The 63,048-nt window shown below is 42.1% G+C and overlaps 1 protein-coding gene and 1 pseudogene across 1 annotated transcript; one reads left to right on the plus strand and one right to left on the minus strand.

The window, feature by feature from the left end:
• Positions 1-969: 969 nt before the first annotated feature.
• On the minus strand, positions 970-57,168 carry CAPN10 (calpain 10). The gene is made up of 12 exons (XM_073626549.1): positions 56,827-57,168; positions 56,618-56,749; positions 54,055-54,251; positions 51,924-52,111; positions 31,124-31,265; positions 29,623-29,789; positions 28,049-28,308; positions 19,535-19,737; positions 17,300-17,549; positions 12,840-13,027; positions 11,205-11,250; positions 970-2,464 (listed from the first exon to the last, which is right to left on the minus strand). Exons 1-12 carry the CDS (start codon positions 56,938-56,940, stop codon positions 2,438-2,440), a joined length of 1,914 nt encoding a protein of 637 aa, XP_073482650.1. The 5' UTR covers positions 56,941-57,168; the 3' UTR covers positions 970-2,437.
• Positions 34,599-34,679, plus strand: LOC141142003 (U2 spliceosomal RNA; annotated as a pseudogene).
• Positions 57,169-63,048: the final 5,880 nt, after the last annotated feature.

The raw sequence follows: 63,048 nt of genomic DNA on the forward strand, positions 1-63,048 counted from the left end.
TCACCAGTGCAGTATAGTGCCGTCATAAAACTGGTGTGGCAGTGATCAGGGACACCGACTGGTGACAGTACAAAAAAAAAAAAAAGTTACTTTTTTTTTTTTTTTTTAAGTACATCTTTAGTCTTTTCTTTCTTTTTTAAACACACTGACCAGAGCAATATAATATTACCATAGTAACATTGTTCTGCTCTGGGGAAGCGATCAGGATTTTTGATTTTTTGTTTTACACATTTTACAGATGGGCTGTAATTGGCCCTGTCTCTACCATGTGATCAAATTGACCAATCACAGCTAGCAACACAATTGTACACATTGGATGACATGAAAGGGAGCCATCCATTGTGTACAACTGTCATGTGACCTGCTGTGATTCATCACGTACTCTGATCAGATCATATGTCAGATTTGGCTTTTGTTTCTACACTTTTTTGTGTTCTAGCAATACAAACAAAAGAAATAAACATGAGAATGCCTAAACATTTGTAATTGCAACAATTTTTACAATGACAGTACAAGATTCCCGCATCTCTAGGTAGAGGGCACACATTCTGCTGCTGGCGGCTCGCTTCCGCTGTCATTATACACAGCGGAAGCTAAAGGGTGGGTGTCGGGTACTCAATGACCACCGACACCAGCCAACGTGGAATAAATTCCATCTCTTGCCCTAATAAAAGCACCTAACACAGTACACAAACACTGGTTGCGCACACAGTTAACCCTTTGATCGCCCTAGATGTTTAACCCCTTCCCAGCCAGTGTCATTAGTACAGTGACAGTGCATATTTTTAGCACTGATCACTGTATTAGTGTCACTGGTTCCCAAAAAGTGTAAGTTAGTGTCAGAATGTCCACTGCAATTTCGCAGTCGTGCTATAGGTCGCTGATAACTAGTAAAAAATAACAAATACGTTGCAGAATACTTATTGACCTAAATTTATGAAGAAAATGAAACTTTTTTTTTTTATTGGATTTTTTTTTTTTTTTTTTTTTTAAAGGTGTTTATTTATATAAAAATTTTACATAAACACAACTCAGAAAGAACAACAAAAAACAAAAAAAACTCCGGCGCACAATATACATGACAATGTATGTGGATAAAGTTCAATACTCATAGATATGGGATATTTGAGTAAAACGCAAACACTAAGGATTAAAGGCCCTCCAGGCTCCCGTACAGACAAAGGAATAAGGATTTGTAGGAGGTGAGATTATTGGAAAGTAAAAAATATTTTTTTATTCTAAATTGTCGGTCTTTTTTTGTTTATAGCGAAAAAACCCCCCAAAAAACAAACAAAAAAAAAACGCAGATATGATCAAATACCACCAAAAGAAAGCTCTATTTGTGGGAAAAAGGACATTATTTTACTTGGGTATAGTGTCGCACGAGCGCGCAAATGTCAGTTAAAGTACCGTATCCCAAAAACGGTCTGGTTACGAATGGGGTAAATCTTCTGGAGGTCAAGTGGTTATGACCACCTGAAAAACAATTATCAAACCTATCCCACCAGGTAATAAACATTCTAAGCCTGATGTCTGCTGATATTAATTCAGTCCCATGGACACACCACCACATGAGGGGATTTAAAAAAAAAAAAAATTTAGCCTGGGTTCACACATATGCGATGCAGGAACCAGCGAGATTTCAGTGCCGGTTCCCGCATCGCATCTCCCTCGCAAGCAGTTCACACTGCCCTCTGCGAACCGCTGCAGGTGTCAATACAAAGTTAATGACACCCCCAGACCGGTTCACAGATCACAGTGCGAACTGTGAATTAGGACAGGAATCAGATCACAGTGCGGGAAAAAAAAGGTTCCTGCACCTTTTTTGTGAGAATCCAATGCGAGTTCAGCCATACAACTGTATGGCTGAACTCGCATTGCACAGACATCGCAAGTAATCGGCACAGCAATGCGGGTGCGAATCACATGTCTGTGTTCGCATATGTGTGAACCCGGGCTGATACAAGATTTCCTTGCAATATTGGAACAAGAAACGGTTCTCTCTGGGACAGATCCAGATACGGTCTTCTTGAGTTTTCGTAAATTCTCCACAGTGTAATTTGTCAAAGTTTATAAGGAATATTTTAAGCTTGGAAAATATTAACTATAGCATTAAAATACATTTTGGACAAAGAACGAGTCACATTTTCTCCAGCTTTAATGTTCCTCCACAGTAAACATTTCAAAATAAACACAGTTATGGCGCAAAGGTAGGCAGTGTACAGTTTTATAAGGATTAGTAATACCAGTGCACATTTAAACAGAATTCATAGAAAACTCTCAAGAGGGTCTAAAAAGCTGCTAGCTTTACAGGTCCTTTTCAAGACCACTATGAAAGAATCTGGAAAACAGAGTTTTGAAATTTATAATAGATTGTTCCATTCCTAACAAGAATTATATTGATAATGGTTGGCTGGATCAAATTATCAAAATCTTCTTATTTCATCACTGTGACAACTGAAACCTAAAAAAAAATAAAAATAAAAAAAATGTTCAGCGTTTGCACACCAATGTGCATGTATATTGGGAAAATATGGCCGTCCTATGTAAATATAAAAAACAAAGAAAAAAGTATTTGAAACCTAAACACGCATTAATGAGAAGAAGTACTCCAAACCATCTTTTTTATTTTGAGCAAACTATAAATGCACCTGTATGTGTAATTTGTGAAGTGTGCTTCTCTAAAAAGCATAATGTCATGTGCAAAAGATTAAAATATTCACATAATGATCAGATTGTATGGACTATAGAGACCATGGAGCTCTGAGTTTTCTGTTGGCTGTTACAATAGGGAATTAGATTTAAATGTATACAAGTTAATTTCGTTTTCATCTGGCTTTGCTGGTCTGAAGTTACCAGTTAGGCCTCATTCACACAGGGCATACTTAAGAGATGTAAAAGTTTTTTCCCCCCAAAAAATAGAAATTTTGGAAAAAGTTGAAAAAAATAATTCAGCGTGGAGTAGTTTTACAAATTGAAAGGCATTTTGTGAAATGCGGTGTATATAAAAGAATTATGCTTGAAATAAAAAGCACAGCTTATTCAGTAAATAAACTAAACTTGCTTTTTAAAACTTTATTTTTGTACTACAAATGGAATAATGAGGACTGTATATGTTATATGTTTAAAAAAAAAAAAAAAAAAAAAAAAAGGAAAGAGAAAAAACATCCCCCCTCGATTTTTCAAGGCCTTACCATCTCTAGGCATACTACACCCATATGAGGGCCATGTTTACCCACACAGGGATGCACAGGTGTTCCGTGCATCGCCATACAGGCAGTCCGACTGATGTCAACTGGTACGTAGCGGCCGCATGGACACACTACTCCTAATTTGACATCCACAATTGCAAACAGTGTGTGTTCTGGGGCCATGCACCTGCACCCACATGGATGTCAAATTGGGAGCAGCAGCTGTGTTCATGCAGCTTCTGAGTCTCAGTTAATCTCTATAGGACTGCCTGCACAGGGATTCACAGAACTGTGCATCCCTTTACGGGTAAACATGGCCTTAACTAGAGCAAACGCTGTAGTATACCCCATGTGCATAAGGCCTAGCAATCATTATCCTGCAATGCCACCCAGGTTTTAAAAATAACAGTATTCATAGTGATTTCATGGAGATGCTCAAATATTTTGCTTTGTGTGCACTTGTTACTGTTACACTGCAAAAGAAATTCCATTTGTCAATTTAAATACTTCTTAAATACAAATACTTCTAATGTTTACTAAACACTTGAAGCAAACACGATTACTCATCGAGCGCTTAGGTAATGTATATTCAATGTAAAAGAACAGGCTGCTGCTATAACAACAAATAAATCATAAAACATAAGCCTCCAAAGTTCATCGCCAGTGCTCCATAAAGCTGAAGCAGCGCTCTTGAGTGTGTTACACCCACAAATTATGATGATATACTCTGACAAGTGAGTCCAGCTGAAAGACATGCTCTGCTGAATGTTCGTTGGGGGCTTATTGGATGTGTAGTAATAAAACCTTCACCACACCGTGTGATTCCACTCCCCTCAGGGTTTACACTCACTAGATCAAATATAGGGTAAACGCTTGTTAGGTATGCCTTTCCCATTTAGCAGTCAAAATCCAGAGAGGCAACACCATCGATATATAGCCATGCATAGGTATGATTCAAATGATAAGCATCTCGATAAGTGTTTGTTCAAACAAACCGAGGATTACAGCATGCCTTTTAGGCTACAACTTCCAGAAAGCTAATGAATTTCACTTCAATAGGATGCCCAGGCTAATATAGCAATTGTGTATATGGGGAACATATCCTTGTTTAACCTAATCGTACCTTAATGTTAAAGATGTTTTGTTGCTATAATCTACTGTATGGCCATGCCTATTGATAAAGACGTAATGACAAAACGCGTTTAGGCGTGACCATACGGCTTGTGAATGTCAGCTGGCCCGATCTGCACCTGGGTATTACCGCGGATAAGAATCCTAGGATCGGTGAGCGAGTATCGTGTCATGCTGTACAGTTATTTTGGTTATACCAGTGGATGCAAATTTAAATTTTTGTTCTCGTAAGTGCAATATGAAAAGGGGGGCAATTTTATGGGAATAAATAAATACTCAAACAGGTTCACGCTATGAGGAATGTTTTGAGCCATTTAAGATTGGCGGCGGTAAAAGAGTGTGAATGAACAGCTTAATTGAAGGATATAAATCAACTGTTCAGGTGTAAAGAAAAAAAAGGAAAAAAGGGAAGAACTTAGCTTCTTCTCAGAAAAATCCGGTGTTCTCAGGTGAATAATTATCGGCCATATAATAGCCTCACCCGCTAGAGACTCACCCGGTTCCACCATCAATTTGGAGTGTCCTAATACATATATTAGTTTTGGAGACCCCTAAATGTGGTTGTCCTCTGAATTAGACACATTACCATAAGAAAATTGTGAAAGATCACACAGCAATTCTTCAGAGAGGACAAACCGGTGGAAAAAACTGTTATTCATTTATTAATTATCCATATAGAGAAAATTTTTACAAAAAATGTTTTTACAAAATAGAAAAAGTATAAGGTACTACTATCCCCAACACATATTAAAAAGACCTAGTGTCTAAATAGGACATCGGTGGCCACCATTTCCTCAGTTGCACCATACATAACCCTCACATCCACACATACACATTCAGACCAGAGTCGATCCACAGATCGGTTGGAATTGCTGGTTTAAATGTCCATGGGCGCTGGAAAATGACAGTAATTATGCCTGAGCTCTCTTCCTTAGTAATATGTGACAGTTCATGGCTGTCCCTCCTCGGAACAGAAGGAAATTATAAGAAGCTGGAAGGTGCTAGTGCTGTGTGAGAGTTCCTCGGTATACCCGCTACCAGCTATTATGTTGCAAAGAAACTTCCTTGTTTTGACAAATGCACATTAATGATCTGAGATCACTGGCTAATGACACTTAGTATCAGAACTGAGTGTTACACAGGTACTTTGCTTATACAGTTTGTAATGATTCCTAATAACAATAGTTAGGAGATAATACAGCTCACCACATCTTCAGGTAGAAAGCTATCCGCAGCCTCCGGCATCTAGACGAGATTTCGGTGATCAATCTGTTACCGTCACAGCCGCTGCAGGGAGATACAGGTAAAGAGTGGCAGAGCGGTCTCCTCTGTTTATTTATGGATACAAAGATCCATGTTACGGAGTAGAAGAGGGATAAGTCATCCAGTTGTTTAAGGAATCATTCCCAGAGATATACTGCAGTGGTGTCACTCGTAGTGGTTGTGTCAATAGCCGGTCTCTGGTGCTAGTTGTCGGTCCGAGGAAAATTAGAGGGGGGAAAGACCGGGTAAATGGATAGCGGTCTCGATGTCCTCATCACGGATACCATGTTATAATCATGCTTACATGTTTCGCTTTGTTCAAAGCTTCTTCAGAGCATGCGCACTGGTGTATCCTCTTTGTTTAAATCATTAATTAATCAGGCATTGATCAGTTTCATATGGAGACCATCTAGTTGCGCTGTGATTCAATCAGTCATCACCCGTGCACTAACAAACTCACATTCAGGGGCGATCAAACTCTAAAGATACAGATTATAGACAGACCACACATGCTAATTTAGATAATTAACTCAAGACTTTCATAGCAGAACAGTGAAGTCAATTAAGTGGACTTTTTGTATAAGAAAAAGTTTAAGAAACATAATTCTTCCAAGGATAACTGCGATTGAACCACTTAGTCAATTCTATAGAGGGTTAATCCATCACAGATAAAGAAAACAGGGGAAACTTAAGCAATCAGGTTCTGAGGCAGCTCCATTTCTTGGGCTAGTGAATAGATGAATATGTAGAGGCCCTCCTTCGCCATAATATAATAGAATGTCTCTATTGTGACCTCTCTTGTATTTTAAATCATCCAGCTAAACTCTATTCTAGTTGGGGCTTATGATATTATATATATAGGGGACTTTTCATTTTCACCATTATTTCCCCTTTTTCCTCAGCTGGGGACATCTATCATGGTCCATATGTGAACAGAAGGGATAGTTCTCTATACATATAGAGGGATGCCTAGAACATCCCATCCATTCCCACAGGGGACATTCCTATTCGAGGAAGGTGTGTTGGACTCGGGGAGGGGGCTCTTTTTATTGTTCAAGAAAAACAGATAAATTGCATTCGTTGTTTAAGCCTCGCGGCTGCATGCAGTTTAATGTAAAAATCCACATTTTTTCTTTTTGATAAAGAACCCTATCAAAGTCTCCCCTACGTGGGGGTAGGTTTAATTTATAAATATCTTTACATTTGAGGCCGCTCGGGTCTCCTCCATGCTTTTCCAGAAAATGTAACGGTAGTGGTCTATCATCATCCTTGTTTATTATACTTTGGACATGTTCACCAATCCTGATTTTAAGCTGCCTCTTAGTTTTCCCCACATATATTAACCCTCAAGGGCATGTGAGCATATATATATATATAACACGTGTTATTCGGCAGTTTATGAAATGGTAGATTTTAAACTGTTTTGTACCTTCAGAGTTGGTGAACATGTCCGTCTTGTCAACATATTTGCATATGTGGCATCTACCACATTGGTACATTCCTTTGAGTGGGGGAAGGCTACTGAGCCAATCCCGTCTTGCGGGTCTACAGTATTCAGAATGAACTAGATTATCTCTAAGGTTGGTGGCTCTTCTGGCAGTAAGTAGAGGCCTATCACCAACTATGTTCCCAAGAATGGGGGAATCCGCTAGGATATGCCAGTGACGGCTGAGTATTTTTCTAACTTTTCTAACATTGTGCTCCAAATTTAGTGATAATCCTAATTGGGGCACCTGTAGTTCTATCCGGTTGTTGTACTTTTGTACTGTTTGAAAGTAGGGACGATCTGTCGGCTGTATAGGCTCTTTTTTTGACGCAGCCATGAGTATCCCCGTTCACGGAATCTCCCGTACACTTCACTGGCTTCAATTTGAAAATCCAATTCCCCCGAGCAATTCCTCCTACTACGTAGGAACTGTCCTACCGGGATTCCGTGAATGAGTGATTTGGGATGGTGGCTCGAAGCCAACAGCAAGGTATTTGCTGCTGTCTCTTTTCTGAATGTTTTAGTAGTTATTAAACCATCTCTAACACAAATAGTGAGGTCGAGGAAGGGTAGAGTGGCAGGATCGGAGGAAAAAGTAAGTTTTATGTTCCTATTGTTATTATTGAGTTCTTCAATGAAGGAAGTTAGTTCAAGGGGTGTGCCCCCCAGATCATTATCACGTCATCAATGTACCTCAGCCACAGTAGGCAGTGGCTGAGGTGCAGAGACGAGGGATACACACATTCCAGTTCCCACAACCCAAGGTGCAGACATGCACAGGCTGGGGCCCATGGGGCTCCCATGGATGTACCCCTAATTTGTCTGTAATATTGGCCAAGGAACTGGAAGCAGTTGTTATCCAACATGAATTGTAATAGGTCCACAATGAACTCATTTTGTGCAGCTAACTGGAAAAACTTAGAGTCCAGGAAGTACTGTACTGCTTTGATACCCCATTTGTGTGGAATTGACGTATATAGTGATTCTACGTCAATTCCCACCAAGATGGCATCCGGTGGTACCCTGATTCCATCTATTTTCCTAAGTACATCTCGTGTTTCCTGTATAAAGGAAGGGAGTTCATTTACCAATTCTTTTATCATTGCGTCAACAAATTTTCCAACCCTCTCCAGGGGTCCTTTTATTGCGGACACAATAGGTCTCCCCGGGGGATTTGTGACAGATTTGTGGAGCTTCGGTTGGGGTATTAAATTAGTTGACGCAGAGATATTTGCTTTCTTTGTTGGAGAGTAGACGTTCTTCAGAGGCCATTTGTAGTTTAAAGTTGAGAGTGGCTACAATCTTTGGAAAGGGGTTAGAAGAGAGTTTCTCATATGTAGTTTCATCATTGAGGAGACGCATGGTTTCTCCCTCATAGATGTTCTGCGACAAGAGTACCGCATTACCACCTTTATCGCTACTTTTTATTATGATCTCCTTGGCTTCCTTGAGTTCTTTGAGTGCTTTTCTCTCTGCTGGAGTGAGGTTATCAATTCCCCTGTATTTCCAATCAAGTAGAGATAGGTCCCGTCTCACCTGTTCTAAAAATTAATGAATCTGTTTGTGTTTTGAGAGGGGAGGCATTTTGAGGGACCTAATGGTCAAGTTTGAGGGACGAAGAGACTCCGATGGGGAACTATTAGTCTCACCATCAGGGTCAGGGTCCTGATTTTCTTCCAAAAAGGACACCAATACCTCAAGGGCCTCCTGTTCTTCCTTCGTTTGTTCATCAGTAGTGTTTATTTCTTTTCGTTCTGAGTGCCAGTATCTAAAGATAACCTTACGTAGGAATAAATTTATATCTTTAAATACTTCAAATTCATTCATTGAAGCTGTAGGTGAAAAGGACAATCCTTTCTGCAGGAGGGATACGTGATGTTGATTCAAAGGGAAATCTGATAGATTAACTACCTTTTTGTCAGTATCTAGATTTTCCAGATTAGATACATCTTTCGTATTGGCTCTATCAGTCAGGTTCTCCGTGACCCCGATATGAGTTCCCTTTGATTTCCCTTTGTGTCTCTTTCTCTTCCTTGGCCTCCGATATTGTTCTGAGGGGGAAGCCTGCCGGTAGGAGTCATTTTTGTTTGGTCCTTTCTGGAATTTAAGTTGTTTGGTATGTCCCCCTCTACTTCTAAAAAAGCCACTGTCCTTTCCGAGAGTCCTGCTTCACTATCTGTGGATGAGTGTCTAGGTTGAGTTATTTTAGATCTATTTCTTCTATTTCTCCTACGTGATCTACTTCTGCCCCTGGGGATAGTCGGATCAAAGATATCCCCATTTTCCCAGTCCTGTAAATTTTGCTTAAATTTCTCCTGTTTTGTAGATTTTAAAAGTTTCTGTGTTTTCTCAACTTCATTTTTTAATAGTTCATTCGTTTTTATAAAGATCGGATCTAATTTGTATGGTTCAAGTAGTTGGACACTGCTGTCTATTGCTTTCTTGATTTCTTCCAGCTGTATCTGTTCTTCCTCAACTATCATATTTAATATAGCCAATCCCCGTTCCAAGCAGCTTTGTTTCCAGAGCTCGAGGAATCGTGGGGTAAGTGTCCTGCTGGTATAACTCTTTCCCTTAGGCCCCTCGGGATAATCTTGTTCTCGATATGCGACTTTAGTGATGAGATGTCCCACTTCCTGTTCAGAAATTTTATAGTAAGTTTTCTATGGTTCTTTAATAGTCCTTTCAGGGTATCATCTCCACCACCACATGTCGCAGTCGAATCGCAAGAGAATGCCGACTCTATCTCAAGGTCAATCTCTTCATTCAATAGATATGCCATATTAGTTCTATTTTATACATATATCAGCACTCCACCTAGAACCAAATAGTAAATACCAGAAGGGGATAGAACATGTATTGGCCAGAAAAACATTTAGTCGCCCCTTCATGTGCAATTAAAAATGGGTTGGAGATAAAAAAGTACTTGGATAAGCAGAAGCCACCCTCCTGAAGGGAAGTATAATCCCACTTTAAGTATAAATGTAAAGAATACAAAAAAAGGAAAAAAGGGAAGAACTTAGCTTCTTCTCAGAAAAATCCGGTGTTCTCAGGTGAATAATTATCGGCCATATAATAGCCTCACCCGCTAGAGATTCACCCGGTTCCACCGTCAAATTGGAGTGTCCTAATACATATATTAGTTTTGGAGACCCCTAAATGTGGTTGTCCTCTGAATTAGACACATTACCATAAGAAAATTGTGAAAGATCACACAGCAATTCTTCAGAGAGGACAAACCGGTGGAAAAAACTGTTATTCATTTATTAATTATCCATATAGAGAAAATTTTTACAAAAAATGTTTTTACAAAATAGAAAAAGTATAAGGTACTACTATCCCCAACACATATTAAAAAGACCTAGTGTCTAAATAGGACATCGGTGGCCACCATTTCCTCAGTTGCACCATACATAACCCTCACATCCACACATACACATTCAGACCAGAGTCGATCCACAGATCGGTTGGAATTGCTGGTTTAAATGTCCATGGGCGCTGGAAAATGACAGTAATTATGTCTGAGCTCTCTTCCTTAGTAATATGTGACAGTTCATGGCTGTCCCTCCTCGGAACAGAAGGAAATTATAAGAAGCTGGAAGGTGCTAGTGCTGTGTGAGAGTTCCTCGGTAAACCCGCTACAGCTATTATGTTGCAAAGAAACTTCCTTGTTTTGACAAATGCACATTAATGATCTGAGATCACTGGCTAATGACACTTAGTATCAGAACTGAGTGTTACACAGGTACTTTGCTTATACAGACTGTTCAGGTGACCTGACTGATATCGATGATGTTGCCTCTCTGGATTTTGACTGCTAAATGGGAAAGACATACCTAATAAGTGTTTACCCTATATTGATCTGGTGAGTGTAAACTCTTAGGGGAGTGGAATCAGACGGCGTGGTGAAGGTTTTATTACTACACATCCAATAAGCCCCCAAAGAACATTCAGCAGAGCATGTTTTTCAGCTGAACTCACTTGTCACAGAGTGTTTCATCATAATTTGTGGGTGTAACACACTCAAGAGCGCTGCTTTAGCTTTATGGATCACTGGAGATGAACTTTTAAGGCTTACGTTTTATGATACTTCTGTTTGTTCATTTATGCGCATTAGAAATGCATTCTCTTACCTCATGCAGGATTTTCCCAAGAGCCTCCTGGCTCTGGATGGATTTCCTATAGCCAGAAAACAAACTAATGTTAAAGGACAAATCAATTATTACTTGTGCTCATTGGTCTATTTAATGCTTATTTAATACCTGGATATTGACTGCAGTCAGAGGTCTTATTTTACCTTTCCACATATTTGAAATATATATTGTGACTGAAGTGGACTCAGCTTTCTGTAACTTACTATTTGATTTTATCATAGAAAACAAACATTTTGAAAAAAAAACCAAACTTTTTTGTTCCAAATAAAAATGACTTGGTTTAGTAACAAAAAAAGAGGCAACAAGTAAAAAAAAAAAAAAAAACTCAATGCTAATGTCTGTGACCATATTAAAATAGAAAAGTAGGGAGAACAAATAGAAGATTGGATTTTAGATGAATTTACCATAGTCCACTGCAGACAACGTTTTTAGAGGACCACTATGCAAGTGTTCCTTTGTGGCCACCCTGCTTCCAGGAGACTACATGGGACAGAACAAAGTTATTTCTGAATAGAGAGTAGTCTCCACTCAGCCAGAAACCTATTGTGGAGATGTGCACTGCAAAGGCAGCAGGGTAGTGTGGACACACAAGGAGTAGCCCTACAGGCCAGTGCTCTGACCAGACTGACATTTGATACTAAGGATTGTTTAACACCATCTTGAGAACAAGAGAGACTTTGCCTGAAGAGGCAGGGTGCCAAGCTGAGCATCTAAAATGATCAGGAAGCTGAATATTTTCGTTGCTGAAAACACCCCTTGTGGGTAACTCCTAAGTGGCTTCCATGTGAATAAAAGTAGACAGTAAGCCTTAAAATGCAAGTTTGAAAGTAGGCTGAATTTGTCACAACTATCCACGCAAAGCCAAAATCCAATATATAGATTTATACTTTTATTTTGTTGAATAAAGGAGCATTTTTTCATGACATAATTAGGCCTCATTCACACGGGCACACTACAGTGTACACCTGTGTAAAGGCCATGTTTACCTGCACAAGGATGCACAGTTGTTTCATGTATACAGTAGCTGCACACACAGCCACTGCTCTCAATATGTTTGGAGCTGTGAACCCCCACAGAAGTCATACTGGGAGCAGTGGCTGTGTCCGTGCAGCTTCTACATAGACAAAAACGGGAGTGCCTGCACGAAACACTAGTGCATCTCCATGCAGGTAAACATGGCCCTTGGAGTGTATGCTGTAGTATGCCCATGTGTATGAGGCCTTCTTACTCTATTTTTATGACATTAAATGCTATAGAGAATTAGGTCTGGCCCTGGTGTACATAAAGAAACAAAACCACCCCATTATAGATGGACAGAGTTGGGATACTGGGAACTAGGATGCACTGACTTGTACATTCCCAAGCTCAGACAGAAGGAACTCCAGGAGAGCTGGTTATTAGCTGGTACATGGATTTAGAAAGCAGGCATGCCTGGTGCACACTGCACAGTATCAAAACTGGGATGAAAAGCACTATGCTGGTACACAGTGCACTGTGTTTCAACAGTAAACATTTTTAACTTCGCATTTAATATATTTGAAACTGAAAGTAGCTCTGTGTGGCACATAGATTCATACAAGTTAACAACTGAAGCAATATAAACACTGCACTTACCTCTCCATCTTGGTGGATATGAATACAGAGAAGTCACATTCCTCATTAGGCAAGTAAGTGGAAGGCACAATGATGTACTGCCCAGGAGAAAGGTCACACATCATGGACACTTCATGTGAGTAACTGTGTGGTACACAACTGGCACGCGGCTCTTGTACAAAAGGTGAAAGGCTGCTATCAGAGGGAACCTACAGATGGGTACACACAAAGCATTTCAAAATAACCAACAGTGATTTCAAACACAAATCAGAGGACAACCATTAGAATTATAACAAGACCATATTTTCCCATTCATCAACCATTCGTGTAATTTTATGGTAGATGTATTTACTAAAGAATATTTAAATAGTGAATTCATCATTTCTGCAAAAGGGCAACAGATTAAAATTTTGCAAAACATTGGGGTTGATTTCCTAAAACTGGAGTGTGCAAAATCTGGTGCAGCTGTGCATGGTATAGAAATAAATGTAGCGCTAATAATAATGATGATGAACTGGTCAGTGGTAATAGCCACTGAAACAAAAACGTAAGTATAACCAATATAGCACAATAAACAAATGAGGTTCAATAGTGCCCAGCTAAGTAGCGATAGAATGGTAGTCCCATAATAAAAAATTTGTGGAATGAGTCCAACATAAATGGAGAATCTTCATGTCTGTATATCATCAGTTATACGATCTTGAACAGGAAACAGATGAAATACGCTTACCAGAGAAGGTGGATTCGGATGCCAGTGACACCAAATCAAACAGGCTCAGAGATCCCAGATGGAAGTAGCAGGTCCAAGAAACCCCAGATCTCAAGGGGAATCCTCCCTCTGTTGTCCCAATCGCGACTGTCAATCCGGAAGAACGAAGGGGAGTCCCAGACACATGGAAGTCTCGGATATATAGGTGGTTCCCAAAAAAATATATGAAAGCGCCAATGGTGCAGATCAAATGATGTATTTATTGGATGACACCAATAATCAACAGACAGTTTAAAATAGCGTGATCACGTAAAAAGATAAAATCAAGTGTAGGGAAGAGTGTAGCTCGCCCAATGCGTTTCGTCCAATTGGACTTCAACTGGGGCATCAAACTCATCCCCTACACTGTATAAATATATATAAAAACTATACAAATAGTATGACCAATCAGACATCAATTGCAAGGTTTGTTTATTGTGCTATATTGGTTATACTTACGTTTTGTTTCAGTGGCTATTACCACTGATCAGTTCATCATCATTATTATTAGCGCTACATTTATTTCTATTACATGTTTAGAATATTGGTCATATTTGTATGTAGCAGCTTTTTTCTACACATTGGGTTAGCGCAGTGTTATATATTTTTCCTTCAGCTGTGCATGGTAGCCAATCAGCCTCTAACTTCAGTTTGTTCAATTAAACTTTGGCAAAAAAAAAATTGGTTTCTATGCAGAGCTGCACCAGATTTTGCACTTTCCAGCTTTAGTAAATCAACACAACATTATACTAAATAGGATTGCCAATTAAAAAACAAACAAAAAAAAAAGTTATAGAAAAAACTATGCCTATTATTCCATTAAATAGAGCAAAAAAAAAAGTTGCCAGAGAAGAATTCAACAACAAAATTAACCGCTTCAGCCCTGGAAGGCTTCTGAATGACCAGAGCATTTTTTGCGATTCGGCACTGCGTTGCTTTAACTGACAATTGCGCAGTCATGCGGCACTGCATCCAAACAAAATTGACGTCCTTTTTTTCCCACAAATAGAGCTTTCTTTTGGTAGTATTTGATCACCTCTGTTTTTATTTTTTGCGCTATAAACAAAAAAAGAGCGACAATTTTGAAAAAAAAAAAAACACAATATTTTGTACTATTTGCTATAATAAATATTCCCATTTTTGTTTAAAAAAAGCAATTTTTTTCAGTTTAGGCCGATATGTATTTTTCTACATATTTTTGGTAATAAAAATTGCAATAAGCGTATATTGATTGGTTTGCGCAAAAGTTATAGCGTCTACTTATTATTATTATTTTTTTTATTAGTAATGGCGGCGATCTGTGATTTTTATCGTGACTGCGACATTATGACGGACACATCAGACACATTTTTGGGACCATTGGCATTTATATAACGATCAGTGCTATAAAAATGCATTGATTACTGTAAAAATGACACTGGCAGGGAAGCAGTTAACACTAGGGGGCGATCATGAGGTTAACTGTGTTCCCTAGTGTGTGTTCTAACTGAAGGGGGGATGGGACTTGCTAGGGGAAGAGATAGATTGGTGTTCATACTTTGTATGAACACACGATCAGTCTCTTCTCCCGTCAGAGAACCGGGATCTCTGTGTTTACACACAGAGATCCCGTTTCTGGCCTTTTTACGAGCAATCGCGGGAGCCTGGTACTCACATCGGCTCCGGAGGCAAGCAGCATGCCCCCCTAGTGGCCACAGGGCAAAGCGCCATAATGTAACGCTGTTTCGCCCAGCCGTGCCATTCTGCCACAGTACAACTGCGGCGGCTGGTCGGCAAGTGGTTAATATGTAATGAAGAACGAATCACAGCATATAAAAACAAGCACTAAAGCTCAGATCACCTTTAACATGTTAATATAATTTAAAAAGTAATTTTTTAATTTGTGATTCTGCAAAGAAAGTCCTTGTTCTGGCACTTTGTTATAGGGTGATAATGCCCTGTCCCTGTGTTCAAACCGTGCTCCAGCATTGTCAAGCGGGCTTCGGATGTAGACTAAAAAAGGCCAATGTCAACATACATGAATGCATGGTCCACTTTTGTCACCATTAGAAAATTCACCCAAAGAAATGCCATGCAGCCAACACTGAAGTTCATGCATGTAAACATAATGGGGTCAATTCACTAACCTTTACCTCATGCGATAAGGGAATCATGTTACCTGTTTGCATAAATTAATGCATGCAGTTACATTCACAAAAAAAAAAAAAGAAGGAGGAAGAAGATTATGCGGTATGTACCAAAAAAAAAAAAGTGCCAGTAAATACCCGTCAATTGCGGGCTACCTGTTGGCCACAGACAGGTGAAAGGTAGACTGTGAATAAGTCTCCACCGCCAACCCCCGCAGGTACCGGACTGGTTCTCTCCCAGCCACCAGCTGCACCTTCGTTCTTCTCTCTCTCTCCACGACCCACCTCCGCCCCCACTGCTATCATCAGTAAACAGCAGGGAGCGAGAGCCAGCACAGTCCAGGACAGAGGGCAGGAGGAGAAGCTGGCCAAGTTAACTTTTTAAGTTAACCCACAGGTGATTGGTTGCTAGGTCCTAAGCAACCAATCACCAGCTTGTTAATATGGTCACTGCTAAAGGGGGAAGAAGAGGACACTACTGTGTGAGGGGTGGTGGTGATGTGAAGGGGGTAGTGGACACTGTTATGGGCAGGGCCACCCCTGTAGCAGTGTCTTCTACCACCCTTCACCCCCCCCCCCCCACTCTGAGCGCAACACACTTCTGATCCCAGCATTCTGTGTTCAACACACTCCTGATCTCTGCATTCTGTGCGTAACGCATTTACGATCTACGTTTGGGGTTAACAATGAATCATCACCCACAGTAGATCACAAGGTAGTGCGTTTTGAACACGGTGCAGAAAACACACATGGAACATGCCTTTCTGGCACTGCGTTCTGGTGTGAACTGGCCCTAAGAACAGGACACTGTGCCCGGTGATCTTTGACTTCATCAGTGTTGTTCAAGTAGATCTCCATCTTTCTAAGGTTGCCTACCCCTGCCCTAATGCAATAGGCTGTGCACACCTTTGGCTACATGAATCATCTGCCCTTACTCAAGATGGCCATTGCTAGAAATGCTAGGGGGTGTTTTCCAAAGTGATTTCTCAGCAAAATAAATCATGGAGACATGGATAGGAAGAGGAAATTTGCTTTGAATTTTAAAAATTAGTTAAATAATGTTTTTGGTTTGTTGCGCTTAGGAGTATATATTTTTTTCTTCTTTTTTGACAGTGCAAGGCCCGTGTGAGTTTACGAAATGACAGTGTGAAGTTACAGATTATTGTTTCTGTGCAGAAAAGACTGGGGTTATAGTTTACTCTGGATTTTGAAGTCCCGGATCGGGGCCTTGATCTTGAAGACTTTGAAGAGATTTGGGTGGGGAAAAAGTGCTCAATCCGGTGTTCAGTTCTTACTGGAGGCCTGCAGGCTGTGCGAGTATACAGGTGTGTGGGGTCATTAGAGGCCAAGCCTAAGCATATCTCAGGACTTCCATTACCTTAATTATTTTTCTTATATTGGTGCATTTTATCATTTTAAACATTTGATATGTTTTCTATTTTCTATTGTGAATTAAATATAGGTTTATGAGATTTGCAAATCATAGAGGGTAAGACATTACAATTATGTTTCCCAAAACAATGCAATTGCAACATGTATAACTGACTAGGGGAAGAGGGGATTTTTTTTTCTCAACAAAAGTGCAGTAACACTTAAATAATTCTTACCATGTACACATGGAACCCTATTGCATGGCAGTGTTTTCCCTGACAATGTTGCCTTAGTGTCACCCTCACCAGTCGGGCTTTACTGGGCACTATAAAAGGGATGGTTGGATTAAGGCAGTAAGATGGAAAATTCCTGCTGCCTCCGGCATTAACATCCTTTTTCCACTGGCCTTTTACTTCTCGGGTCTCCCAAGTTCCTTTTACATCATCTTCACTTGTGTTTACCAGTGGCTGATGGGAGGTTATTTCACTGTAGGATACACACACAAAATCAGGAAAATCTCAGTTAAATCTCCAGTACATTCATAACCAAAATCTGTATTACACAAATGTGCTTTCCATTTTGTCTGTTTTGAGAAAAGAAAAAAAAACAAAGCCCTACTCATTCTAAAGGCATAGGAACAAAAATAAAGGTCAGGGAGATAGAAAAAAACCATGACTGACATGTAAAAGGACTTTCCTATCCCAAAGTGTTCTCTGCAGCGTTATGAAGAATACACATGGAAGGATACCACAACCTCCACAATGCATTCTACATTTTACAAATGAAAAATAAAATGCAGGAGCAGTGTGGAGTATTTACTCCTATGAAGATCAGCCACTGATTTCTATTATAAATAATGCCCAGGAGACAATTATGATACATATGACAAGTGACAATGATCAGTCTCCACACATCATGAAAACAGGACTATGTCACTCCCCAACTTTAGATGCTGCCCATATTCCTGACAGGGAGAGTGAAAAAATGCAGAAACCATAGATCTAGAGCACGCAATCAATTTACCATAATTGTCAACCCCATCTAGTGGCCATAATAAAGTATCTTCCTAAAATACCTAAATCACTAGATGGCACTGGCAATCATAAAAAATAAAAATATATAGTCATATTACAGGCACTATTTGCGTAGGCTGTGCGAATGCTGAGGATTTTTTTTTTTTATAAATAGACCCCAATGTATTTACAAAGTACTTTGAGTTCATTTTAAATGGAACAAATGAAAGAATAAAATGTATACGTTGTATTTGTTGTGTTGTATCTTGATTGTGTAAAAAAAAAAAAAAAAAAAAAAAAAAATTGTTTATGCAAAGTAATATCACCAAAATGCCTTGTTTGTCCCCAAATAGGAAAAACATATACATTGCTTTGCTGTCTTAAAGCAGAGTTCCAGCCAGTTCGGTGTTTATTAAAAGTCAGCAGCTACAAAAAGTGTAGCTGCTGACTTTTAATGAACACCCACTCGCCTGTCCCACGGTCCAGCCATGCGGCTGCCCAAAGCCTCGGTTCTCTCCCCCTCCTCCCCATCCACGGCGCCGGCATCACTACCGTGGATACCCGGCTGTGACAGCTTGTGGCTTCACAGCGGGGTGCGCACTGTGCATCTTGAATGGTCCGGCAATCTTCTGGGACCTGTGACTTGACCCAGAAAATTGCAGGGAGGGAGGGGCCGCCTAGGCGACCCGAGCGGAAGTGGGAGCTGGGTACCTGTCAAAACTAGGTACCCGCCCCCCCCAAAAAACTACATGCCAAATGTGGCATGTCAGGGGGTCAGGATTCCTTATTCCACTTTTGGGTGGAACTCCACTTTAAGTAATGACAAATTTATTGCTCAATCAATAGGCCCATGACAAACGTAAAAAACTGCTCTTGTCCATAGGTAGTGTACAGGTGTGACAGCTGAATTGGTTAAAGGATAAGTTCACCTTTTCTAACATGTTACATCCGTATTCAGACCGTAACATGTTAGTTCTGCAGCTGCCCCCATGATCCCCACTGTAAGAGCAGACCAGTGTCTGCTGTCACAATTCAAAAAAGATGTGGTCGTGTGGGGCTGTGAATGGAAAACTACAATTATCAGCTGTGGCGGCTGTCGGGTTGTAGTTCTCAATGAACTACCATGGCACTTGAGCGCTGCGTAGCACCCACAAACTGCTGATCATGGGTGCAATGCTTTGCAGACTTCCAATAAAAGAAAGAATAAATGCACATTTTTTCACCTGCAAAAAAAAAAAAAAAAAAAAGAGATGCATTTATTTATTTGAAAAGGTGACCTTTTAATTTTTAGCAATTTTTATATTCTTGTATAATTTGGATTTTGATTGGATTGTGATCTATGTTTGGTGCACTAAAAGATGTAGGGATATTTAAGTTTCTAACTGCATGTAAACTAGACCTTGGCACCAATACTGCTTTGACAGTAGTAAATTCAATATATAGTTTAAAAGATGCAACCTGAGGGTGATTGGTCCACTAGATAGGACTCGCAACAAGAAGTCCCCCTCTGTGTCCCTGAGGAAAGTGCTGGGTATAACCAGGTAATAACCAGGAGAAAGCTCACACTGCAGGTGAAGCTGTCTGTCATAGGAATGTGAGGAGGTGCCAGCAACAACAGGTGACAGTACAGTCTTCTGCAAGTTAAAACGACGTTTTTCCACCTGCAGAAAAAAGGAGATAAAATTTACATAAAAACTTATTTCCATAAATTTACGAACTGTTAACTAAATTTAAAGTGTTTGTTAACCCCCTCCCCCCCAAAAAATATGCAGATCCTGGTCCCTTAAAGCAGCTTACACAGCACAGCGCTTGGGCTGTGTAATCTGCCCCACTCAAACTGTAGAGAAAACCCCTGAACTTGCCACTTCTTGTATGCCCTCTCTAAATAGACCACGATAACCAGGGTAGCTCTGCCCTGATCACTGTGGTTAAAGTGCGTAACTCCGTCATACGCTGTCCCCTTTTCTCTCCTCTCTTCCCCTCCTTCCTGCCTGTCATCCCCCTCTGTGTCTGTCTCCAGCCGCACCCCCTCCCCCCGCCGCTATACTTGTAGAGTAAAACTTAACAATTTTCACTTCCAGGCTCTCTATTAGAGGCTGGCATAGCACACTGTGTCTGTAGTTTTAATAAAACGAGTGTTGTAAATACCTAATTTCAGCTGTGTTCAGGCCGGTCACGTGACTCGCGGCAGCTTTACAGCTATGAGACACGGCTTCTGCAGAGGAGACGAGCGGCCACATGATCTCCCCATCGGACGTCAGAGGGAGATCATGGCCCCTCCCTCAGAAGCAATAGATCAGAGCTGTAAAGTGAGCGAGTGATGTGACCGGCCTGAAGACAGCTGAAATTAGGTATTTACAACACTCGTTTTTTAAAACTACAGACACAGTGTGCTATGCCAGCCTGGCATAGTTTTATATTGATGGGTTAACAAACCCGTTAGGAAGATACAGTGCTCAGCATAAATGGGTACACCCCTTTTGAAAAGTAAGATTTTAATCAATATCTCAATGAACAATGAAAAATTTCCAAAATTCTGACAAAACTGAGTTTTATAGAACATTCGTTTAGCTCATTACATGAAAGCAAGATTAATAATGTAACTTAGATTGCAAAATCTTCAGTTTTACTCAAATTAGTTGATGCAAAAATGAATACACCCCACAACAAAAATTACTACAGCTAGTATTTTGTATGACCTCTATGATTTGTAAGGACAGCACCAAGTCTTCTAGGCATGGAATGAATAAGTTGGTGACATATTGCAATATCTATTTTTTCCATTCTTCAAGAACTACCTCTTTTAGAGCCTGGATGCTGTATGGAGAGTGATGCTCAACTTGTCTCTCCTTAGAATTCCTCATAGGTGTTCAATTGGGTTCAGATCAGGAGACATACTTGGCCACTGAATCGCTTTCACTATGTTTTTCTTCAGAAATGCAACAGTGGCCTTAAATGTGTGTTTTGTCATGTTAGAAAAGTGCATGACGACCAAAGGCACGGAGAGATGGAAGTATCTTCTCTATCAATATAGAGCAGTACATCTGTGAATTCATGATACCATCAATGAAATGCAGCTCCCGACACCAGCAGCACTCATGCAGTCTCACAGAAGGACACTGCCACCACCTTGTTTCACTGTAGGCGCCATGCATTTTTCTTTGTACTCCTCACCTTTACCACGCCATACCATTTGAAGCCATCAGTACCAAAACATTTATCTTGGTCTCATCACTCCAGAATACAGAGTCCCAGTAGTCTTTTTTCAGCATGGGCACTGGCAAATTCAAGGTAGGCTTTTTTGTGCATGGGCTTTAGGAGAGGCTTCCTTCGTGGACAACACCCTTTCATGTCATTCCTCTGCAGTGTACGCTGTATTGTGTCACTGGAAATAATCACCCCAGTTTGGCTTTCTACTTCTTTAGCCAACTGCAGTGAACTTGCATGTCAAATTTCTTCAACTCTTCCCATCAGAAACTTCTGTGGACGGCCTGGACAGCTCTGTGAAATGGTTGCAGTTACATCTTTGTTAAATTTTTGTATTAATTTTGCTACAGTATTCTGACCGATAAGTAAAGCTTTGCTGATTATTTTGTAACCTTCACCTTTCTTGTGTAAACAAATTATTTTTTTTTTTCTCAGGCCTTGTGACATTAGACATGTAGTGTCATTGTAGATAACATGAAATAGGAAGGGGTTTTCTTTAACCACTTCCCACCCGCCATATAGCAAAATGACAGGCGGAAAGTGGTTCTGTTATCCTGACTGGGCGTCATATGACGTCCAGCAGAATAAGCTGGTATTGCGTGCAGCGCAGCGATCGTTGGTGTAGTGTGACAGTCTGACACATCGCATCTCCGATCAAGGTAAAAAGCCTATCATTATGTGTTCAGGTTTAAAGGGATGAGGTGGCAACCCTACCAGGGATGCCCAACCATGACCACCAGGTAAGCTCACTAGAGCCCACCAGGGATGGGCACAGAGTGCCCATTAGGGATGGCACTCTGTGCCCATCAGTGATGCCTGCCAGTGTCTCCTGATCAGTGCTGCCCATCAGTGCCACCTATGAGTGCCCATCAGTGCCACCTATCAGTGCTATATATCAGTACCACCTATCAGTGCCATCTCATCAGTACCCGTCAGTGCAGCCTCATCAGTGTCTGTCAGTGAAGGAGAAAACGTACTTATTTACAAAGTTTTGTAACAGAAACAAAAGAAAAACTTTTTTTTTTTTTCAACATTTTCTGTGTTTTTTTATTTGTAGCACAAAAAATAAAAACCCCAGTGGTGATCAAATACCACCAAAAGAAAGCTCTATTTGTGGGAAAAAAAATATTAAAATTTATTTTGGGTACAGCGTCACATTTGTCATTTAAAATGTGATCGTGCTGAAAGCTGAAAATTGGTCTGGGCAGGAAGGTGTATAAGTGCCCTGTATTAAAGTGGTTAAACAACTGTTTGCTGGACACCTGTTTAATGAATAATTAGACTCACCTGTAGTTGAATTCTTGTTAATTAGGATTTTGTTGTCCAAAATTTAGCTTTGCTCCTAAGACTTTAATTGGGGTGTATTCATTTTTGTAACATGGTCTTGAATGAATTGGTCAGGAAAAATAAATTTTTGTGTGTGCAAATTAACAAATCTTGGTTGCAATCAACGGGCTTCCCTAACTCCAGCGGTGGGTTTGAAAGCCCTGCACTAGGAAAAGTCTGGCCTTGGAGGTCAGATAAATGGGGCAGCCCAAGGAGATCTGGAATGTTGAGTTGCAATGGTCTGGAGTGAAACTGGGCATATAGCACTGCCTTGAAGAAGCAAACCATTAGACTCCCTCAAACCCCTCTTGCAGATCTGAATTGCAAGCTTCCCCTGGGCCCAGAGGTCCCAAACATGAGACTGAAGGGAGAGAAGTTTGTCCTGAGGCAGAAAAATCCTGCATAGGGCCAGTGTCTAGAGTCACGCCTAGGTGCTTCAATCTGCGAGATGCATCCAGCAATGAATTCCCCAGATCAAGCGTCCAACCTATGCGCTACAGAGTCTGCACCCTGTTGGATGTTGGCCAACAGGTACAGGGAGGACTTTAACAGGAGATCATCTAGGTACCGCACAACAAAGATCCCTTGAGTACAGGACAAATCCGGGTCATAATACCTTGGTGAATGCTTGGGGGGGGGCTGGAGGGGAGCCCATGCACAAGCCAAAGGCAAGGGCAACAAATTAGTAATGATGATCGCCCACAGTGAATGGCAGATAGCGTGTTAAGATGGAGGGATAGGAATGTGCAAGTAAGCATCCTGGAAATCTATAGAGGCAAGAACATCCCTTAGATGTAGGAAGGCTATGACCAACCTGGCAGTTATTAATATTATTATAATACAGGATTCATATAGCGCAAACAGTTTACCCAGCGCTTTACAACAGAAGGCCAGACAGTACAATTACAATACAATTTAATACAGTAGGAATCAGAGGGCCCTGCTTGTTAAAGCTTGCAATCTAAGAGGGAGGGTCAAGACATACAAAAGGTAATAACTATGGGGGATGAGCTGATGGAGAAAATAAAAGTACAGTTGTTAAGTGGGGGCAGGATAGGTTTCTCTGAAGTGAAGATTTTTCAGGGATCGTCTAAAAGCGGACAGAGTAGGAGATAGTCGGAAGGATTGGAATAGGTATTTTAGAGATGTTGCGGGGGTTGAGGTGGCAGGCTTTGGATGCTGATTGGATGTGGAGCAGAAAGGAGAGTTCAGAGTCCAGGATTACACCTAGCACCTTGGCATGCGGGGACGGGTTGATATTTGAGCAGGTGATCTTGACAGAGAAGGGAAGGGGCATCTGGGGGAGGAAATATTATGAGTTCGGTTTTGGATAGATTGAGTTTGAGGAAGTGGTGTGACATCAAGTCTGATGTGTCAGTTAGTAAATTAGTGATGCATATGGAGACTGATGGCATGAGCTGCGGGGTAGAGAGAAAGATTTAGGTGTAATCAGCGTAAAACATTTTATTGGAAGCCATGGGAGGCTATTAGCAAACCCAGGGAGGAAGTGAAATCGGGAATAGGAGAGGTCCAAGAACAGAACCCTGGGGGACCCAGACAGAGAAAATAGAAGAGGAAGTAGAGTGTAAATGACACTGAAGGTGTGGTGGGATAGGTAGGATGAGAACCAGTGAAGAGTACAGACACGTAACCAAAGGCGTAGAGTTTTTTGAGAAGGCGTTTCCATACAAAACATTTAAACCTGTGTAGGAACCAGTTTAGTCTTCAGATCCAGAAAGGGCCTGATTCCCTTGTTTTGTAACTGTAAAAATGTTGCAAAAAAAAACACAACAAAAAAACAACAACCTGAAAGCATTTTTTTGGTGGTACAGGGACAAGAGCTGCTGGAAAGCAGCAAGCAGATCCACCCACCATAGAGAAGGAGACAAGTTTGACAGTATGAAGTAGAGAGGATGCAGAGTGAAAACTCCAGTTTGTAGCCCCTGGAAATGGCACTCTGGACCTATGTATCTAAAATTTTCTGGGACCTGGTTGGTTTGAAGGGTCATGTCTTGTTATGAAAGTACATTCCCAACTTAGACTTGGAACTGAAGGACTTGAAGGGATGAAACCTCAGGGTAGAAGTCATACTAACAGAGGTGTATGTCCTCTTTTTCTGGGGATGGAAACTACTCTTGCCCCAATGATCTTCTTGATGCATTTATCCAAGGAGGGACCAAACAGGTTTTCCCCTTCAAAGAGTCATGTGGATGGAGAGAAGACTCACCTTGGGCATTTGACAAAGTGTATATGCCAAGACAGGGCAGCCAAGGAAAAAGAGAGCTTTGATAAGAGCCTCTAACCTCTTGTTTACCAGATCTTCGAACACAGGATTAGCCTCCACAGGGCCATGAAGGTCTTGTTAAGATGAGCAGTGGCAGGACCTACCACAGGAAGCACCCACTTACACAGGAAACTTTCCTTAAGAGGATACTATTGGACAAAGCATTTCGGAGGAGTACAAATAGGCTGCAGATTGACAACATTTTCCAATAGGTCTCTTCAATGAGATTGGACCAAATAATCGATTTCTGTAGAACATGGCTAGTCAGGCACTCCTCAAAATTCAACTGGCCCCTACTGAATCAGCCGAATTTCAATCAGTGTATTGCCAGCTTAAGGCTGATCCAACACTATACAAGGTCAATGTCAATAAGGGCAGCTATGATATCCATCATCTTGGATAAAATCTCTGTTACAGGTGCATCATCCTCATTCAATTTCTCAAAAAGAAATGGATAAATCTCAGCTGCCATCTCCTGCTCAGGTAACGTGTTCGGCTTAAAGCTCAAGGTTAGAGAGGCATAGCTGTGATCATTGCTACAACAAGGCCAGAAATTCTGCCCATGAAATCTGACACTGTGGCAAAAGGTATGTAGACACAGTAGCACCACATCAGATGCACTAGTGGATCATACAGTGCTTGTATTTCCACAGTTTGTCATGTTACAACCAAAAGTATAAATGTATTTTATTGGGGATTTTATGTGATAGACCAACACAAACTGGCACATAATTATGAAGTAGAAGAAATATTATAAATGGTTTTCAACATTTTTTACAAATGAAAATCTGAAAAGCGTGGCGTGCATTTGTATTCAGCCCCTTAAGTCAATACTTTGTAGAATCACCTTTCGCTGCAATTACAGCTGCAAGTCTTTTTGGGTATGTATCTACCAGCTTTGCACATCTAGAGAGTGTAAGTTTTGCCCATTCTTCTTTGTAAAATAGCTCAAGCTCTGTCAGATTGGATGGAGAACGTCTGTTAATAGCAGTTTTCAAGTCTTGCCTCAGATTATCAATTGGATTTAGGTCTGGACTTTGACTGGGCCATTCTAACACATGAATATGCTTTGATCTAAACCATTCCATTGTAGCTCTGGCTGTATGATTAAGGTCGTTGTCCTGCTAAAAGGTGAACCTCTACCCACAGTCTCAAGTCTTTTGCAGACAGGTTTTCTTCTATGATTGCCCTGTATTTGGCTCCATTCATCTTCCTATCAACTCTGACCAGCTTCCCTGTCCCTACTGAGGAAAAGCCTCCCAGAACATGATGCTGCTGGGGATGGTGTGTTCAAGGTGATGTGCAGTGTTAGTTTCTGCCACACATATCATTTTGATTTTAGGCCAAAAAGTAAAATGTTGGTCTCATCTGACTAGAGCACCTTCTTCCACGTTTGCTGTGTCCCCCACATGGCTTCTTGCAAACAAGATTTTTTATTGCTTTCTTTAAACAATGGCTTTCTTTTTGCCACTCTTCCATAAAGGCCAGATTTGTGGAGTGCACAACTAATCGTTGTCCTGTGGGCAGGTTCTCCCACCTGAGCTGTGGATCTCTGCAGCTCCTCCAAAGTTACCATGGGCCTCTTGGCTGCTTCTCTGATTAATGCTCTTTTTACTGGCCTGTCAGTTTAGGTGGACAGCCATGTCTTTTTAGGTTTGCAGTTGTGCCATACTCTTTCCATTTTCGAATGATAGATTTAAAGCGGAGTTCCGCCAAAAAAAAACCAAATAAATTAAAAGTCAGCAGCTACAAATACTGCAGCTGCTGACTTTTAAAAGAAGGACACTTACCTGTCCAGGGAGCCCACGATGTCCTCACCCGAAGCTGACCCGTCCCTCGGTTCCCGGGTGGAGACGCCGCAATCTTCAGTAAGGGATTCAGGAAGTGAAGCCTTGCAGCTTCACAGCCTGGTTCCCTACTGCACATGCATGAGTCGCGATGCGTGTCCTGACTGGTCCCTGCTGTCTTCTGGGACCTGTGTGTCTCCCAGAAGACAGCGGGGGGGGTGGACACGGAGGAGGGGCCGGACATTGCGTAGATCGCACAGTTCATTCACAGAAACGGTCCAGGCTCTGAAAATATCCTGACTATATGGTTGGGATATGCCCAGATGCCTGGACCGACAGCTGGCTCAACCTCTCAGCAAGCCTCTGAGCCAGCCTCTCCCACCCTCTCCACAGCCCAGCACTCAAGTGAGTGCTAAAGGAGCAGAGCAGAAAGCTGGTGACTGACAGTCACCAGCTCTCTGCATCCTGAAGACCAAGAGCTGAGTGATCAATGGTGTTTGATCGCCCCGTTCTCAGTCTTAGAGCCTAGGCGAGTATAAATATTTTTTATCTAAACCCATACTTCTCTTTTAACCCCACCACTCCTGGCTCCCTGCTGCAACCTCGAAAAGTTTGGGAGCAGATCCCACACACCATGAAGTGAATCTAAGGAATGAGGGGCACCCTGTGCTACATGTTTAAAGGGAAGCTAGAGTAACAAGGAATATACCCCAACCTGGCTTCACCCTCCATGATTGTCATAGCCCCGGAAGAATTTTCAGGGACAGAAATCTGCTGCAGGCATACAACGGACCCTGATATGTAAAGCACCATATAGCTAGCCATGCACGTTGCAATATATGCCAAGGGGAGAACCCACAGCAGGATCCAGTGCATGGAAGCAACTCTACTGGCCGGTCCCACATCTTTCATTTGGTGCAGTCTGGGTGAATTCCAACAAGGCAATGATGAGGAGTCAACTAATCTTTAAGCTGTATGAGGAGCCGCAGTGGCTATGGCGCAGCAGGAATCTTGACAAAAGAAGAATAGATATAGATAAATTGATAGAGAGTGCGAGATAAACAAAAACGTCCATAAAAGATGGTAAGCTTCTCTCAATAAAAAGAAAAAGTCAGTCACTTAAAGACACTAGCAAAAAAAAAAAAAAAACCCCTTGGGCAAGCTGGGAGTGGGAGGGGTTATACTGGGTTGTCCCTGCAGCTTTCTTTTTTTTTTGGCAAGCATCTAATCACCTGAAAGTAGCTGCATATAACCAAGTCATAATGATTAAAATGCCTGTATCCTATAACGTACTGTACAATAGCAATGCCAAAATGCAATTATTATTCTTTATTTATAAAGAACCCCACAGTGATTTCTCATGCTTACCTTCCAGACATGAAGTCCAATAGCATACAGGGGAGTACTTTTTGAAATCATGCTTCTTGACTGGTTTCTGCGTGTATCATCGGCAGATGATATTTCACTTTGTGGCCTTTGCATAAGTACCAGATACACCTCACTTTGCTCCCTAACAAACAACCAGAATTTAGGGTTGTCAGTAAAACTGACATTATTACGGGATCCACCTGCAGTCTGACCTTTGACCCAGGAACCATACAACTGTTGAGCGTGGAGCAATGGACAATCTGCAACACAAGAAATGAACATGTAGGTACCATAAAACAAATACAGCGATTGCTGTATATATGATACATCCAATATATTAAAAACATCATTACCAATGTCAGTCATTGTTTTTAAAACATGTAATTTCCTAGTTCACTCTTCTTGGAATACAAGGGAAAGGCCGCTAAAGAAAAAGCATACTAATGTGGAAATGTGGGGTGGGTGAATAAGGCAAATTCAAACTAGAATACTCATCTAATACCTTCTGTAAAAAAAAAAAAAAAAAAAAAAAAAGAAGGATACTCATCTAGTGCCCGTTTTTGTGACACGCAAAATTAAACAATTCCAGACAACATGTGAAATCAATTAGTGAGACCCTAATACTATTTGGTAAAAACTGCAATAAGATTTCACAGAGCTCTTCATATGCAGGCTTGGTACGTGCACTTTGTGTGCTGTGCAACATGTCCCTTTTCTGCTTGATGTATTAGCAGTCGGTTTCACACTTGCAAGGTTGACTTGACTCACTGGTGGCTGCATGAAATATCTTACTGACACATTATGAAAAAGCAAGGAGTCTTAAGAAGATGAATTTAGGACTACCGATCCTGTATTACAACCAATTCTGCAAAAGGTGTTCACAGATCACAAGCAAAAGTAAATGGGGCGGATTCATCTGCTATGCCTGTAAAAAAGCAGTAGGTAGTCTGTTTCTTGTACGCCAAGGTTTATTTTTAACTGGAATGTACTTTAAAGTGATTCTAAAGCTTAATTGTTTTTTTTAATAAGCAGCGAATTATACTCAGCTGCTCTATACAATGGTTATTTACACTGCAGCTCTGAATCTCTTCTTCTGGGGTTCCCTGACGGCATTCCTAGCTCCTCCTCTTCAGCAACTGCTGGTGACATCACCCGGTGACCCCCCCCCTTGGTTTACTTTGGCGGCGGGGCCAAATTACAGCTCTTTCTCCAGCTTTATAAAGTAAAAAAAAAAAAAAAAAAAAAAAAAAAAAAAGGAGCCGGCAAGTACATTTAAATCCGGCAATGACAGTCACCACCGGCAAGTGAGGGAGCCTGTCTGTACACACTGAGCCCTCACCATATACACTGCTCCTCTCTTGCCTCTCTCCTTGCACACACAGTCCCCTTCCTTGTCTGCAGTACACGCACGGACAAACTGAACACTTGTGTGAAAGGAGCCTAATGTTGGGTTCCCCAGTAAGAGAAAGAAGGTTACACCACAATATGTGGCTATCACTCTGAGAACAATACAGCCTGCAAACTGCTTTCCAGCATATTTGCACAATGGACATTCGATAATCACATTAGCTCACCTGTCCAGATGCTTTGTATGTGCTCCATCTCATCCACAGGAAAAGCCATAATAACTTCATTAAACTCTTGCAGAAATTCTTCTTTCTCTACCCAGAACTCCCCATCTTGAAGACCACAAAGAAACGTATCACTTTCTGACTTGTCCATTAAGGCCCATTTATCACTTCTGAAGAAAAAAAACAGCGTAACGCTTACTTTAGAAACTCACACAGTCACCACAGTTTACCTAGCAAAGTTGCTGGTGTCATAAACCAAATTTTATGATACAAACAGTAAAGTGTAAGTTTAATACACAAGTCCTTGCAGCTAAATAGCCATGGGATGCATCTACACAAAGCCTACAGCACTGTGGTCACAGCAGAGGTATGGTGGCTTTATTTTGTGTCAAAATCTGTCTGTGCTTCATATTTTAACACATTATCGAACTATGCGAACAAAATGACTGACTTTATAGGTTACAATCTGTCACAAATTGAGCATCCCTTCCCACTAGGAGCAGAAGCAGGAGAGAAGACTTAGCTGTAGCAGCTGAGAAGACTGTGGAGTAAGCCCAGAGAGCGCAGTGTGCCCACTCATTTAGCGATGATGATACAAGTCCTGGGAAGAACTAAGGCACAGAGTCTACAGTACCGCCTGGTCTCTACCAGAGCTTCTAGGGGTGGAGATGTTATGGTGCAGGTGACACCGAGATTACAGTCCTCTAACTCAAGCAGGCTGCAACTGACAGCAGATAAAAAGTCCTTGTAGCGCTGGTGCACTGGATTGACTTGACAGTAGATAACACACAAGTGTTATTACCTACAGAAGTGTTAGGGCCTGTTCACACCACCACACAGGTACATTCTGTCATCTTTAGAAGAGCATGGGTGCCATTGTTAATGGCACTCATGCATCCAGCAAGCACAGGTGCATTCATGGCCACCAAATCACGTGGAACCACAGTACTAAGCGGTCTGGTGTGGCACGATTTTAAAAAACTGTTCCTGCCATACTTTTTGCTCTTTTCCACACTGGAATAAATGTGCACAGGGTCATCAAAGCAGTATACTGGGGAACACTGGGATCACATGGCTGGATGAAGGCTGGGACACACTAGGAGCACAGGGCTGGAATCACCAACGACACAGACAAGCTGGGGATCATTGAAAGCGCACAGGAGCTGGGTACAGACTGTGCAAGCACTTGAAACACTAGAAGTCATGGAAATAACACTGGGAGGCAGAGGATACCACTTGAAGTCGCAAGGGACCACAGGGTGTCCAGCTGATAGCATGAGAAATGCAGAGCAATGTGCACCAGCCCCTTTAAGCCTGGCCATGGATTTGCTGAGCTGTTGGCAGACAATGATTGGCTGCATGCCAGTGGCTTACACAAGTGAGAAACCCAATGCTGGACCATAAACAGGTGAGTACAATACAGCCTCTGCTTACTTTATGAAAAAACAAAAAAAAGTGTTCAAAAAACATATTTCCTTAATAAAAATGTGCAATTTCTACTTACTTCCTCCCCCACGCCCCACTCCAGCGGCTTCGCCCCCAAGGATTATGTACACATATTAAAATCAACTCATGCCCATACTTTGTGACTCCAGCCTTGATGTCTGTGATTGTAAAGGCATGAAATTCACCCAGATCTCCAGCACCTAAAATACATATAGATTGAGATATTGGCATATTAAAATTTACAAACAAAAGAATGGGATTTTTGTTCACTGTAAAATTCTTTTCTTGAACTCCAATGAAGGACACAAAAAATGTGTGCAAACCTGGTGACCAACTACAAGAAACATCTGACCTCTGTGATTGCCAACAAGGGTTTTGCCACCAAGTACTAAGTCATGTTTTGCGAAGTGGTCAAATACTTATTTCACTCATTAAAATGCAAATCAACTTATAACTTTTTTGAAATGCGTTTTTCTGGATATTTTTGTTGTTATTCTGTCTCTCACTGTTAAAATAAACCTACTATTAAAATTATAGACTGATCATTTCTTTGTCAGTGGGCAAACGTACAAAATCAGCAGGGGATCAAATACTTTTTTCCATCACTAATGATTGGTAAGTTGCAATAGATAACATTTTTGATTTAGGGTTTAATACTGCTTTAATCAAAACATAACAAGGAAGGACCCAGACTTGATAGCGCTGAGAACCGAACTGTAGTCCAACCCTTCTGCAAGAAAGAAATGCTACTGCTAGGGCAAGGGCCCATAATAAACATTCCTGGAAAGCCCACCTAGTGTCACAGAATTAGATATGCTCTTGACTCCCAAAATTCAATGATCTTTTGGAGCCTACGGAGCAACTATCAGGAACCTTACCAAGTCGGCAAAGAACATTTCTCTGAGTCAATTCAGGGCAAGAAATTGCCAAAAGGCCCTCCAGCTAGACTCTGCAAGGCAGAAGTGTAAAAAGAGGAAAAGTCTAGAGCCCACGCTAATCACCAGAGCATCCAATGATACTGGTATAAGACTCCAGCAACTGGAGATAAACCTGTTCTGCATGCAGATGAACCAGGATTTTAGGAGGTCGATATCCTGCATTGGTGTATGATCACGTCACCACTTCCAGATAAAAGCAGTTGGGGAACCCGATCCACCCCTGAAAAGAGCATAGCAAACAGGATTAGAACTGGAGCAAGATCTTCTGTTCTTCGAAGCATAAACAACCACACTCTGTGAAACTCCAAGATGTAGACCAGTAGACAAGAGTTTGATAACAATCAGGGCTCCAGCCATGGCAGGGTGTCGCTCTTTTACCGGAGCAAGAGCTTTTGTTCTCCCCTGGTCGATGATGCACACTGCGTCAACGACATTGTCCACCTAGACTCAGATCATGTAACCTGTCAAGGGAATAATCCAATGATGCAGAAACAACCACATTTCTTTAAACTACAAGATGCAGTCCTGTAGTCTGGAGTTCTCCAACAGTCAGGGCTCTTGCCATTGCAGAGTGCCCCTGCCTCCTCCCTAGCCTGAGAGGCTGATGTCCACAGATAGGATCTTTCATAAGCTGTATAGGAAAGACATCCCTGATTCCAGGGCTGGGGGACTGATCCATAAAATTACCTGAATCTCCAGGGCTAAAATTCTGTCTGTTCAAAAGCTGGGCACACTTGTACTACAAAGCCAGAGTATAGCCCAGAGACAGAAAGGAGTGAGACTGGAGAAAAGGGAAGGTCTTCAAGAGCATACCACAGATCCATGACAGCTAGAAAACTAGGCTAACTCTGGGACTTAAGGCAAAGGATAAGAGATCAGATACCCTAAAGAAATTTCTGGGGAAAAACATTTTGTTCCGAGTTGCCTGCAGACGAAGAGGCTGTTTCAGCATTGATTTCTGACGATTCAGTGATTAGCCAAACCGCTAGGACATTCAGACAATCAAAGGAGATGGTGTTCAAAAGAGCCTGTGCCAACTGCATCCTCCACTAGAAATAATGACAAACAAACTAGGGCAAACAATGGGGTTAGGTCCTTGGTGAACACCCAGGATGCAGGGACAGGATTAGCAAGTTAGTGAGCTGAAAAGATGGGGATCTGTAAGGTACACCTGCCCAACTTCATACTTCATACAGAAGTCAGAATATCCAACTGGGGACAGGAAGGAATAGTAGATTTTGTGGATATCATGCACAATGTTTGCACCTGCAGGGCCCAAAAGGAGGCAGCTATTCCATTTATTGGGGGGGGGGGGGGGGGGGGGGGGACGACACAACCAGGTTAAAAAACAAAAAAACAAAAACACACACCACACACACCTCAGCCCAGATGACCCCAATGAGGCAGAGATGACTGCTAATCGGTGTTGCAATACAGGGGGTAGAAGGGAAGGAGCTGAAGAGGAAGCAGAAGGTGAAAGTTAAAGTAGAAGTCCATGCAAAAACTAAAATCCCTGCATCTATATAGACACTACGGATCTAACACTAACCTCTCTATCCCTGTGAAGAAAAAATGGAGTATACATACCTTTTTGGAAGCCAATCTGACCCGCTCCAACCGGATCCCACGCTAAGCTGTCAGACGCGGCTTCACTTGGGGTGCAGAGGAGACGGTGGGTGCAGAGGAGACAGATGACAACGGAAGCCTCATAGTAACTCTATGGGTGACGTCACTTCCCATTCATTTCACAGCTGCTGTCGTCCGTGTCCTCTGCAGAGGTTCTACCGCTGGAGATCGGCTTCCAAAAAGGTATGTCTACTAATTTTTTTCTTTACAGGGATAGAGAGGTTAGTGTTAGATCCATGGTGTTTATAGATGCAGGGATTTTAGTTTTTGCATGGAATTCCACTTTAAGTTTTAATAACAAAAATGTTGCTTTCTGCCCCTAAGTGCCTGCAGGGAAGCTGCTCAGGAGCCCTGAAGAACTCACAAATGTGCCCCCCCCCCACCCCCAAACCACTTTGGAAGGTGGAAGCACACCTCCATGCCCCCCCCCCACAACCATTTGCAGGTGACCAAAGAACAATGTATGGGAGGCCTAGACCTGCATACTAGATGTAAGAAAATAAAACGTGCAGAGACTGTAAATCTTTCCTTAGGCTTCAAACACTGTGGCAGGTGGGTGCCATTGCTTCCAGTGGCATTATTGATAACATTAAGAGCTGGATCAAAGAGAAATTGTCCCTCAAAGACCAGGCAGGTCAAGCCCTCCTTGGATGCAGAGTCCACAGACCAGCACTTTAACCAGAGTGCTCTATGCAAGCATACTGACAAAGAACCAAGGCTGGGAAAAGACAGATGCTTTCAGCAGGTCAAAAACGGCTTTAAAAGCTCCAAGTATCTGCTCCAACAAAGAAGGATCCACTGCCACAGTTTAGAGATATATTAAGATATTTTGACCATTCTGTCAGTTTGAAAAATTAAAATCAAAGCAATAGGAACGAAGGCCAGAGTCCACCAGTTGTAAAGAGGGTTTCCAACCTCTCATCAGTAGGGTCCACAAATACAGGGGTGTCCTCTACTACCCAACTGTCTCCATGTTCTCGGCCTTTTGGCTAAGATCAAGTGTAGTATCTGTTTTTTCAGTTGCCATGTGGTGGCGCTGTTCTAACTGTCCCTGATCCACGGTGGTGTGTTAGGGGTGGCGGTGGCTATTCAAATCCACTTAGCGTAATGGTAACCTGGACGGTTAGTATCAGGGAGAGCCGAAAGCGGAATGCTCAACGTAATTGAGGGCCGTTAATAGGTCTCCTTTAAAGAAAGCCGGAAGGGAAGCCTTCTGATAGGGATGGAGAACCACTGGGTCTGGCCGAAGGGTCGAGTCCCTGGCCTTCTGGCCTAGATTGGTGCGGTCCTTGCTCCTGTCAGTTTTTCGGAAAAGAACACCGGCCCCCCTTTCCCACCGGGGGGGTGGTTAGTATTTCCCGAATGTAATTAGGTAGTAGCGATGGGAGTGGTGGTGAAGCCCTTGCGTCCAGGGCTCTACCTAAGCTCTCAGAGCTCCAGGCCTTCCTGGTATGGGCGGGGGCTGCACCGGCTTGGCTGTGGGCTGGGGTTGGAGAAAAGCCCATGGTGTATGTGGCCCTGGAGTGGCAGTCCAGGGGTGCCATAATTCTCACCGTGTTGAGGGGCACTATGAGTTTTATAGGCACCTTGGTCACTACACCATACAATGGGGACGGAAAGTATTCAGACCCCCTTAAATTTTTCACTCTTTGTTATATTGCAGCCATTTGCTAAAATCATTTAGGTTCATTTTTTTCCTCATTAACCATTTCCACGCCGATGTACATCCAAACTTTGAGGGGGGATATCGTTGTTATGGCAGCAGCTAGCTGCTAGCTGCCATAACCCCGGTATCCTCGTTTTCGTGCGGCGGTCCGCTTTCTGATAAAAGTGGTCCCTGTGGCTGATTCGCGGCCAGATCACTTTTATCGGAGGCGGGAGAGGGGCCTTTTTGACCCCAGATCTCATATTTAAAAGGTCCTGTCATGCTTTTTTTCTATTACAAGGGATATTTACATTCCTTGTAAATAGGAATAAAAGTGACACAATTTTTTTTTTTTAAACAGTGTAAAAATAAATAAAATAATGTAAAATAAATAATATATATATTTTTTTTTTTAAAAACCCCCGTCCCGACGAGCTCGCGCGCAGAAGCGAACGCATAGGCGAGTAGCGCCCGTATATGAAAACGGTGGTCAAACTACACATGTGAGGTATCGCCGCGACCGGTAGAGCGAGAGCAATCAATTCTAGCCCTAGACCTCCTGTGTAATGCAAAACATGCAACCTGTAGAATTTTTTAAACGTCGCCTATGGAGATTTTTGAGGGTAAACGTTTGACACCATTCCACGAGCGGGCGCAATTTTGAAGCATGACATGTTGGGTATCAATTTACTTGACGTAACATTATATTTCACAATATAAAAAAAAAATTGGGCTAACTTTACTGTTGCCTTATTTTTTATTGAAAAAAAGTGAATTTTTTCCCAAAAAAAGTGCGCTTATAAGACCGCTGCGCAAATACGGTGCAAAAAAAACCTATTGCAACGACCGCCATTTTATTCTCTAGGGTGTTAGAAAAAAAACACATATATAATGTTTGGGGGTTCTAAGTATTTTTCTAGCAAAAAAAACTGTTTTAAACATGTAAACACCTAAAATCCAAAGCGAGGCTGGTCCTTAAGTGGTTTATGTACACAAAGCACCCCATATTGACAGAAAAACACAATTGTTGACATTTTTGCAGATTTATTAAAAAAGAAAAACTGAAATATCACATGGTCCTAAGTATTCAGACCCTTTGCCAAGTATTTAGTAGAAGCACCCTTTTGATCTAATACAGCAATGAGTCTCATGCTTCACTGTTGGGACTGTATTGGACAGGTGATAAGCAGTGTCTGGTTTTCTCCACACATACCGCTTAGAATTAAGGCCAAAAAGTTCTATCTTGCTCTCATCAGACCAGAGAATCTTATTTTTCACCATCTTTGAGTCCTTCAGGTGTTTTTTTAGCAAACTCCATGCGGGCTTTCATGTGTCTTGCACTGAGCAGAGGCTTCCGTCAGGCCACTCTGCCATAAAGCCCCGACTGGTGGAGGGCTGCAGTGATGGTTGACTTTCTACAACTTTCTTCCATCTCCCAACAGCATCTCTGGAACTCAGCCACAGTGATCCTTGGGTTCTTCTTTACCTCTCTCACCAAGCTCTTCTCCCCTGATAGCTCAGTTTGGCAGGACGGCCAGCTCTAGGAAGGGTTCTGGACGTCCCAAATGTCTTCCATTTAAGGAATATGGAGGCCACTGTGCTCTTAGGAACCTTAAGTGCAGCAGAAATTTTTGTGTAACGTTGGCCAGATCTGTGCCTTGCCAGAATTCTGTCTCTGAGCTCTTCAGGCAGTTCCTTTGACCTCATGATTCTCATTTGCTAGGACATGCACTGTGAGTTGTAAGGTCTTATATAGACAGGTGTGTGGCTTTCCTAATCAAGTCCAATCAGTATAATCAAACACAGCTGGACTCAAATGAAGGTGTAGAACCATCTCCAGGATGATCAGAAGAAATGGACAAGCACCTGAGTTAAATATATGAGTGTCACAGCAAAGGGTCTGAATACTTAGGACCATGTGATATTTCAGTTTTTCTTTTTTAATAAATCTGCAAAAATGTCAACAATTGTGTTTTTCTGTCAATATGGGGTGCTGTGTGTACATTAATGAGGAAAAAAATATTAACTCAAAATGATTTTAGCAAATGGCTGCAATATAACAAAGAGTGAAAAATTGAAGGGGGTCTGAATACTTTCCGTTCCCACTGTACACACTTTTGTTCGCACCTGCCTCTAGGGCCGAGCCTTTTGGCTAGGACCAGAGGAATTTTTGATTCGTGGCCTAAGGGCCGGCCATTGTATTGCACAATGGCCACTTTCACTTCCTCTTCTCACTTCCTTCTCTCCACTTTCTTTTATTTACCCGTGTTTGTCACTTTTTTGTATTTTTTTGTTTGATGTACACGTTTGTTACTGTGTGACTGGTAGGGAGTGGGTCCTCGGACCAACCCTGAAAGTCTTGGGAGGGGGTGGGCATGGCCTTCTGGCTTGGTTCGCCCTCTTTCATGGGCTCTCCCTTCGGGGAAGCCCCACCAAGTACTTGGGTGGGTCTGACCCGGCAGATCCTCCAGAAAATGGGGTCCTTCTGGTTTTGGCCAGACGGGCCATAGTGAGTACCTCAGTCCCCGTCTGAACGTCCAGGGAGATCAGAGTAAGGTCCTTTCTTGGGAGGATCATAGTACACCCGTTGCACGTTTTGTGTTTCACCCTTTGTGTGTGTGCACTTCTTTAGGCAACGGGTGGAGTTTTTGGGTGCATTTCACACGCCACTGGCTTTTCAAAAACAAAAAAAAAAAAGAAGTTGTTTCTCTGTTAAGATGGACCCCCAACAAATTAGAGATTGGGTAGACCAGCCTTTTGCAAAACTCTTCCCAAACTGGGGGTGTTCACAAATATGGGGGTGTTTTCAAGCCCCACAAAGAAGACCTCAAAGAATGCGTGCAATGGGAAGGTCTTTGCAGCTACAGGGTCTCTGGAAAATGTGAAGCTAGCAAGCTGATCTTCAGTTTCAAAGTGGTGCCCACTGCATCAAGGAAGGCGAAACAGACTCTTAATGTTTGAGTAATAGCAGCAGACTGCAACTCCTCAACGTTAATCTCATCAGGAATAGATGAGAGCAAATCAGAGTCAGATTCAGATATCGTCACTGCAACTGATGGCTCTGCTGCTGACTGCTAGAGCCATGGCCAGATCAGCCATTGAATTTGTGGGGGAAGGTGCAAGAAATTCTGCAGTCAATGCCTGCCATAAATTGCATGGCCTCAACACAAAATGATATGTCTGGTGGAAAATCCAATACAGCTCACCATTCAAATAACACCATTCCTACAGTAAAGCATGGGAGGTTATGGGGGTGTTTCTTTGTAGCAGGGACTGGAACACTTGTCAGGATAGAATAAAAACGGATCAGGCAAAATACCATCACATTCTCGATGAACATCTGCTACCCCCTGCCAGAAAGTTGTCAATGGGAAGAAGGTTTACCTTCCAACATGCCAATGACCCAAAGCACACAGCAAAAATGACCACACAGTGGTTGAAAGGAGAAAAAGGTGAATGTCCTTGCATGGCTTAGTCAGAGCCCAGACTTAAACCCCATTGAAAATCTGTGGAATGACTAAGACTACAGTCCACAAATGGTCCCCATCAAAATTTAGCTGAACATGAGCAGTTCTGCAAAGAAGAGTGGGCAAATATTGCAAAGTCTAGATGTGCAAAGTTAGTAGAGACATATCCCAACAGACTAAAAGGCCGTAATTAAAGCAAAAGGTGGTTCAACAAAACACTGACATAAGGGGGTGATCCTCTTTCCAACTCAGCGATTCTGTTTTTGATTTTTTTCCTGACATGTTGGCGTTATATCTTTCACTTGGATGTTATAAGTTACACTAGCAAATACAGCTGCAAAGCAACAAAATGTTATTTTAAAGAAGGGCGATTATTTTATACCCCCCAAGCAAGTATTGATCTAATTAGAACTGACAAAGCCTTGTTAATACCTTTACCAACATAGGCGTTCCACTTTATTTAAAGTAGAACTATAAGGAAAACTTTTTGTTCCCCATTTTGAATAGAGCAAGGGAGGGTTATAACCCCTGTCAGGTCTATTTTTGCCATCTGTGGCCCATTGCGGAGATTTCCCTTCACTTCCTGTCCCATAGCCAAACAGAAAGTGAGGGGAAATCACTGCAAATTAAGGGAATCCCTTGGGGACCCTAAGGTCACCAGAACTAGTGTCCCCATTGCAAGATTTCCCCACTATTACTTTTCTGGGGACAACCCAAAATATGGGATTTTCTTTTATTTTCACTTTCAATGATAATAGTAAACAGGACAAATAGAGAGGGTGAATCTCCCTAACAGGGGCACAGACAGCAATAAAAACTGACAAGCGTTCTAATCCCTCTGCACTCTATCCAGAACTCAACAAGTTTTGCCTTTGGTTATACTTAGAAAGAAAGCCTATACTTCATACATAACCCTGGTTATCTGGAGAGGGTTTGGGATTTAGATGCACACCTTAGATCCTATTTGTACTGTGGACTATACTAATATTGTAATTGATGGAGCTTTGTTTTTTTTTTGCGAAGGCATTCATGCTTTGTTGCAGAAACTTCCGTTTTACCATTTATCCTGGATATACCATATTATCGTGCCATGTCCCTGGCTACGTGGCAGATTTTTGTTTTCTTGAAGAATGGGGTTGACTGTTGGGCCTAAAAACAAAAGCTTGATATCAAAAGAAAGTGGCCAAGTTAGAGGGATTTTAAAACATCACAGGCTTTATATAGGATGATAGTAATCCTAACAATTCTAATGTTCTGCTTTATATTGCAATTGTCAAACCCAAATTTACATTAAAGCAGATCTTTAGGATTATGTCAACTAGTAGATAATAGTATCCCACTTCTGCAGAGAAATGGCTTGGATCTTTGCCCGTAATAGAAAGGTGTCCTCCCCAATGTGTCTGCGAGATATCACAAACTGCCTCCTGAAATATGTGACATAGGTATCCCAAAAGGCAGTTCGCTACATTTTGCGCATGCACACTCTCTGCCAGGTCCCAAAGATTAGTTGCACAATATGTCTGTACATGCGCCAGATCTCTATTCAAGATGGCAGCGTGGGAGGAGAGCAATGTAAGGATAACTTTGCCTGCAAGCAGCACAATACTGGATTCCATGGACTAATAAGTATTTTTTTGTTTTATACAGGGAGAAAAGTGTTCAGTATTTTAAAATGGAGGGCCAACCTGAAAAAAAAAAAAAAATACACCAAAAATCCAAAATGTAAAAACTTACCTAAACCCTTGTTGCTAGGCAGTCTTCCTAATCTGCCTCTTCCTTTTCCGTGGCGTCTTCTGCTCCTTGGTGAGCGGCCCCGTTGTCTTCTGGGAACTGTGTGTGTTCCCAGAACACCACGGGGCCATTCACAGAGCGCCGCGACGCTCGTGCGTGCGCCGTAGGAAACTGGCAGTGAAGCCACGAGGCTCCACTGCCTGTTTCCCTTACCTAGGATGGCGGTGCCGGGACCCGAGAGCCGAGGGACAGGTCGGCCTCGGGCGGCTGACATCGCGGGCACACAGGACAGGTAAGTACTTATTTAAAGTCAGCAGCTACAGTGTTTGTAGCTGCTGACTTTTAATTTTTTTTTTTTTACGGCCGGAATCCCGCTTTAAAGTTCATTTTTGATAGCTATGGTGGAGTTTCTCTTTATATTGAAGTGCAACTACTGTATACAGTTACAGGAATCTGCATTTAAATATTTTCAAATATGTGAATTCGTGATAAGATGAATGTTAGAACAATTCCAGCACTTGAACAAATATTTCTAGCATCAATACACACATAATAAATTTGTTACAAAGTAAGGGACACCACAGTTCCAGTGCACCAACAACTTTTTATTTAACAACCATATACATATCCGAGGTGTTATCAAAAAGCTTCAAGACTAGCTCGGTTTACAAGAAATTACTTTATCTACATGTACACACTGTCACCTTCAAAATAGTCCCCCTGCAGAGCAATACAGCGCTCCCAGTGTTCCTGTCACTTCTGAAATGCGTCCTGGAAGGCTTCTTTTCAAAGCGCGTCAAGCACCTTCTGCTATTTGCACTGGATCTGCGCAATGGTGTCAAAATGATGACCTTTGAGCTGGATCTTCAACTCATTGCAGCATCGCTGTAAACTTGCCGATCATGTCTGTGGCAGATTTGCCCAGTTTCACACAAAATTTCACGTTTGCTATTTGTTACAACTTTCTGTACATGATGAAATAGCAGAAGTAACGCACATGGTCAGAACAGCACCAGTCGCACAGCTCCCGATGTACACAGGACAATGTCTTTTGGGACACTGACTTATGAAGGTCGGCTGTGACTTTGGGTGCACCCTTGTGATGCCATCTGTTGGCATGTTACAAAACTAATCTTGAAACCTTTTGACCTCGTATAGAAAAAAAATTGCACTCAAATGTGAAAATAAAAGTCCTTTAAATTAATTCCCAGTGAACATTTTTCCAGGGAAGCGATACCACAACTTTAGTGCTCTGCTGTAAACACTCAAAAGCATGCTCCACTTCTGTGCACCCTACTGTCTCACCTCAAACTTGGGACCCATATAGGAATAAAGGGCTACTGCACTCGTCCCCTCTCTTGGGGCGGTGGGTGGGTGGGATTTCTTATACAATTTTTCAGGTAGGTAGGTTCCCTTTAAGAGGTGAGCCCTGTATAGTGGTTGGAAGTGATCTCAAAGCAAATATGACCATAGTGTACTATTCTCAGGTGTATAAAATGTATTAAAGGCTTCTTTCGCTTAAATTTGATTTGATAACAGTCAGCATAACAAAGTAACTGGCATCAGGAATCGGAGTACTATTATCGCTATTGTACTTCTGGAAAAGACATCGCCCGGCTTGGTCTAATGCGTTGCATCACTGGCCACACAGTTTCATCAGGGATGGGACAGGGTGACAACTTATTAAAATTGATAAATAAACCAAAAATGTAAAAATCTCTTTATTAAAATAAAAATTAGAGAATATCACGTATTCACATATTTGTGGATGGAGTTGTGGTATTACTTTCCTTATCATGTATATGTATGCATTTTATTTGCACAAACCACCATTTACTTTTTAGGTACTTATGGTTTGCTGTGGGAACACATATAAGGTGTTATCAGCAGCTCAGGTGAAATATTGGTAGATTTTAGGTTGACTGAGGAGTAATTATTTATATATTTTTACACTCTCTGAAATAGTATCTTGTTCGCAGCATATTTTGTGCTAGTAAATAGGTTGTTCACACTTTAAAATAATCTAGGAATATCTTTCCATCATGTTTAAAATTAGAGATGCACCGAAATTTCAGTCGCTGAAACATATAGGCTGAAAACGGTGTTATCAGCATTTCGTCGATAAGAGAAAAAGGTGCCGAAAACGCACGATTTGGCACGATTTTACTGTGCTTATGGTGCGTTTTTCATAGGTCATGTGGCATCAAACACGTAACACGGATGCGTTATTAATGCGTTCTTGCCACTTTTCAATGTATTTCAACAGGGAGGTGCGTTTTTGATGCATTTTTTTTTTTATTGACCAAAAATGCAGCAAGCAAGATTTTTAACACCACAACGGAAGCGCAACAGACCAGTGTGAAGACATACATAGAATTTAAAGGGGGTACATTTTTCTTGAGCTTTCCATGATATTACTTAAAAAGTCGAATAAAATACAATTAAAAAAAATACAATTAAAATAAATAAATATATACATTTTTTTTTAAACTGTAATTTTTGGTTTCGGCCAAACGCATCCTGCATTTTCGGCACCAAAATTTCCATTCGGTAGCGGCGTGGCCGGAATGTAAACGAGGATGGTCATGTGGCGCTTCAGCTCTGATCCTGCCGGCATCCTATCATCCCATCTGGACTCTTTTCCTCCATACCTGTCGCTAGTGCCTACACCCTGGGTCCCCTGCGGCGGAATCTTTCATCTCCGGTGATCCCGATGCCTCAGGACGAGCCGCGCAACACTAGATCGCAGGGCAGTGTTCTCCGCCCCTCGCCTCCCGTGGCCATCTTGGACATGAGGCCTTCCACTATGTCTGCTGCTACACAGACTTCCTCCGGTGATCCGATGGCTGCTGGCCCCACTGGGGCAGAGATTTTGGCAGCAATCACCGATACTAAGGAGGACCTCACAGCCAAGATAGATGTGCTGACCACGGATGTCAGTTTAATCAGGCATGACCTTGACAAATTCCGTTCCCGCACATCAGAAGCAGTAGATCTATCTCGCGGGTGGAAGATGTGGCCCGATCTGACTCCACTGAACTTCATGTCTTACAGCTGCAGATGAGAGCACTCCAAGCAAAGGCCATAGATCCTAGGCCTACAAGATCTCCCACCTATTTTTGTGGTTGAGAGGGCCCATAGGGTCCCCCCTACGCCACTGATCCCAGGAGGCCCAGCAAGGTCTTTCCTACTGCCCCTATTGAACTACAGAGATGGAGACCGGATCCTAGCAACTAGCAGGAACAAACAAGATCTCCACTATCAAAACTCCAAAATCCTTCTCTTCCTGGAATATTCCCTGGAGATCCTACAATGCCGGACAAAGACATCAAGTTTAGCTTGCTGTATCCTAGCAGACTCAGAACTTGGCTGGATACACGTTAAGCTCTGAGCTACCTACCTTGTTGGTGATGTCCAGTTGACACCTTGATTATTTGTAAGTTATAATGCAAGTTGCAAGTACTGCACTGAGGAACGTGCCCACTTGTTCCACGGAGGATCTATCTGTGTTGGGCCTATGGCTGGCTGTTTCATGCTGTGTTCATCTGGGATGGGCTCAAACTTTGCCTTACTATGTCCTGTTATGTGGAGAGACCATACTACCAGAGTTTGGTAAAGTGCCTTCCTGGAACTCACTACTACTCCCACCAGTTCTACAGTGTGGGACACTACAGACGTTCCCTCTACTATCTCTGGGATTGACAGTGTTGCTCATCTGGGATAAAAATCCCTACCAGTTCTTCCTCATGTTGAAGAAATCAATTACAGGTTAATTAATTTGAACCGCGCTCTCTCAAAAAAAATGTAAAGTGCAAATGCTAAAGTGCATCAAACAGTGTAAGCAAACACAACCATAATACAGATTGTGTAAAGAATATATATGTGTATAGTCCAGGAGAATAACTATTTAGTGTCCAATATAAGTGAAAAATGTATAAAATTGCATGTGAATTAGTGGAAAAAAGCAAAGAAAAAAAAGGGCTTCATGGTGAAGTATATTGCTATTTATTTGAAAAATTAGTAAAAATAAAATTAAAAACAAGTCTCGATTGCAGCTTAGACATCCATGTGTTTGCAACGCAGCTGGAGCACTAACAGCGTTTTCAAATGACAGAAGTGACATATCACGCTCAAGCCACCCTACGTGTTTCGTCAGCACGCTCTGACGTCATCAGGGGTAATGTGATCGAATACGTCGCTTCCATATTTATACAAGTCCGCCAAATAAGGATATCCAGTCTAGTTCAATCCTTGCATAATATTCAATAGAAGACTCATGTATCATACTACAAATGTAGAAGACAATAAGAACAAATTTAAAATTAAGTAAATTAATTGGATTTAAATTTGTAAAGGGTTATAAAAAATCTATTTTATCTTTGGATACTGCCATCTTGTGGTCAAAAATCAAATGAGAGAAGAGGAAAAAAAATATATACCAATAGAGCCATCTAGTGGCGAAAAAAGAGAATGGATTCAAGTAGAATGGATTCACCTTTTACAATGTAACATTCCACAAGCACAGGTTCCTAATAATTGGATAAATAACAAATTAAATCTATATCTACATTTATTCCCGCCGGAGTAAGTGTAAATTTATAGATCCATTCAGTTTAATTTCTTGATATTTTCTGAAATTTGGCCATGCTAGGGTCCTTGTTATATGTCCCGGAGTGGTTGGAAAGGCTAAGTTTTGGGAACGCATTTTTTATATTATTTTAGCATTATTCCTCGTCAGTTTACATGCTTTACATTTTTTACAGTAATAAAACCCTATTACATCCAAAAACGTACCAATTTCCTTTGGAGGATTTAATACATTTGGAGCTAATCAGCTCCTTAAATTGGGTTCACGTCGATAGATAAACTCGGGGCGGTTAGGCAACAATTTTGATAATGTCTTGTCCCTCAACAATAATGGCCAATGTCTTAAAACTATCTTGGCTAAAATTAGTCAAAAAAGCTATAAAATGGAATTCTGATTTCTTTGTGGGTTTATCCTCCAAAAGTAATTTTCTGTCCCTCTCCATGATCTGTGATTGAATAGACCTAATAGAATAGTCTTGATCTCAGTATCCCTTTTCTTTGAATTTATTAACCACAATGTCTGACTGATATAAGTAATCTGACATATTGTCACAATTTTGTCTGATCCTCATTAGTTGGCCTTTTGGAACCCCAACCAACCACGGTGGATGGTGGCAGCTGGCCGTGGGGGATGTAACTTCTGTCAGTGCCCTTGAAATAAGTCTTGGTTTGAATGCGCCAATTCTTCACCAAGACTAAATCGAGGATACTTATTTCACACAAGTCCCAATTTCCTGTAAATTTCAATCCATAACGATTATTGTTGTTACTCAAATGTTTCCAATGCCTCCACTGTGCCATTCCAAAGGATAACAATGTCGTCAATATACCTTTTTGTATAAAGAAATTTCAGGTATGGGAACCCCAAATATGCTATGCTCTTCCCATTGACTGATTAATCCCATTATCCCACCCCCAATAGTAATCGCTATGGAAACAATGATCATGTGGGTTATGAAGCCCCCGCACAAAATCGTTTCTAGCCCCTATATCAAGACGAGGACTCTCATAGAGGTCACCACCCCTATAGGGGTTTCAGAGGAGGGGACATGGGGATCCACCTATAAGGGGTGGTTGGAATCCGAATAGGGGATACTCTGGTCAGAGAGGGAATTTGAGGGGAAGATAGATAGAGATGATAGAGATAGAGATATTTTATAACCCTTTACAAGTTTATATCTAATTAATTTACTTATTTTAATTTGTTCTTATTGTCTCTACATTTGTAGTATGATACATGAGTCTTTTATTGAATATTATGCAAGGATTGAACTAGACTGGATATCCTTATTTGGCGGACTTGTATAAATATGGAAGCGATGTATCCGATCACATGACCCCCTGATGAAGTTAGAGCGTGCTGACCAAACACGTGGGGTGGCTTGAGCGCAATGTCACTTCCGTCGTTTGCAACGCAGCTGGAGCGCTAACGGCGTTTCCAAACACATGGATGTCTAAGCTGCAATGGAGACTTGTTTTTAATTTATTTTAACTCATTTTTCAAATAAATTGCGATATACTTCACCATGGAAGCCCTTTTTTTTCCTTTTTTCCACTAACCATTGGACATCTGTTCAGATCGGTGCTGTGGTCATGAGCATTTCCACACTGGGATTTCCTATAAGTGTTTATGTATACCTGTAATGGGTTCCATGAGATCCTGATTGGATATCCGTTCGGACCAGTACTGTGGCTGTGAGAATCTTCCATTGGCATTATCCACAGGCGTTTATGACTACCTGTAATGGGTGTCATGGGATTCTGGGGATGGTGATGGTGATGGAAGATCTACTCTTCATTGTTTATCAAGAACAGGAAGATTCACGTGCAATTTTATAGATTTTTTACTTATATTGGACACTGAATAGTTATTCTCTGGACTACACACATATATTCTTTACACAATATGTATTATGGTTGTGTTTGCTGACACTGTTTGATGCACTTTAGCATTTGCACTTTAAAGATTTTTTGAGAGAGCGCGGTTCAAATTAATTAACCTTCAATTGATTTCTTCACTTAATTCTACATACAACGAGCTGCTCTCATTGTCACGATTATTGAATATTTGTTTGCCATTTGCGCAGGTTTGGGGTAGTTTATATTATAACACCCACACACACACCTTTCTTCCTCATGTTGAGTTGCACACAGGTATGGATAGGGCTGGCACCACGGTGCCAAGTTGCTTGGGTTTACTTGCTGTTTGTTCTTTGCGTTATTTTTTTTTACTATATTCATTTTGAAATGGTCATTGTAATGCTGCCTTACAGATGCTTCTCTGTCCCTGATCCACTCATGCCTAATATTTCTCAATCTCTATTTCATCATGGCATCACGTGACTTTGACAATATGGCAACAATATGTAATAACTGCCTTATATGTTCCTCCTCCTTTTTCAGCTGAAATCTTATATACCGTTCTGGAGAGGATTGTCCGGCTAAACTGTTGATCATGGGCGATTTTAACTCTACTATGTCTCCCACATTAGCTAGGCCCACCACAGTTAAACAATTTTCGGGCGACTTGTCAGAATGAGCAACAGCAGCTGGTCTGAAGGATCTATGGAGGTGGAAATACCCCACATTTCTCCTTTTCTTCCTCGCATAAAACATCTTCCCGCATTGATCTTGTCTTTGTCAACACATGCCTTTTAGCGGATGTTTTAGATGCCAAGTAGCTACCCAGTGGGCTGTCAGACCATTGCCCTTTGGAAGAAACCCTTCGTTCTAGACCTAGTCCTAATGGGTCCTTATGGCCTTTTCGGGGCACATTGGGTTTCACACTCGGACATCTGTGAGAAAACTCCCCCCCATCTTGCAGAAATACTGGGATATTAATAGGGGGGGGGGACCTCCCGGGCATAGAATGGGAAGCTTTTAAAGCCTTCACGAGAGGCCAGTACATCTCCTCCATAGCCGCTGTCAAGAGGGACCAGGCCACTGATGTGGAATCCTTTCAGAATAAGGTACTCGAGGAAACCGATTGTTAAAACTCCAACCCTAACACTGATAGATTTGAGTCTTTAGAATCCGCTAAGAGAGAACTATATTTACATATAGCTGAAGTCACCAGATTAAACCTATTTAAAAACATAGACAGACATTCTTTGAACAAGGGGATAAAAATGGTAGATTTCTAGCACTGTTGTCTCAACATGATGCCCCGTACACCCTAATTCCAGAAGTTCAATCACATACTGGCAAAATACTTACCTCTTCCGAGGATATTTTAGAGGAATTTAGATGGTACTATGCTGAGCTGTAAACCTCTCTGCCACCGTCTGCTGATCCACCAAATGTGACCTCCCTCCTGGATACTGTGGCCCTGGGCTGGCTCCCAGATGAGGAACGCTCCACCCTAGTACACTCCATTTCCTCAGAAGTAGTCCACACAGTCATACTATCCTTTGCTAATGATAAGGCACCCGGTCCAGATGGTCTACCAATAGCATTTTACAAAGCCAATGGAGACCTTCTTGCCCCCTACTGGCATCCCTCTTTACCCGATGTTTGGTGGAGGAGGACAGGCTTCCCCCTTCCATGAGTAAGGCCCATGTAATTCTTATTTACAAATCCCCCAAAGACCCGACGTGCGCCTCCTACAGGCCAAACGCTTTATTAAACTGTGATCTCAAAATACTTACGTGTAGGCTCAACACTCTTCCACACTCAGTTATAGATGCAGATCAAACCAGGTTCATGGCCCATCGGGCCACGGATGTTAATCTGCGGAGACTACATACATGCCCCACACACCACTACAGGTTCCAGAGTAGTTGCCTCCATAGACAGAGAAGTATTTTGATACCGTTGAGTGGCCTTACTTGTGGGAAGTGTTAAGGAGAATGGGATTTCCCCTTCTCTTCATAAGGTGGTTGCAAACGATTTACAAAAACCCTACTTCAATGATCAGACTAGGAGGTGGATTGTCAGTGGAATTTGAGTTGTATAGAAGGTACCAGGCAGGGCTGCCCCCTCTCTCCAGCCCTTTTTTGCAATTGCGATGGAACCAGTGACAGAGGCCCTTCGGGTGTCCCCACTCAATTGTGGGTTTAAAATTGCCTGGCTGGAGGAGAGGGTGGCTCTTTACACTGATGACCCGTTACTATTTTTGGATGACCCGGGTCCCTCCCTTAGAGGGAGCGCTCCAAATTTTAGAGGTGTTCTCCTCCATTGCTGGCTTAAAAGTTAACTGGTCGAAATCTCTAAAATTTCCGATTGACACTGAAGCCCGAAAATATGCTTCTCCAATACTGCAGCTACAATGGGTAGAACAATTTAAATATCTAGGTGGGACAGTATCCAGGCTTGCCACAGATTATCTCAAACTCAATCTCCTTCCAGTGTATCAGACTGCAAAATCTCAACTAAAAGCATGGGAAAACTAACCTCTGTCCCTGTTGGGGCGCATAAATTTAATTAAGATGAAAATACTCCCGAAAATTTACATGTCTTTTTAGACAGTCTCCCCAAAATCATTTTTTCTACAATTAAATCAACTCTTCACCTTTATTTGGAGATCAAGTCCACCACGGTACAAATTGTCAATCTTGATGAGACCTGCTTCAAAGGGGGGGGGGTTAGTCTTTCCAGACTGTTACAAGTACTACTTGACATCACAGCTGGTTATTGCTAGGTGGTGGCTATGCCCCGACAGGTATAATACTTCCACGATTTTGGAAGTGGGGGTATGGCACTCCTTGGAGGCCCTGCAACACCTTCTTTTTCGAGGTCTCAAAGCCCCTGACCCCTTCCATAGTCACCACTAATAAGGCGTGGAAAGCGGGGCTAACCTTTGAAGCACTACTGCAGGAAGTTATTTCCCCAAATACCCCTTTGCAGCGTAACCCTACTCTGCAACATTTATCTAAACTGCCGGACCCGCAGGCGTCTGCCAAACTTAACATTACACTTATCTCTCATATTGTTGACAATGGTTCTCTGAGGTCCTTTGCATCCCTTTCTGCTGAGTAGAATGTCCCAACCTCCCACCTATTTAGGTACCTTCAGTTGTCCCATGCTTTTAGCAGACAGTTTTCCGCCATCTCCCTAAGGCTGAAGCAATCTGACCTGGAATACGGACAGAGTGCTTGGAGAAACCTACCTCAGTGTTATACAACCATTTTCTGCTGGTCTCCCTCCCCGACCTCTGCAAATTGCATCAGAAATGGCTGGAAGATATGCCCGAGCTTGATAATGAGGATTGGGAAGACATTTGGGACCTCCCTTTCTGCCATTTGGTCTCCCAAAGAGACAGGCTCGTTCAATTCAAAATAGTCCATAGGGCATATTTTATGCCACACAGGCTGCATATAATGAACCCATTGGTCTCCCAGAAATGTTAGTGGTGTAACCACTCTCCTGACTTCACACATGTTTTCTGGAGCATGCCCGGGTATTGTCAAATACTGGGAAGAGGTCATTTCTACTATTAATTCAGGTGGTCAGATCTCTCTGACCCAGTCTGTGAGTCTGTCTCTATTGGGACTGGTGGAGGAGTTAGTTCCTACGGTGGCAGGGAGGACCATGCATAGCCTATTGCTTTACTATGCCCGCAAGGCCATAACAATGTCATGGAAGAAGGTTACCCCTCCTTCCTTTGCTTTTTTGAAACACCCGGTCAATGTCAACTTGCCTCTATATAAAGACACCTATGTTAATTGGGGCTGCCCCAAAAAGTATGACAAAGTTTGGTCCAAATGGTTGGCTGATGCAACTACAGCCTCTATGCTTGATAAAGCATAATATCTTTGTCATCCTTTATATCTGTGATGTATTTAATGGGGAAAGGAGTCTCCTTCTGCTACCTTTTTTGATATTCAAGGGAAGAGTCGTCATAAGGAACAGAGCCATACTCAGATATAACATGGTCATTTACTGTGACCATTCTGTTTTTTTTGTGATGTTGATTGTGTGTACACTTGATATCTAAAAAAAAAAAAAAAAATTCTATTCGGTGCACCTCTATTTAAAATACTTTAGAAAATATCTTGCCATCATCCTAAAGGGTATAGAAAGGAATAAAATGGACTACACAGTCAGTGAAACAAGCGTAGTTACAGGTAAGAATGAGCTTAATAAAAAGACAAGTGTGGGCGGGCCCTTAAAGCAGATCTTCGCTGTATTTGAGCACAACAAACCCAAAACACTATTTAAATCACTTTTAATATTCAAAGCAAACCCCCCCCCCCCATCCATACATCCATGTCTCCATGCTTTATTTTGAGAAATCACTTTGAAAAACAACCCCTAGCATTTCTGGGCATGGCCATCTTGAGTAAGGGGAAATTATTCATGTAGTATTTACTTCCTGGAAACCATCTGCCCTTAGCTCAAGAATGCATGCAAGCTTAAAACGAGTAAATATGATATACTTTCCATCTATTTAATTATGCTAGAAGAATAAGGATTAAAAATAATCAATGTTGATTGGGAGAGTGAAGTTCTACTTTAAGGGCCAGTTCACACCACATGCAGTCCAGTGTGTTTTTTCCTGCATCAAAAACGCATTGGATAGTAGGTTATATGGTTTTCAATGGCATAGTTCACACCAGTGTGGTCAGGTCCAGTGAAAAAAGTAGAACATGCTGCATTATTTTTTTTTTGCACTGGACGGTACTGGAACTGGGTAAAACGCATCAAAAATGCACCGGAATACAACAAAAACGAACTGGAGCCTACATGTCCTTATTTAAGGTTAAGAAAAAAAAAAAAAAAGGGGGGGGGGGGGGGAGCACTGGACTGCATCAAAAACGCACATGCAGAAAATCATCTGGACTGTGTTTCTATGGTGTGAACTGGCCCTAAAGGCACTAAAAAAAGTAAGACTGCAGTAAACCACTTCATAGATTTCTCTTCTACCTTCTTTACTGTGGAGTACAGAACAACTTATTGCACAACGATCCTTCAGGTCCAACATTCTGCAAAGCATTTTCTTCTGGGCGCTGTCCTCCGCATCTAAGGACCACCTTTCTACCAGTCCACCCGTCAGATCTACCAAAGCATCAACAACCTGACCTGCCCACAGGGACTCATAGGAGCCATGTAACCTGCCAATACATAAAATAAACACCCGAAATAAAGCGTGCTTTCTAAATGTGTACAAAGTACATGTGTAAAGATGATCTTCTAAGTTACTTTATTGCACCAGATACATGTGACATTTCAGCCCAAACAACCCTGCCTAGGATAGTGTATAGGTCTTTGGTTTAACATGTCACCTGAAATTTGTCCAAAAAATGTCACTTGAGAAGGACTCACTAGTGGTCCTGTCAATTTGTCTATTAGCAATTGATGGTTGAGACTTGTTACTACTAATGTTATTCACTTTTCTGAAGCAAACTAAGTTGGGGTGCTGTGAAGACTATTTATCACCACAAAATACACAGTAGAATGCTGCAATGTCCATGGGGAGTTATCAGCTCTCTGTGCTAGAGTTGCACTGATACCGTTTTTTTTGCCGATGAATATGAGTACTCGCCGATACCAAGTACCGATACCTTTGCAGTGCGATTTGAGCCCATACAAAATAAATGGACTCAAATCACAATGCAAAGAATCACATGTGATTTGAACAGGAATGCGGTAAATCACATGCGATTCAGACAGGAATCACACCACATTCCTGTTCAAATTGCGTGCGTTTCTTTGGATTGCGATTTGAGTCCATTCATTGTGTACAAGCTCAAATCGCACCACAAAGGTATCGGTGCATTTGCACGAGTACAAGTACTTGTGCAAATGCTTTGTATTGGCACCGAAACCGGTATCAGTGCAACCATACGCTGTGTTGTTGCTTGATGTTTCAAAGCAGGTTCCCAAATTGTATTTTTATACATAAATTAGACTTTTACGAATAAAAGTGCATGGGCTGCCACTTCTGCCCTCCCTTTTAATAAGACCCCTTTCACACTGGGTGCTGCTTTTCAGGCATTTTATCTCTAAAAATAGCACCTATAAAGCACCTCTCATGCCTCCCCAGTGTGAAAGCCTGAGTGCATTCACACTGGGTCGGTGCGCTTGCAGGATGGGAAAAAAAAGTCCTGCAAGCAGCATCTTTGGGGCGGTGCGGAAGTGATGTATACACCGCTTCCAAAACGCCCTGCCCATTGAAATGAATGGGCAGCTCTGCCAAAGCATCGCAACACGGGCACTTTTAACCCTTTATTCGGCCGCTAGCGGGGGGGTTAAAAGCACGCCACTATAACAGCGGTAAAGCACTGCTAAAACTAGTACTGCTTTACCGCTAACGCCGGCACCGCCCCAGTGTGAAAGGGGTCTAAATGTTAGTGGCCTGGCTGCCCTGCCAACCCAATGGCTTTGCTACTTTCAGAGGGACTGACTCAAAAACAAGTAAGCAGACCAAAAGTTATTACTTCACTAAAAGTCAAAAGCATAAGGGGCACATCACATTGAAGTTAACGAATGTCCCTTATGTTAATTTTTAATTTATTTCCTTTTTTGGTCGGTAAACTTAAAGCGAAAATTCACAGAAAAAGGGGAAGTTGCGCTCTTTCTCCTGCTTCACATTTGGCACTTTATTTTTTTTTGGGGGGGGGGGGGGGGGGGTGAGGCGGATACCTGCTGTGGTGATTCAAATTAATGTTTGCCCCCCCTTACTCACCGAAGCCTTCTGGGACAAGTCAAAGGTCCCAGAAAGCTGTGGGACCAGCTGCAGCACAATAAGTTATCAATTCACAAGATATATTTGTACGTATCAACAGGTTATTGCACTTCTAAAAACAGATAATAATGGATTCAGTGGTACCAAAAGGAAGCAAATGAGAGTTCATTATGTTCATAAAACAAATCACTGGAGTAGGGAATGGGGGAACTTCCGCTGGCGACTGACAGTCCAGACAGAACTGTCACTTGGTCTGGTCCAGGACTGTGGTCCACCATTTAGGAATGCCTACTGTATAACATTCATCTATAACTTCAGCTACAGAAAATTTGCAATCACATCAGAAAAGCAATAACAAGGATGACATACTTAGCATATGCTTTCTCCAAGAGTGGAAGCCAGAAGACTCCCTGATCTTGACAATGGGAGAAACAGAGCTTTTGTCCCAAGCATGGTAAGCAGTCATCGATGGTCACCTCCACCCAACGTCCAAATCTCCAAAATCGGCAAGTAAAGCGTCCGGTGTATCCAGGTTCATTCCATGTGCACTGTCCTCTGGGAAACACCTTTGGGGAAGAAAAAGGACCATAAAGCATAGTCTGGAAAGGGAACATAAACACATAACATATGATGTACATGTACATATGTAAAACTACTCTGGCACTAAAGCAATTTTTTATTTTTTACTAAAAAAATCTTCATTTTTGGCTAGATGCGGTACGGCAGCAGGGGTAAAGGTTAACATTTTTTCTGGTTTTTAGTACATTATAATTTTTTTTTTTTTTTTTAACTTTTTACATTTAATTGTATTCCTTTTTTCACATGTCCCCGGCCCTGACGTGTTGTCGTCACTTCTGGACCAGGGATCTAAGAACAAGGCTTGGAATGCACGCCAGCTCCATGCTGGTTGCGGCACTGACATTTCATCCCTACACGCTGTATATGCTGGTGCCAACTTTCAGGCACCCATAAATGTGAGCGTAACCAACTTATTTTAAACTGCTAACCAGTTTTAAATAAACGTACTGCACTATGATACTTTGTATCTATTCCCCGTTCGGTCACCATACATATGAGTGATAACAAAATTGGAGGAATCCTTGCAGCACACCCCAGGAGGAATCTTGGCTTTCGAGAACAACAAAAAAAAAAAGCACTTTTTGACCAACCTGTAAAAAGGTGTCAAACATCTCTGGTGAGTGCACATCCATATTTTGAGCATAAGCGGTGAAGGATTTTTGAAAATTGCATTGGAAGATTGACTTTGGTGTTGGGAATTTATCACACTGGACTATATAATGACATTTTTATTACCATTTATATTACATGACTTGTATTACTGTACGGTCACAGGTCACTAATTATTTAGAACCAAGCGCCATACCTTTACTAAGCATTTGGGAACATGTTACATGTTCTACTCTAAAAATAGGATGTAAAGCCTTTAAAACAAGGACCTCCAGTGGTGCGCTGTCACCGCTGCTGGGGCTTCCATGTTCACAGGCTTTAGTCATTTGCCCATAGGAGTCATGGCTTCAGCACACAGCACTCAATATCTCCTAAATTGTATACGTTCAGGAGATATTTACTGTACCTAGAGGACCCTACCTTTTTATAGACTTTCCTGTAGGTATACTACTGCTTTCGTCTGGGTTCACACTATTGCAAATTGGATGCGGGTTCCCCGCAACCAATTCGCAATAGCAGGAGATTTGGACCGGCTCTGTATGTTTTCCGCATATGCAGTAGGGAACCGGCTGTGAAGCCTCAATGACGGCGGCAGCAGCAGCCGAGAGCCGATGGTAACATTGGCTGGGGTGTCGACATTGCTGGATTCCAGGACAGGTAAGTGTCCTAATATTAAAAGTCAGCAGCTACACTTTTAATTTGTTGCTGGGGAGGGGACTTCACTTTATGGTCCCTTTCACACCAGCGGACCGATCGGGTCCGCCTGTCTGTTTTTCAGGTGGACCCGATTGGACCATCCATTGTCCTCTATGGGGTGGCAGATATCAGAGGACATGTGTATAACACCTGGTGTAAGGATATTTTAGCTTGCTGTCCACCACTTTAAAAGACTGTATCCATTTTAGAATAATATGTATATGTGACGTTTATGAGAAGTTAAGTTTCAATTTCTTATAAATGTCACATATACATACTATTCTAAAACGGATACAGTCTTTTAAAGTGGTGGACAGCAAGCTAAAACATCCTTACACCTGGCAGGCGTCCGACTGATCCGACAAAATCTGCTGAAAACAGAGGTATGGTGATCCAGCAGGTCGGATAGGATAACAATAGAATGGAAACGAACAAGCAGTCTGTTTCCTTCTGACCACCCCATAGAGGAGAGCAGGCTCTGTCCTTGTCTGCCCTGCATAGAGGAGATGACACAGACTTGTCACCCGCCTGCTCAGCGGGGGATGAGTGGAGTGATCCCCCGCTGAGCAGATTCCGCTGGGACGGATCCGCCCCGTGTGAAAGGGGCCTAAGACACGATGTGTACAGCACACCTTTTGTTACATACTTTAGGCCAGGGGTCTCAAACTGGCGGTCCTCCAGCTGTTGCAAAACTACAAGTTCCGTGAGGCATCGCAAGGCGGACAGTTACAAGCATGACGGAACTTGTAGTTCCGCAACAGCTGGAGGGCCGCCAGTTTGAGACCCCTGCTTTCGGCAGACCATTCCTAAAGAACAGTCCTGGCACGCACCTCAGCGGCCCAGAAATCAGACCTGCCCATGGAAACGCACATTTGCTGCTGTGCAGTGCACCTCGGCCAGTGAGAGGCATTGGGGAGCCATTGTGAATGAATGGCACCGTATGACACCATTGCAAGTAGCGGGGGGAGGGGGTACCTCATGTCAAAACACACACTTCCCACAATGCAACAGTATAGACAGGGCCTATGGGATACATGAAGAATTGTACCTGGTGAAGAAGCTTTGTAGATTTGTGAAGAGCATAGCAGGCACATATAAACCAGCAGTCCCCTAATATCCCTTGCCTTCCCAAAGCAAGCCTGGCCTTCTGTGCGAATAGATGAGGGGAAGGACAGATCTCCTGAGAGGGAAGAACACACAACATTAATCCCTTCATCCAGGGTGCAGGGAGAAGGACACTGTGATTGGACGGCTCACCTGGGGTCTCAGCCATGTAATGCGGTCACACAGAGGGGACAGAGGGGTACCCCCTCTCCGGACTAAGGACGACACACAGGGGGGGAATTCGGGGTCCACAAAGAGCCCCGACATGTCACCTGCAAGGAGTCAGTGTATGGCATCTCCATCAGGCCCCCCTCACTAATACACACGGTAACGGTGTGACCCCGACACACCACCATCATCATCACACGGGGACATCACCGCTTCACTGACACTCTCCACATCCTCCCATCCCGAGCTGCTTCCGCCGCCAGCCAATCACAAATCTTCACACACGAGCCTGCATGAGAGGTGAGCTAATATTGGGCTGAGCGCCGCGCACGGTGATTGGCTGCCGCTCACACGTGGGTGGGACTCTGCTATAATCTTTACGTACCACGTCCCTAAAATCAAGCCTTGTGTGTGGGATGGCTGTGACAGGACGCTTGGTTGTAGTGATAACTGATAGACTGGACATGCTTTAGCAGCAATTCACTATTGTGTGATCTCTCGGGAGAATTGATTAGCTTGTACATAGTAGTCAATCAGCTTCTAGCCTCAGTTTCTTTGATCTTGCCATGGCTCATCCTAAAAGCCACCCCTGAATCTCTGTTGTGTCAATTGCTGTAGGATACAGCTACATTGCATGTGCCTTTTCTATTGCTTTGTGGTGTATAGCAGATAAGTAACTGTTGCTCAGGTATAATCTAAGAACCATTCATGTTCCTCAGGGTCCAGGCTTACAGTGCCATGTTATGTACATTTCTTTGGACTGTGCCCCCACTAGCTACTTCCCTAGTACCCAACCCGCAGACCAGAGGTCTCTGGGCTTCTACAGACATTGATCTGTGTGTTAACCCATCACAGTGATCTCAAACAGTCTCATGTAATGTGTCTCCAGTCTCTTGAAGCTGGTTACCATACTTTAGCAACTTCTACATCATGTTCACATGTCCTTGGCCTATCTCTTGTATCATGTCTGCAGTCTCTGACCATCTCTTGTATCATGTCTGCAATCTCTGACCATCTCTTGTATCATGTCTGCAATCTCTGACCATCTCTTGTATCATGTCTGCAATCTCTGGCCATCTCTTGTAACATGTCTGCAATCTCTGACCATCTCTTGTATCATGTCTGCAATCTCTGACCAATTCCTGTATCATGTCTGCAATTTCTAACCAATTCCTGTATCATGTCTGCAATCTCTGATCATGTCTGCAATCTCTGACCATCTCCTGTATCATGTCTGCAGTCTCTGACCATCTCTTGCATCATGTCTGCAATCTCTGACCATCTCCTGTATCATGTCTGCAATCTCTGACCATCTCTTGCATCATGTCTGCAATCTCTGACCATCTCTTGTATCATGTCCACAGTCTCTAACCATCTCTTTGTATCACATCTGCAGTCTCTGACCATCGCTTTCATCATGTCCAGAGTCTCTGACCATCGCTTTCATCATGTCCAGAGTCTCTGACCATCGCTTTCATCATGTCCAGAGTCTCTGACCATCGCTTTCATCATGTCCAGAGTCTCTGACCATCGCTTGCATCATGTCCAGAGTCTCTGACCATCGCTTGCATCATGTCTGCAATCTCTGACCAATTCCTGTATCATGTCTGCAATCTCTGACCATCCCTTGTATCATGTCTGCAATCTCTGACCATCCCTTGTATCATGTCTGCAATCTCTGACCATCTCTTGTATCATGTCTGCAATCTCTGACCAATTCCTGTATCATGTCTGCAATTTTTGACCAATTCCTGTATCATGTCTGCAATCTCTGACCATCTCTTGTATCATGTCCACAGTCTCTAACCATCTCTTTGTATCACATCTGCAGTCTCTGACCATCTCTTGTATCATGTCCAGAGTCTCTGACCATCGCTTACATCATGTCCAGAGTCTCTGACCATCGCTTACATCATGTCCAGAGTCTCTGACCATCGCTTACATCATGTCCAGAGTCTCTGACTAGCTCTTGTATCATATCCAGTCTATAACCATCTCTTTGTATCATGTCTGCAGTTTCTGATTATCTCCTATGTTATATCCGCAGTCTCTGACCATCTCTTGTATCATGTCCGCAGTCTCTGACTATCTTTTGTATCATGTCCACAGCCACCAACCATCTCTTGTATCATATGCACAGCCACCGACCATCTCATGTATCATGTCTGTAATCTCTAAACTTCTCTTGTATCATGTCTGGAGTCTCTGACTATCTCTTGTATCATGTCCACACCCACCAACCATCTCTTGTATCATGTCCACAGTTTTTGACCAGCTTTTGTCTCATGTCTGCAGTCTCTGACCATCTCTTGTATCATGTCTGCAGTCTCTGACCATCTCATGTATCATGTCCGTAGTCTCTGACCATCTCATGTATCATGTCCACAGCCACCGACCATCTCTTGTATCATGTGCACAGTCTCTGACCAGCTTTTGTCTCATGCCTGCATCGTCCGTATCTTGCCCCTCCAGAGCATTGACCATCGCCTATCTAGCCAAAGCTCTATAGACTCATCTCTGACTTTGAGAAGAGGCTTGTCATTGCCCAGCAATGCTCAAAGCTTGACGCTATCAACCAAAAAATTCCACACATCATCCATCAGGATCTATTTCCTGGACCAGGATGATGGTGAAGAGATCACACTGACTGCTGCAAACTACCTATGTGGTTGAGCTGAGTGAACATCAGTGGAGCCTTATATTTATCCTGTGGGTCCATTTAGGTTATTTACCAATCATGACCACTCACCTTCTGCTAAGAGTTCACTCACTCATAGCACAGGGTGCTGTGGATATCACTTGGAAGAATTTACTGTATATAATGGGGGAATGTTTCTGGCTTTCACTTGCACATGGAACGGGACTTTTTGCATTTGAGTTTCTTTACTGATGTTATATAAAATTCAATTTTTATGTAGTGATTATATTGCACTTGCTTTGTACTCACACTTTTAGGTTGAGCACATATTGTCATTATATTTTCTTTGCATTGATCATGGAGATTAGTGCTACACTCATATTATTTAGTCCTCGGTTATGGGCTAAAGCCATGTGAACTCTGACTATTTCAGAAGGGAATGTTCTGGAACATTTATTGGGTATTCATCAGCTTACATTGGACTTGGTTATGTGATATATAAATATCTTTGTGGTGACATCTAGTGTCAATTTCTATAACTGCAACTTGTTGCTTTAACTACTTCAGACCGGGAAGATTTTACCCCCTTCCTGACCAGAGCACTTTTTACAAATTTGGCTCTGCGTCGCTTTAACTGATAATTGCGTGGTCATGGAATGCTGTACCCAAAGGAAATTTGCGTCCTCTTTTTTCCCCCATAAATAGAGCTTTCTTTTGGTGATAGTTGATCACCTTTGCGGTTTTTATTTTGTGCGCTATAAACAAAAAAGACAATTTTGAAAAAAAACAAAAAACAAAACAATATTTTTTTTAACTTTTTGCTATAATAAATATCCCCCAAATTAAAAAAAAAAAAAATTCTTCATCAGTTTAGGCCGATATATATTCTTCTACATATTTTTGGTTAAAAAAAAAAAAAAAAGGCAATATTGATTGGCGCAAAAGTTATAGCGTCTACAAATTATGGAAAAGATTTATGGCATTTTCATTATTTTTTTTTTTTTTTACTAGTAATGGCGGTGAAATGTGATTTCTAGCGGTATTGCGATGGACAGATCGGCCACTTTTGACACATTTTTGGGACCATTGACCCTTATACAGCGATCAGTGCTATAAAAATGCACCGATTACTGTGTAAATGTCACTGTCAGGGAAGGGGTTAACACTAGGGGGTGATCAAGGGGTTAAAAGTGTGTTCTAACTGTATGGGGATAGGACTGAGTAGGAGAGGAGACATATCGCTGTTCTTACTTACTAGGAACAAACAACATGTCTCCTCTCCTCTGACAGCACAGGGATTTGTGTGTTTACACACAAATCCCCGTGCTGGCGCTAGTGCACTCGATCGCACGTGTTCGGCGGCAATCGCGTGCCACCAGTGGGCGGTGCAAGCGCTCTGGTGGACGAAAAGGGGAAGGACATACCCATACGGGATTTCGCCCAGGAGAGCCATTCTGCCGCAGTATATCTGCGTGAGCCAGTCGGGAACCGGTTAATGTCTATAAAATGGTACAATCCAGTCCACCTGCATGTCTGCACTAGTTGGTTTAATCTTTAGCTAGACCCCCTGTAGAAGACCATCGTTGATTTACACTTTGATTTGACCAATTAACATCCACATACTACATTTTCACAAAAAAATTACGTTGGAATAAACTGAAGTGTCCTACCAGAGAGTTGAGTTGAGCTGTCTGTGCAGAGCGCTTATCCACAATCATATTAGCCAGACAGACTGAGGTCTAAAAGAGGTGCAGTACTGTGCAAAAGTTTTAGGCAAGTGTGACGAAATGCTTTAAAGTAAGAATACTTTCAAAAATATATATTTTAAATTGTTTATTTGTATCAATGTACAAAATGCAAAGTGAGCGAACAGAAGAAAAATCTAAATCAAATCCGTATTTGATGTGACTACCCTTTGGTTTCAAACCAGCTTCAATTCTTACACTTGCACACAAGGTTAGGCATGCTGTAGGATATGAAGGTGTATGATTAATCAGTTATTACAAGCAGGTGCTAATGATCATCAATTTCATATGCAAATTGAAACACAGTCATTAACTGAAACAAAAACAGTGGTGTAGGAGGCTTAAAACTGGGTGAAGAACATCCAAACTCTACAATACTAAGGTGAGGTTGTGGAAGACAGTTTCATGGTCACAGGTCATACACCATGGCAAGACAGAGCACAGCAACAAAACACAAAGGTAACAATACTGTACAAGACACAACAGCAATAACAGGGCTGGAACAAGGAGTGGGCAGGAGAAGCGGCTGCCCTGGGCACTGTGGTATCATGTGAGGTGGGGGCACCACAAGAAGGTTTGGGGAGGTGTGCTAATAGTGGTGATTTAAGGGGATTTGTGCTGGGGGGGTTGGAGAGGAGGGGGGAGAATATTTGTACTCGGAGAGGAAATTTGAGGGGGGGATTTATGCTTAGGGGGTAAGCATGTAGATTAGTGCTTTATTTTATTTTTTATTTTTTTTTTGGGGGGGGGGGGGGGGGGGATTTTTGCTGACACAATGCCCATACATCTTGGCATGTTAACACTGGGCTCTAGATAACCTTGTCTTGGCACTGAGCAACAATATTGCATCAACAAGGTCTCCCTTAGGCAAAAAAGTTCACAGCAGAATGGAATTTTCAAGCTGAAATACAGAAAAGTGGCAGAAGGTCCTCTGGACTGATGAGTCAAAAATTGAAATATCTGGCTGTAGCAGGAGGCAGCTTGTTCACCGAAGGGCTGGAGAGGGGTACAATAATGAGTGTCTGCAGGCAACAGTGAAGCATGGCGGAGGTTCCTTGCAAGAGTGAGGTTGCATTTCTGCAAAAAGAGTTGGAGATGTGGACAGGATCAATGGTGTCCTCAATGCTGAGAAATACAGTCAGATATTTATCCACCATACCATCAGGGAAGAGTGTGATTGGCCTTAAATTTATTTTGCAACGACCCCTAAATATACAGCCAATGTCGTTAAGAACTATCATCGCATAATGAAGAACAAGGAGTCCTGGAAGTGATTGTTTGGCCCCCCCACAGAGCCCTGATCTCAACGTCAGCGAGTCTGTCTGGGAGTACTCAAAGAAACAGAAGGATTTGAGGCAACCTACATCCACAGAAGATCTCCAAGATGTTTGGAACAACCTAACTGCTGACTTCCTTCAAAAACTGTGTGCAATAGTACCTAAAAGAACCGATGCAGTTTTGAGGGGAAAGAGTGGTCACACCAAATATAGTTTTGATTTGGAATTCTGTTCTTTTAGTTTACATTTTGATAATTGATAAAGATAAATTAAAACTTCTATTTATGAAAGCATTCTTAATTTACAACATTTTTCCACACCTGCCTAAAACTTTTGTACAGTAGTGTTTATACTATGGCGACTCCCCATCAGGGGGTGGGTCCATGACACCCTACATTCATAGGATTCCAGGCCTCATTCAACTTAGGATATTTAATGGTGAAAAAGAATTACAGCTGGGGAAAGCACCAGAGAGGAGGTGAGTATTGTAGCCAGCCAGGTAAGTCTAAAGAATTGTCTGCTGCTTTGGGAAACTGGAAAGTGATGG

Source organism: Aquarana catesbeiana, linkage group LG04 (genome assembly GCF_042186555.1).
Source record: "Aquarana catesbeiana isolate 2022-GZ linkage group LG04, ASM4218655v1, whole genome shotgun sequence".
NCBI lineage: Eukaryota > Metazoa > Chordata > Amphibia > Anura > Ranidae > Aquarana > Aquarana catesbeiana.

Excerpts from the sequence above, each read along its gene's own strand:
- CAPN10 (XM_073626549.1), bottom strand. The coding sequence starts at position 56,940 with ATGTCGGGGCTCTTTGTGGACCCCGAATTCCCCCCCTGTGTGTCGTCC. Across the intron at positions 54,252-56,617 it reads CTACAAAGCTTCTTCACCAG|GTGTTTCCCAGAGGACAGTG; the intron begins GTACAATTCTTC and ends TCTTCCCCAAAG. Across the intron at positions 19,738-28,048 it reads TTGGACTTCATGTCTGGAAG|GTGGAAAAACGTCGTTTTAA; the intron begins GTAAGCATGAGA and ends TTTTTTCTGCAG.